Raw genomic sequence first — 72089 nt, forward strand, 5'->3', positions numbered from 1 at the left:
CGGCTTGCCTCGTTGAACAATCCTATATCTACTTGTGGGAATGAGTCGAAAAATGAAGCTTGGGCCATCAAGTTTGAGTTGTTTCTTACCTAAGAAAGAATGAAAGAAGTTCTAGTTAACAAAATGCAATAAAAGCCTACCCATTTATATGAATAATCAAATGCATAATCTTTTTTGATAAATTTTATAGATTTAAAGAAATGAATTTTGGAATCAATTTATAATGATTTTAAAAAGATTTTTATCTATTTGTTTTTCAAAATTTTACAACAGTTCTATATTCAATTTCCTACAAGAATTGTAAAATAAAAAGTTTCACTAGTAGAATAATTTAATTTACATAACATTTCAAAATAGTTTTCTTACACCACTACATTGCCCATATGGCCATCAGACGCATGTAACATAGTGATCTTAAACCACCATCTTTAGTCCAAGCTTTTGGAGTTTGATAAGAGTGACTATGAAAAGTAAAACAATATGTGAGTGAATCAAGAACAAATAGTTATGTAGCAAATAATTAGCAGTGTAAATTATGCAGAATGGATAGTTTTCTATTGGAATAGAAGAATATATCCTGAAAGCAGTAACCTGAGGAGCAAAAATACTATCTATTACACATTATTACTACTAGAGTTTTGTCCAACAATTCTCACCACCAAGAATCTACAAGAAAATGGTTAATCGACAAATCCCCACCAATTTATGTCTATAATTGTTGATGCGTGATTTTGACACCAATTAAACGCACGTGTGAAATGCTGAGTTGGCCTAGAAGACACACGTGAATGGGGGATTGAGAATGTGAAATGGTGACAAGACTATGTTTAAAGTGGTTCGGATGCTTGAGCAAGCGAATCCTACATCCACTGATATTATATTTATATTCGAAAGATCAGGTCGCGGCTTAGCGAGCTGACTTTGAAGTATTGAGAATACAAGTAAGAGAGAGAGCTATTACAAAGCGAAATTGGCTAATCAAGAGTAAAATGAGCGAATCCCACAAACGGGAGAAAAACTCTCTATTTATAGTGGGATACATTAAGATAATCATTATTGAATCCGTAAAAAGGGGTCAGGTACAGTGCAAATCCCCCTTTGCATCTTGTTATTCACCTACTTGCATGATTTCCTCGTTTTATGCAAGGATTGGACACGTGGACGACCTCCAGCCTTTCGTTAGCCTCGTGCGCACCCACTGCACTAGCAAGAGCATGTTGCTCACACCAGCACGCGACGTGGCCGCGTCTGAATAGCCACAGGGTCTACCTAGACTCTGACCACTTGTGCTGATTGGGCTCTATGTCAGCCCTACTTTCCCAGGCATAACAGAAGTCCTCTAGTTTTTAAGGTTTGAGAATCGTACCTTGGAAACTATAAATGCCTTGATCTGATGCCTTTGACGAGATGTTGTTTGAAGCAATTTGATTGCGAAGGAGGTCGAGAGGGCATCTCCTCGCTTGCGACCTAGGTGACCTTTGCTCTTGCAGTCAGCGACCTGGATTCGGGTACTCGTGCTGTAATGTTGATCCCGACCTGGACGGAATCTTCGACCTGTTTACACTTAGCAGCCTTTGAAAGGATAAATGGTCGCTGCTTCGCAGTTGATATCTGTCGAGGTCAAAGAATCACGTCACTATGCAACCGACGTGAGACAAGGTTGAGAGTCACGTCAACTCGCGACCTACAGAACGAAGAGTGTTTTTCATAATGACCTTTTCAGATGTTATCCGTTGCACTTTTGCAGTGGATACATTAAATGAAGCATCTTTTGCTCTGACAGACGTGTCTTAAGTGTAATAAGTGCTAGTCATACGTATTAAATACGAGCCATGCTGAAACGACATTCCTTGTCAGGGCATTAAATGCGGACGTGGGCGCATTAAATATGGAGAGGGAAAACGTGTTGTCACTTGAGTGTTTCAATGGAAGGGGATCACGATCTGATTTCTCGAGGCATGATGGTCACTCTTCCTCGTTGATCTGTGACACATGGTCGCGATCGACGGTTGGATGTGTTTTCCACCCAAACGTCATTTGACTTTGGGAAACCAAAGCGCCATTTTCTGAGCTATATAAAACCCAAGCTCTCTTTAGGCAAAGCCACAGTACTTTCATTCTCAGAGAGAGCAGGAAACTTTTGCGAATTTTGGTTCTTTGCCTTCTAGAGCGGTGTTTGCCTGATATCTGGGGCAGAAGAGACAATCTTTCTCATTTCAAGAGGTAAAAATGATTCCCTTCTCCTAGTTTTGGTTTGACTTTGCTTTCAATAGTCGCCATGCGACGACTGTCCGTTGGTAGCTCATCGGAGATGAAATATTCTCTGTTGAGCCAGGTCCATCGGTGGTGGCCCTTTAAGCATTCTGTTAGGGTTTTTCTAGGGTTTAAGGGAGGAAATATTAATTTTCTTCTCCACGTCATCGTACAAAATGGTGTACGAGGACTGAATGGTTCCCTGATTGTTGCTTTTACAGATTGCAGGAGAATGGATCCCCCCAATGACTAGAGCCGAGGAAGAGACCAATTCGCCTATGCAGGATGCCCCTATAGGTCCCATTCGAGAGATCTTCTCGGTACTTATCGAGGAAGAGCTTGAAAGGGTGGTAGACCAGTACGCTATCAGCGTGGAGGTCTTTTTCGATAGGGCACACACAGCTCGGTATCTGCCACCAGGGTTGGCCACGATCTCCGAGGACATTTTCAAGGGTGGGGGGTTGATCCCTTTCCACCCTTTTGTCAGGTCGGTCCTGGATCATTTCGGGATCGCGCCAATTCAACTCACGTCGAACGCAGACATGATTGCCGTTGCCATGTATATCATGTGTCGTGAGAATAGGCTAGGCGAGCTAACCGCAGTAGAGCTCGGCTGCTCGTATATCCTGAAAAAGAGCAAGGACAAGGACTCCAACTACTTGTCCAGGCGAAGTACCATAGAAGCTGGGATACATAGCTACCCGAGCAATGTAGGACCTTACGAGATGAAGTTATTTTTCTTTTGTCACAACGGCATTTACTGTTTCCAGAAGCGGAGTAGGTTCTTCTTTCTTTTGAACTTGCTCAACTTGATTTTTGCCTTTCACTAACAAGCTGTTTATTTTTTTGGTAGTTAATAAAATGACCAATTTAGAGCTGCTCACCGACCCGGATAGAATCGCAAACTTCGGCTTTCTGCCCGAAGCAAGTCGCGACGCGAGGCTGCTCGTGACAACTGCGAATTTGCAAAAATACGATTTCTTCAACCAAGACGCGGCCTTAGAGACCCCACCACTTAAGTTTCTTGACTTCTTTTGTAACTCTTCGCGTAGTGAACTGTTTTACTGACGGTGTTCGCATGTAGCAACCATGCCCCTAAAGTGCCCAAGTTACCATGACCGAGGTAATTTTCCTTTCCCCGAAGGGGTACCACCGGACCAGTTGGAGCAGCTCCCAGTGGTCCACCTGACGAAGGCACATCGGCCGTCGATTTGGCCCGACCTGAGGGTACTGCTCGCCCTAAGCAGAAAACCACGGCCTAGAGGCCTAAAAAGAGGAGGCTGATTTGGACCGATGAGTCGAAGTCCGAACCAAAGGGTTTGGGTGTCCAGCCCGAGGGTCACAACCTTACCAAGCCTTTCGCTCGGGAGGACCAGCTAAAGGCATGCCTGGCATCTCTATCACTCCTGAGGGTCAGTAGGTGAGGCAACAGGCAACCTTTGGCCTTGGGAGGAGGTCGAGAAAAGAGCTGGCTAGGGGGACCCTACCCGCTATAGACACTGGCACCTCTGTCCTGGAATCAATGGGAAATCTATTGGACCATCTGCAGTTGGTGGTTTTCGCATTGCTCGAATGTAGGCTTGCGGAGGCTTTCGAGCAGTTCGTGGCTTCCGGTACCATGGACCTAATGACCACGTCCTTTCACCACATAAGCCAGGTAAATGACCTGCCCTTGGTGCAGATATTTGCTTATGCGATATACATAACTTTATTCTCTTTGCTATGCAGGCCCTACTCTTCATGCATCTGTCCCTACAGAAGGTCCAACTCAAGGCTGCTAGGGGATTAGTGGAGATAAGGGAAGAGAACGCGTGGCTTAAGTGGGATTTGGCGACCGCTGAAACAGAGAAAGATTTGTCCACCACCTCGGTGAACCAGTACTTGAGCGAGAGGAATGCCAGTCTTCGCACAATAGACTTTCAGAAGGCCGAGCGGGAGAGGCACAGGGAGGAAATGAATGAGCTCTGGAGGACGGTGGCCAGACTCACAAGGAAGGCCAGTGAGAAAGACTAGGAGCTGAAAACGGCCTCTAATTGGGCCTCGCTAGCAAAGCGGGAAAGGGGCGAGCTATGGGAGAACACCGAGAAGCAACGGTCATCACTTGAGGCCGAGCTCCACTTTACTCGAGGCCGTGTCACTTCGCTAACTGCGAAGATGCAGTAATAGGAGGCAGAGATCGAGAATAGGGCTGCAGAATGGATGATTCAGTCCATCTTTGCCCTTCTTTCGAGGAATTCTGAGATGCATCTGTCCGACCTCCCTGACGAGTATCGAAACGAGCTCACCTCCATGGCACAGGCTGAAGCTAAGGAAGCAGCTCGAGGACCTGACCTGGAAAAGGAACAACCTGAGTTTGTTCCAGAGGAGCCCACGTCCGATCAGGCGGTCGGCGACCAGCCTGGGGTGGAAGATCAGTGATTCGTTTCTCTTGTTTTCTTCTTTTATGCTAATGTACTTTCCCTCTTCATTAATAAAGATATTGCTTTTCACATTCTTTCATGAGTATTTACAATTTCCATATTCTTTACATATGAGATCGTATTTTGATTGTTTACAATAATATTGGTACAAGTTTATACGAACAGAATTGTATACATGGAAAATGATTACAAATGATTAGAATTGTACATTTGCTATTACAAAGATTGCAAAAAATAAGATTGACCTTTACAAGGAAATAGTTGAGTTCGGAATTATTGATAATAAGGTCGGAGATGCTCAGCATTCCAAGCCTGGGGTACTTCAGAACCATTCAGCCTTTTGAGATGATAAGTCCTCGGTCTTATCACTTTGGTGATGCGGTATAGGCCTTCCCAATTCGGTCCCAAGACTCCCGCACTTGGTTCTCTAGCACCGAGAAGAACTTCTTTCAAAACAAGGTCGCTGACCTGGAAGTCTCTTCTTTTGACCTTAGAGTCGAAGAAATTTTTTGCGTGTTGTTGATAAGCTATTATCCTTAGCTAAGTCTTGCTGCGGTGTTATTCAACTAGGTCCAGGCTTGCATGCATAAGCGCTTCATTGTCGGCTTCGCTATACAGGTCCCTTCGAAGTGAACCAGCTCCTACCTCCACAGGGATCATCGCTTCGTAGCCGTATGCTAGCGAAAAAGGGGTTTCTGAGGTAGAGGTTCTTGGAGTTGTCCTGTATGCCCATAGGACTTCGGGGAGGTCATCGGCCCAATTCCCCTTAGCTGCGCCAAGTTTGGCCTTAAGAGTGTTCTTGATAGTTTTGTTGACAGCTTCAACTTAGCCATCTGCTTGCGGTCTTGTAACTGAGGCAAATTTTTTATGAATACCCAGCTCGTCGCAAAACTACTTGAACTCCTCGTTGTCGAATTGTTTACCATTGTCTGAGATGAGAGTATAAGGAATCCCATAGCGACACACAATGTTCTTGAAGATGAAGTCCTTGAGCTTTCTGGTTGTGATTGCAGCTAATGGTTATTCTTCGACCCATTTGGTGAAATAGTCTACCGCGACCACGGAATACTTGACTCCCCCCTTACCAAGCGGCACGGGACTGATGAGATCGATTCCCCACATGGAGAATGGCCATGGGCTGGTCATGGTTTTCAGCTGGTGGGAAGGAGATTGTGGTATGTTTGTGAACCGTTGGCACTTGTCACACCTCTGGACAAAGTTGTAGGTGTCTTCTTGGATCAAGGGCCAATAGTACCCTTGACGAACAACTTTATTGGCTAGAGATCATGCGGTGGTGTGATTACCACATATCCCTTCATGTATCTCCCTCATTATGTAATCTGCTTCTTCGCTGGTTACACATTGGAGGAGAGGGGTGCTAAACCCTCGCCTGTACAACTGATCTCCAATGAGGGTGTGACGAGCAGATCTTGTTCGCAGGGTCCTTGCCTCGACCTTGTCGTCGGGCAAGGTTCCATCTCTGAGATACTGAATGATAGGGGTTATCCAGGAAACTGATTCTGTTTCATTCACAGCCTATTCGATTGGGCTAATACTAGGGGTCTCGATGAGTCGAATAGGAATGCTTTCCGGTGCATCTGAATCCAATGACGAGGCTATCTTTGCCAAGGCATCTGCCATAAAGTTGTTATCTCTAGGAATCTATGTGATTGTGAAGTGCTTGAATGGCTCGAGTGCAGCCTTAGCCTTTTTCAGATAGCTGATCATGTTTTCGTCCTTGGCTTGGTACTCCCCCAAAATCTGGTTAATGACTAGCATGGAGTCGTTGTAGTTGCTGATTACGGTTGAACCCATTTCTCTGGCCAACCGCAGTCCAGCGAGTAGAGCTTCATATTCGGTCTCATTACTAGTTGCCTTAAAACCGAACCGGAGAATGCCATGAATGCGAGTCCCTTCGGGAATCAAAAGGAGAAGACCTACCCTGACCCTCTTTCTGTTCGATGACCCATCGACGTAGAGGCTCCAGGTCAATAGGTTTTGGGCAGTTTCCTGAATGATTTCACTAGGCTATTGCTCCGACTCATTTGTTGGATGATATGAGAATTCTGATATGAAATCAGCAACGACTTGCCTTTTGATGGTTGCCTTCACTTTGTACTTCAAAGCGAATTAACTTAATTCCATGGCCCATTTAGTCAATTTACCTGATGCCTCTGGTTTCTGGAGGACCTGCTGAGCGGGTAATTGGTCATTACATGGATTGTATAGGCGTGGAAGTAAGGTTGAAGCTTTCTAGAAGTGATCAGCATGGCATAAGCTAATCGTTCCATTTTTGGATACCACATCTCGGCGTCCAATAGATGCTTGCTCGCATAATACACTGGCCATTGGACCCTGTCCTCTTCCCGAACTAAGGCTGCACTGATCGTGAACTGAGAAACGGATAGATACAGGAGGAGAATCTCTTGCGGGAGAGGTTTGGACAGGAGAGGCGGCTTCCTGAGATGTTCTTTAATACTCTGGAATGCTTGTTCGCACTCAAGAGTCCATTCAAACTTGTTGTTGGCCCTTAGCACATTAAAGAATGGCAAGCAGCGATTTGTTGCTCTCGATATGAAGCGACTGAGTGCCGCTATTCACCTGTTCAGGCTCATAACCTGCTTCTTGTTGGTCGGGCTTTTCATATCGAGGAGAGCTTGGATTTTCTTGGGGTTAATCTCTATTCCCCTTTGGTTAACCATGTATCCCAGGAATTTTCCCGAGGACACTCCGAATGAGCACTTGAGAGGGTTTAGCTTCATTCTGTATTTCTGGAGGACGTCGAACATCTCAGCGAGATGCACTACGTGATCTGAAGCGACATGCGACTTAACCAGCATGTCATCTACATAAACCTCTATCGATTTCCCGAGCTGCTCGAAGAACATTCGGTTAACCAGCTGCTGGTAAGTTGTGCCAGCGTTCTTGAGGCTGAAGGGCATAACTTTGTAGAAATACAACCCTCGATCTGTAACAAAAGATGTATGCTATTCGTCTGGTACGTACATCGAGATTTGATTGTATCTCAAGTACACATCCATAAAACTCAACAGCTCGTGCCCAGAGGTGGCATCCATGAGCTGGTCGATCCTGGGCAGGGGAAAACTATCTTTTGGGCATGCTTTGTTGAGGTCAGTGAAGTCGACGTAGGTCTGCCATTTTCCATTAGGCGTTTTTACTAGAACGGGGTTGACAACCCAGCTCGGATAGAGCGTTTCTCGGATGGATGCATTCCAAAGGAGGTTATCACCTCGAGTTTCAAGGTAGCATATTGCTCTAGATCCATCGCTTTTCTCTTCTAGCAAACTGGCTTGGCCTCACTGTCGATGTTTAAGGCGTGACAAATAATACTCGGGCTGATCCCGACCATATCTGCATGCGACCATGCAAACACATCGATATTCTCTCAGAGGAAGCTGGCCAGTTTGGTGGCGAGCTGGGGGTTGAGATTGCTCCCAATCTTCAGCACTCTACTTGGCTCGCTCTGGTTGACCGGCACTTCAGACAGGTCCTCAACTGGCCCACTGGAAGGGTATTCTTGAATACAAGGATCCATATTATCCTCGTCTGGTCCAGGCTGCAGCTCAATTCGACTGATCACCATTGCCTGTCGGGGAATGCCGCACGAGATGCTCTTCCCTTTGCATGCCATCTACACTGCCCTTACATAACAGTCACAAGATACGCGCTGAGATCCGCTAACTTCCCCTATCCCCGTTGGGGTGGGGAACTTCATCTTGAGATGCTATATCGAAGTGACCGACTTGAAGTTTCTCAGCAGAGGTCGCCCCAGGATACCATTAAAAGCGGATGGGCAATCCACTACTAAGAATTTAGTTACCTTGGTCACCTCGTCAAAGTCACCCAATGTGACTGGAAGTGAGATCGCTTCTTTGGGGATCAAGTGGTCCCTTGTAAAACCATATAGGGGGATCGAGGCAGGCTTCAGGTCGGCCTCGTCCAAATTCATTCTCTTGAAAGCTGTCTGGAACAGGATATTCACAGCACTTTCGTTGTCCACCAGCATTCTGTGCACGTCATAGTGCCCTATTAGGGGTGTGAAGACGAGAGCATCATCGTGGGGATGATGAAATTGAACTGCATCCTTTTCGGAGAAGGTAATTTCTTTCTCCTTGCGAACCTTTGGTGGTCTCCGCATCATGCTCATCACACCGATAGGATCGTGATGGGCCGTGCAAGCATATCTTTCCTGGGCACTTCATGAGTTCCCTGTGAGGTGCAGTCCCCCAAAGATCATTCCGACGCTGCAGATACCCTTGCGATCACAGTGCTTCTTTCCTGGTTCCCTCTGACTTTTCTCCTGCATGGGAGTGGAGTCATCAATATACTCTTTGAAATGCCCTTGCTTGATGAGGTCTTCGATTGCCTGTTTGAGAGCTCGACACTCATTGGTATGATGCTCATTATCCCGATGAAAGCGACAATATTTCTTACTATTCCTAGCTGATGGGGGATTTTTCATGGGCTCAGGCTCTCCGAGCAGGCCGACTTCTTCTGACTTTTCAAGAATAGCTGATACAGACGCATTCAAAGGCGTATGTTGATTCCTATCACGACCGCGATGAGGAACTGGAGCATAAGACTTTTTGGGCTCAAACCGTGGTTTCTTTCCTTTTCGTTGATCGTCATTAGCCCATTTGCGATCAACTCTCCTACCTTTCCCCTAACCAGGCGCACTACCTGAAGCGTCAGGGTGGCGACGATGGAGCACCACCACTAAATTTTTAATACGAAGATACTTCTCCGCGAGGTTGTAGAAACGGGTGAAGGAAACATCATCCTTAGCCTGTAGCTCTTTCCACAGGTCGGTTTGTGGGCGAACCCCCGCTATGATGAGAGTTCAAATAGACTCTTCGGGAGTGTAAGCTACCTTATTGAGTTCTCTGTGCAAGTCATCGATGTAAGACTGGAGGGATTCATTCCTCTCTTGCCTTATGTTGCTGACGTAGCTTAGAGGCATTGAGAACTTTCAGTTTGCTTGGAAGTGTCTCAAGAACGTTGTGCTCATCTGAGGCCACGAGCTGATCGATCCTGGTAGGAGCGACCTGAACCACCGTTTGGCATGAGAGGTTAGAGTTACTGCCAAACAACGACACTTCGCCAAGTCTGAACCTGGTGAAGCTTCATCAGGTCGTTGAATTCATACAAGTGATCCTGCGGATCAGAATTTTCGTCGAACACCTGCATATCGGGCATTCTAAATCTTGATGGGAAAGGGGCGGCTAATACTGCCAAAGAAAAGGGGGATGCCGCTGCGACCTGCCCTTGCTCATTTTGCTGAGCTTTTAGCTGATCTAAAGCTCGCTGCAACTCCTCAATTTGAGGTAGCGGAGCTATCTAGGGATTGCTTTCCCCCATGCAAGTTTGACCCTCGCGATTGCTATTGAGGAAAGTCCGGAGGTCTGATTCCTCCTCGCCTCAGCTGGTAGTTCCGACCACCCTTGACACACACTGGCTAGAGTTGTGTGATGACGATGAATGGTGCGAGAAATTTTCACAACCTCCGCGATGGTACGAACCCCCCTGCGAAGTGTGGGAACCTCCCGCACGATGACGATTAGGATCGTTTTTCTGGCGGTGATGAGAATCGCTCCACCTAGCACTTTTATAGGGGTATTCATGTAACATGGCATGGGACGGCTTGGGCTGCGACCTTTCACAGAGTCTTAACACCATGGGTATTCTACCTGGAACGTGGTTAGTGTTTGCCAGCCCTTTGGAGCCTTTAGGCTCGCTGTTCGCCACTTACTTACCCTTTCTTCGACACGCTGTAGTGCGCGTGGCTTGGGCTATCGCCCTTTTCCTCGCTTTCGCGCGACCTGCAAGTGTTTTTGGCGGTTACACCCCTCCATTTCATTCGGGTGGTACGCCCCGGTCCAAGTTTTCCAACCTTTGGTTGATCGTTTGGAGAGTATTGTTGAACCTCTCCAGGTAGCTCATGATGGCAGGGTCAAGTTGTGAACTTGAAGGGATATCCCCCGCGACATTTTGTGGAACTGCGGGCACCTTAGGAAAAGTGTCCTGTACTTGGGGGATCTCCTCAACACCATGATTGGTTCGCTGAGGTTCGAATCAATACTAAATCAAGCCCTCCTTCTAGCGCCAAACTATTGATGCGTGATTTTGACACCAACTAAACGCACGTGTGAAATGCTAAGCTGGCCAGAAGACACACGTGAATGGGGGATTGAGAATGTGGAATGGTGGCAAGGCAATGTTTAAAGTGGTTCGGTTGCTTGAGCAAGCGAATCATACGCCTACTGATATTATATTATATTCGAAAGATCAGGTCGCGGCTTAGCGAGCTGACTTTTAAGTATTGAGAATACAAGTAAGAGAGAGAGCGATTACAAATCGAAATTGGCTAATCAAGAGTAAAATGAGCGAATCCTACAAACGGGAGAGAAGCTCTCTATTTGTAGTGGAATACATTGAGATAATCATTACTGAATCCGTAAAAAGGGGTTAGGTACCATGCAAATCCCCCTTTGCATCCCGTTATTCACATACTCACGTGATTTCCTCGTTTTATGCAGGGATTGGACATGTGGACGACCTCCAACCTTTCGTCAGTCTGGCGCGCACCCACTGCATTGGTAGGAGCATGCTACTCACGCCAGTACTCGACGTGGCCGTGTCTAAATGGCTACAGGGTCTGCCTAGACTCTGACCACTTGTGCTGATTGGGCTCTATGTCAGCCCTACTTTCCCAGGCATAACAATAATAAATTTTAATCAACTTACGAAACCAATAATGCAATGAAACCTATAAGCATTTCAAACTAATTTAGATATGAAAAATAGATTTACAACATAGTTAACAACCTATTGATGACAAATGGCTAGCACTAGATCTTGTCCTTCAATGTTTAAATAGGTAACACCGTTAGATAAGATAAAAGGGATCTTACCCAAGTCCATTTTCAGTCCATGCTGCTTCATAGATTCCACTAACAGTTTTAAATCCCATATCAACCAATTTTTCATGTATCATCATTGCAACAATTGCATGTGTAACGGCAGAACATATTTCCCTTGACAGCAATGTTGTCATGTCAACTATACTCTTCGTAAGGTAACAAAGATAGAGCCTTTCCTCAGCTGACTGAAGCTTTTGTAGTTTCATATTTCAATGCTGTCAAATAATGCCCTCCTTATAAGGATACTGCTCTAAAAAAGTGAACCACTCAATAAATTTTAATCACAAAAACTTCAATTTCGCTTTTGGACCGGAAATTGAGGAAGCTGGTTCAAACATTCATCATAATTTTTTGCCTTCATTAGTAACTGCATGACTAAGGACATTGTATATCCAGTCAGCTTCACATTTCTCTCTGTCATCTTATGAAGGAGTTCAACAACTTTTGGTATCTTATTATTCTTGAGGAAACCAAACATTAGGGTAGTAAATGTGATTATATCTAGAGCACAACCTTTTTCCTCCATATGTGACAACAACTCATTTGCCTTCACCACTATCTCCGCCATTTAGTATAAGAGTTTGATTGAAAACTCTCAACAAAATCTTATGCACTAAAAAAACACTATTCTCTCTATTTTTCACATAGCAGTGAACATACTTTCTAATTACATTTTGTCAATCTGTGTGTTTTTGAAGAATTAGTTTGGTATCTACAAGCGGTATTTATGTTGTGATCTTATTTATTGCAACTCGTCAATTATGTTAATGTGATTGCAATGATGATTATGCTAATAAGATCTTGGGATAGAAATAGAATAATTGTTATTCTTAGTTTTCTAACATTGGTATCAGAGTCAGGTTTGCATTTTTTTTTTTAATTTTCATGCTATTATGTTAAAGCATTCTGCATATTTTTTAAGTTAAGTTCTGAATTTTCGTTTTTCAAGTCTAAAGATTTGTTCTCTGGTAATAATAATTAGATTATTAGATTCCTTATGAAATTATGAAAAGAATGGCTTTTGAATCACAAAAATGGAGTTAAAAGGGTTAAGTTATGGTCCTTTAACTATTCAGGTTCATAATGGGTTATTTTTCGGGTCGAGTACCAAGTTTCCGGATAGAGGTAGAAGATGACCATATTGATCGACATATCGTTTTATTTTCAGTCTTCCATACGACATGTCATTTGTATAAACTGTTGAAGAAAAAACGAGGTTGGTGAGACTTAAACCCAAGTCTCAAATATAAAGTCCAACTCCCTAACCACTAGGCTACAATTTGCTTTGTGTTAATCATTCTTGCAAATCTATTATATTTTAGCCCAGGCCCAACCCAAAAAAGTATAAAGTGGGTCAAGTTCACTCGAGTATTCGGCCCAGAACCTCAAACGGGTTAGTCAAACCCAGTAAATGGTTTAATGGGTCAATTGACCCAGTAAATACCCAACCCAGTAAATAACCAACCCACATGACCAAACGGATTGGTCAAACTGGTCAAAGGTCAATCAGGTCACCTGACCCAGTCAACACCCGACCTGCATGGTTAAACAAGTCAATAGGTCAAGTTGACCCGATCAAAGGTGAAACGGGTCAAACCGATCCGAATTTGAGGTGAGGTGCGTGTCGGCATGTGCCGACTCTTGGCTGGCACATGGAGGCTCTTGTCGACACGTGAAGGCTTCTATCGACGCGTGGCAGCGCGTGGAGGGTTCTAGAGGTATCATTTCCTTTTATTTAAAGAATAAAATGCATACTTGGTATGATATTGCGAGTCTATTTTTTGTTATTCAGCCATAAACACGTATATATTTATTATTTATCAAATATAGTCAACCTTTATTTGCTAAATGAATAGAAATGTTTTTGTATTTGTTACAAAAAAATGTTAAGTTATAGACGTGTAATGGCTGCTTGAACACCCACTCAGAAGGAAAGGGTTATGAATATGAATAGAACTCTACAAACTCACACCTTAATATTAAGAGACACGGAGGATGAGTTGGTGTAACTAGTAAATCATTTCATTAATGTGAATGAAAAGATACAGGAAATTGTTCGGAAAGGGGGACTAATTAGAGATGAGTTGAAATACAGAGTCCTTAGAGAGACACTTAATTACCCTAGTCTCATTGATCTCCTTAATCTAGTTTGGAACAAGCTGAAAGCACTGTTTTAAAAACCGGACCGAACCAGCCGGTCCAACCAGTTGGACTGTGAACCGGTCACGTGTCCGGTTCGGTTCACTCTCAAAACCATTATAAGCATTAAATCGTTTTAAACCGGTTAAAAACCGGATAATATTACTAAACCTCCGGTCCATATTAACAACCTAAATCCTAAACGCGATGCAGTCTTCTCACGCCCCTTTCTCGTCTTCTTCAATCTTCAATCTTCAATCTTCAGTTGTTCTCTTTCTCCGTTTTCCTCATGAAAATTTCTAAGCAAACTCTCTGTTCTTTGCGAAAATTGTAACGGTTTTGGCTCTGTCTTCTGTTCTCTCTGAAATCCCACCCAAATCGCGTTTGAACTCTGTGAAATCGACAACATCTTCCTCCTTTGCCGAAAATCGACGACGGCAGCTCCGTTCCTCGCTGGAAATCGACGGCGATAGCTTCATTTGTTGACGATAGCTCCATTCCTCGATCCAGGTACGCCATTCCTCGCTCCCTTACATTTTTAGTCTGAAATTGTTAGGGTTCTTTTGTGTTGAATGAGCAATTGATTTGGGGCTTTTTGCTGGGGTCTTTCTCATTGTAATCTGGGCAGATTTGTGAGAGGGTTGCGTTTCATTCTTGAGGCTAGGATAGGTCTCTGATTTCTTGCAGGTTATAGAGAGTTATTGAGTGATTAGGCTTGGGTTAAAGCATTGCTCTGTTTCGGCAGATTGAGTGTGTAATTCTTGGTTTTTGATTTCTTTGAATCTTGTTTGTGTTGGATTGATTTATGTGTTGGATTGACAGGTTAATTGTGTCATATCATTTTTGTTATTTTCTCATCTCCATTGCTATCAAACATTTGAAAAACATTTTTGTTAAATTACATATCGATGTGGGGGTTCATTCATGCATGCATGGGAAAGTTTGATGTGTTTTATATTGAAGAGAAATGGAGGAGATGATGATGGAAGGATTCTTAGGGATTAAGACGGTTGAAGTTTGATGTGTTATAGTTAGTGATATATTAATTTGATCTCTTATTGTTAGGGTCTGAAGCTGCTGAAGGCCTCAATGGAATGCTGCAATGTTTTAACCAGTGTTTTCTTGGCCAATAAGAGTGGTTAATATACTTCATGCAGTGAGGCTTCTTGATTTATCTGGGACTTAATTTGAAGCCATTCTGATACTAAAAGCTACCTCTTTTTTTTTTTTCTTTTTAATGTTTTTGGGTTATGAACTCTTCAGTTTGCTCATCTTTTGTGTTTCTAGTATATCATCCGAGTAACTTATGCTATGTAATTTTGATGGATTTTCGAACTGCTCTGGATGGTAATATAGGGATTTAGATCAGTTGAACTGCCTAGATGATGTTAATGTATATACTAATAATACTACTGATGTTAGTAGAAGCTAAAATCAATGATGATGTTAATGTAAAGTGCTTTTACATTTCTTTTTAATGATGTGCTATTTATTTTATAGTAAAACCTTTGTACATTATAGAAATCTAAAAAAAAATTGTTTTTTTAAAAATGTGCTGACGTCATCATGATGTGGGATGATGTCATCGGTTCAATCAGCGGTCTAACCGGTTGAACCGTGACCTGACCATCAAAATGATTTGCCCTCCGGTCCGGTTTTTAAAACAATGGCTGAAAGTTCAAAACCTTAAAGATGACGATAAAGACTATAGACGTTTAATCAATAACTACATCAAGGAGTACATAGATTGGGGTGCCAGAAATATGGTTGATGCATCTATTGGAGTCCCCGCTCCTAAAAGACATCCACTACAAGAAAAATGACCTACGGTATCATGCAAAAAGTGTTACCGTAGGTGATTGGTAGCATTTATAAGGATGCTATGACAGCCCATGTTACTAAAAAGTAGACATTGGTAACACTTTTTGCATGTTACTAATCATTTCAGTAACTGCAATAAAATGTTGTTATTAAGTATATTGTAGCACTTATTTGAAGTTACGAATGATTTTTGATAACACTGCATAAATGCTATAGATAAGTTTTCTGTAACATTCTCAAAATGTTATAAATAAGTTTTCTGTAACATTCTTAACCTGTTACAGTTTAGTTTTTTGTAACATTCTCAAAATGTTATAGATAATAAATCTATAACATTTTTACAATGTTGTAAATTGTTTTTTCTAAACATTGGTAAAATGTTATAAAAGAGTTTTTAATAACATGTTAAAAGTGCTACCAAAGTATCATTTATTGCATTTTATAAATGTTATAAAATTATTTTTCATAACATTTTGAAAATGTTATCAATGTATCTATTATAGCATATATTAAAACTGTTACAGTTGTTATATTAATAATACAAATTATAAACAATGATACATTAATTTTTCAAACATTTCATTGATGGTGAACTTTCATATACAAAAAGTTTGCATATATGCCTAATAAATAAGCACCCAACATCCTTTACATCCATAAAATCTAATACCTAGATGATTGGAAAATTAACTATGAACAATAGTTAATACTTCTCAATCATTCAAAAAATTCTAACAAAAACCACCATGAAAATTCTGGTTAGTTTCCTTGCCGGTTGCTTCTCCGTGGCATCACTTGTCTTGCGTGCTACACCGCGCTTTGAACTGTTTTCAGAGCCAGTGTTAGTGCTGTTGATTTCACATGTAATTGGTACTTCAATCGAAGCTTAACTCAAAAATGCACAGGTCTCCCCCTGGGAACACTAGGAGTAACTTTGTCATGGCCTGAACCAATTGGATTCTGATTCGCATCAGACGGCTGGTCATTTTGTTCTCTATCCTGTCCAGTGGACAAACTGAAGAAGAGGATAACAGTTTATTAAAATTTAATTTACACAATTTGACATTGAAAATGGGCAAGTAATGGGTATCAACAAGCATTTACCAAGATCCTGAAGGAGGGAAACCATTAGGAGTAAATGAGCCACTTTTTCCAGCAATCTATTTTGATGCTAAACAGTTTTGGTCATGTAATCCTACATCTGAAATTGCATTCAGGGACAAGATGAGCTTTAAACCCTCAACCGACAAACCAGAATAAGAATCACACCCCAACATTACCCTTTAACCCCACAAAAACATTACAATGGAAAACTCTTAGTACATAGTAAAATCAATAAATGGTCCATACAATTTAAAACACGTGGGTTTTTAAATCTTACCTTGAGCAGTTTCACTTATTTTAGAGTCACATAGTTGTGTAGTCCCATTTGTATCCTTAACGCCATCAACATTGGCAATACCAGCATCACTAAGACATATAAAATTACAGAAGAGAAATGACAATTAACATTGCCAAACACTAGAGTATAGATATGCAGGATTAATTTCAAAACCACTAAAACTAACTAAATTACTTTAAAGCTATGCCCTCAGGCCTTTTGGATCACCAATGGACACTAGAAATTAAATTTCAAAGTGAAGAGTTCTATTACTTACTATACTTGATTAGTATCTTTTAACTTTTTGGTCATTCAATCATATTCCATTGATAAAGTTGTAATGAATTCATCATATGTAAAGAGAATTATTAAGAAGCATAGCATCTAACATAGATACTTGCAAAAGTATCCATGTTAGTACCATGCAATTTTGCAAGCTTCTCAAAATAATTTGTAAGTTGGATGCAAAATATAGCCTTTTTAGGAGGTGGGGATAGCTGGGGAGTTGGTTGTTCAACAGTCTAAATTAAACCACAAACAGAATCCAAGTACTGGTCTTAAAGAAAATAAAAATGCATCAAGAAACTTACAAGCTCATGAAACACAAAACAGGAGAAAAGGAAAATTGAAATGACAGTTATGAAAATTTGCATGATGATACTGCTGACTGGGGGGAAAATAAAAACCAACCTTAGTAATACAGTGTTGAACTCTTCTGGTGGTTAAAATTCCTGTTCAGAGCTTGGTCTCCCTTCTGTGCAACCAAATAAACAAAATTAGGCGAATTTCGTTAGTGGGGAAAAATAGTGGAGGAAAAAAATTAGCCAAAAAAAAAAGTGCATGTAAATATATTCTATGTTCTATTCATATAAAGAATATCTATTTCGATTGTTCCCACACATAACTCCTTTTCCCCACAAAACTGAGCCATTAGGTAACAGATGGTTATATCAACCATTTCACATAATCTTATCCTATAATAAAGCGGCACATCCTTATGCCAGAAATAGAGCCCATATTTGATAAGGTTTACAAGATGCACCTCTAGTTTCCTCCATGGTTTGGACATCTTCCAAGTCCTTTGTGAGAAGCTGAAGAAAAATGTTAAAGACATCAGATTACTGAAATTTTATCGTATGTAAACAAGTAAAGATAATGTTAAGACAAAAGCGTAAGAAACAACATCCTCCGCTGTTACCTTGTTTTGTTCAGAAAGGAAACTCGCTCGATTTGGTGACAAAGGTTCACTTTCTAACCTGTCTTGAGTCAGCTGTGAAACTGAAGGGGCAAAAATTGAGGTTTCATGTCTTAGAATATCTACATTATAATTTCTCTAGATTCTGAAAAGTAAAATAAGTTCAAAAGCAGACAATTTACCCTACTATTGTTGACAAAAAATCTACAAATACAAAAAATCTATAAGTTTAAAATCATCTTTTAAAGAATTTTCCCTCCCAATTTCGTTCAAAATATCTTCAATAACTTAAACTTCCAGATTAAAATTTACTTTAATTCCTTGTTCTACATTTTCTAGCAATTGAACAAAACCCAATTCACATTGCAATACAAAAGTGAATCAATTTATTGATTTTAATATGCAATATCCATTTACTTTTCTCAATGCATATTATGTAATTTGTAAACAACCAAGAAAAAAGTTTGAATCAGTCACCTTCTATAGAATCCTTTCATTTTTTAATTTAACATTCCCTCAAATCCAATAGCCAAAACACCCATCCCAACTGGAAGGTTCTCGGAAAACTCCAACAACAAAATCTCGTCATCTTCCAGCAACTCAACTTTCATGGGCTTGAACTCCTGTTTAAAAATCCATTCACTCATTAAAATATCAACATCTAAATATTCGTTTATCAAAACATCACATTTAAAAAAAAAAAAACAGAAATTTCAATATCTCATGTTAAAGTTGAGTTTGATAGCTGAAAAACCCCAGACAAAACAACCTGCAAATCAAAGAAATTTTGAGAAAGAAAAAAGTACAACACTGCTGCACGTGAACATGTCATCGAAGTGTCTGATTTCATCTCAAATATGCCCGAAGAGTGCTTGGCTTGCATTTTCCAGTCTCTTAGCTCCGGGGATCGCAAAAGATGCTCTCTAGTATGTCGTCGCTGGCTCAGAATCAAGGGACAGAGTCGTCACCATCTCCCTCTCAATGCCAAATCAAATCTCAAATGTGACCGTAGATCCGTCGGCATCGGGGATGATGCACTTGTTTTAATAGCTCTGAAGTGCCGAAACCTCACGCGCTTGAAGCTCAAAGCTTGCCAAGAGTTGACCAATGCTGGAATATCAGTGTTTGCTAATCACAAGAAGAAGAAGACAGATTGACTAAACCTTAAAACCTTCTGCCCTAATTGCAACGAGAAGAAGATTGAGAAGAACAAAGCAATTCGATGAATTCCAACGAGAAGAAGATTGAGAAGAAAAGAGCAATTAGAAGATTGATTGAGAAGATTTGAGAAGAAGATTGATTGACGCAAAATGGGTTTTTAGCAGAAAGGTTTTGTCGCAAAATGGGTGGGAAAGTCTTTTTCTAGGGAAACAAACAAGGGTTAAGAAAAGAAAAGGCAAACTCTGGAACTCGAACTAAAGAATTGCCCTCGATGTGAATATTAGCTAGGAAATTTTGGGAAATTTTGAGTTAGGACTTAGGCGGTATTAAGTGTTATTGTGCCGGTTAATATTTGGGTATATGTAAAACATTTGTTTGATCCCAACATGAATGAAAAGTGACAAAATAAACCCCAATTTTGTCCCCTAAACAATAAAAATGAGACAAAATCAACCTTATTTCATGTTGGCGGGAATGATATTTTTTTTCCCGGTAAATATTTGGGTTTATGGTAACACTTATAAAATGTTACTGTATTTTGATTATACGGTAACATTATAAAAAACCTACTATATTATTAGGTCATTGTAAAACTTTAAAAATACTACTGTAGTTCCTATATTAGTAACATTTTACAAAAAAGAGTTACTATTGATATAAAATGTGCTACAAAAGTTAAAGTGTTATATATGAAAATTGTTATTGTAACATTTTAACATTAAGTGTTACCATAGATGGTCTATAGTAACACTTTAAGAAAAAGTGCTACTATCCAGTGTTACCGTAGGTCAGTTTTGTTGTAATGATCATAAGAAATTATGAGTTCCCTTGCCTAGGATTACTTACAAGTTGGATAAAGACCTTAGGATAAAGCTTATCAGATCCTTCCCAGTTTATGGGATGTGGCATTACATTAGTTTCTTTTAAGACATTTGTTTGTTTTAATGTTACTATGTGTTGAATTCTATTTATGTATGGAATTAGTTTTATTTATTTATTTATAATGAAAATTTAAATTTTTTTTATTCTATGTGAATTTATGTTGAATCATACTTATATGGTTATGTCTTAATATTATTTTAGAATTGCAATTAATTATATCTATGATAATTGGATATTAGAATTTTGGATGATGATTGTTGACATAGTTAACTTTTGATTCCAAATCTAATATACAATTATCATTAATACAATTAATTAAATATATGTATGTTTCGAGCATTGAATAACATGTATTATCCAATGTGGAATTTTTTTTTTTAGAAATGGCATTTTGCAACATTGTCGCCGAACTTAATAAAGGAGAAAAATTTAACGGTGAAAACTACGAGATATAAAGCATGAAAATCCAATATGTCTTGGAAGAACAAGAGGTTCTTGAAGCTCTTACCACAACTATGGAAGAGCCTGAAGAAGGAGCCATGACTCAACATAGAAGAGACTGTGCAGCTTATGACATGTGGAAGAAGAAGAATTCTACTGCTTCCATCACTTTGTTGAACAGCATGGACAATGATCTCCTGAAAAAGTACCAGGAATATGAATTAGCAAAGGACATGTGGTCCGCCCTTGCTACAAAGTTTGTTGGTACATTGATTACCAAATTCTGGTCACTTACAATCAAGTTTGACACATATAAGAAAAAGCTTGAACATACTATGAGAGTACACTTAAGGCACTTGTCAAACATGATTAATGAGTTGAGAGATGCAGATCATGTTTCACTAATGAACAGCAGGTTCAAGCTGTCATAAGATCATTGCCTCAAAATTGGGAACACATGAAGATACACCTTAGCCATAGTGAGGGCATAAAAAATTTAGAACACGCCACACAACATTTGGAACTGGAAGAAGATCACCTTAATGCGAGTAAGGCAAATACTGATGTGTTTATGACTAGTTCCAGTTCACATAGTGGGAAGAGATTTAAGCATAAATTCCAAGGTGGATCCCAAAGAAAAGGCAATACTAATAACGTTCAAGGGGAGAAAAGAAATTTTTATAAACACTAAAAAGGAAAGCATCCTGCCAGGAAGAGAAACATGGCAAAGGTGAAATGCTATAACTATGGCAACAAGGGACATTTTGCTCGCAATTATAGCAAGCCAAAGAAGGTAAATTACTTGTTTGCACAAGTAAGTTCTGTAAATGTTTCTAGTTTTGTTTTTCTAATTGAATCTCATCTTTTGTGGATTGTAGATTCAACAGCAATAGACCACATAGCAAAAGACAGGAGTGCTTTTGCGGAGTTTGACGAATACCACGGGAAACAAAGTGGATCTATGTAGGTAACAATTCAAAAGTGGAAGTTAAAGGGATCGGCACATGCAAATTGATCATTCGTGGAGGTCGAATCCTATACCTACATGATGTGTTATATACACCCGATATTCATCGAAATTGGATTTTCGTGTTAGAACTTATTAAATTAGGTTTTAATTTAAACTTTTCTAGTGCTAGTGTCCATTTGTTTTTAGACACAACATATTATTGTTGTGGTTATATTTCTGATGGTTTTATCGTACTTGACATTGACTATAATTATAGTAATGCTTGTTTTTCCTTCATTATATCTTCCAATAATGATGCTGTGAATGTATGGCATGCATAGCTTGGCGATATTGGCTAACAACGAATGAATATACTAGCAAGAGAAGGCTTGTTAGGAACCTTAACAAAAGTAGACTTGTCTACTTGTGAACATTGCCTAGCTGGAAAAATAGCAAGAAAACCATTTGGAAAAGTGATAAGAGCTGAAGTTCCATTGTAGTTAATTCATTCTGACATATGTGGCCCAATGAATGTGAGGGCTAGACATGGGGTTTTTTATTTCATCACATTTATAGATGATTTCACCCGATATGGTTATGTTTTTTTGATCTCTCATAAATCTGAAGGTTTAGAATGCTTTAAGAAGTTTAAAAACTTAGTTGAGAATCAATTAGATAAAAAGATAAAAGTTCTACTAACCGATCATGGTTGTTAATATCTATCGGATCAGTTCAGAAATTTTTGTGATGAAATGGGAATAGAAAATCAATTATCTATTCCAAGAACTCCACAACAGAATGGTGTTGTAGAAAGAAAAAACAAAACCCTACTAGAAATGGTGAGGTCTATGATGGCACAGGCAAATTTACCCATCCTCTTTTGGGGTGATGCCTTATTGATGTCCACATATATACTAAGTACCCTCCAAATCTGCTACTACTATACCATATGAGTTATGGACAAATCGAAAACCTTATTTGAGTCTCCTAAAGCCATAGGGATGTGCAGCCTATGTTCATGACCCTTCCCATAAATATGGAACATTAGGTCCAAGAGGGAAGAAATGTATTTTCATAAGATACTCAAAACATTCAAAGGGATACGTCTTCATAGGAGAACAAGAAAGTGGTAATAGCATCACTGAGTTTGAATCATGAGATGTCACATTCTTAGAAACTGATTTTCCTAAGAAGGGTGAGATAGGTCAAAACTTGTTTTTATATAAAACACAAGACCAAGCAATTCCACTACCAAAAACCAGTTGGTTATACTACATCCTAGTGAGAGCAATATGGAAGTTGATGAATCAGTTTCAGATCCTCCATCATTCCCTACTGACGATCCGACTATGGTAGCTGGTCCAAGTGGGAGTAACACAAATCAATCTCCAATACGTCGATCAAACAGGAAACAAGTTCCACATCGATGATTTGAGATTGAAGGGAGGATTTTTCTAGTTACTCCACAAGATGAAGAAGAGCCAATGAATGTAAATGAGGCTCTCAAATGCCCTTCTAAGGAAAAATAGATGAAAACAATAGAATAAGAAATGGAGTTTATGAAATCAAACCAAGTATGGGAATTGGTTGATTTACTGAAAGGACACAAAGCCATTGGGAACAAATGGATTCTCAAAATCAAACATAAAGCTGATGGCAATATTAAAAGATACAAAGTTCACTTAGTTGCGAAGGGGTAGACACAACAAGAATGAATAGATTATGAAAAAACTTTTTCACCTGTTGTGCGGTTTACCTCAATCCGACTCATTCTAGCTATAGTAACATGGATCTTGAATTGCTTCAAATTGATGTAAAAACTGCTTTTCTCAATGGAGAATTACAAGAAGAAATCTATATGAAACAACCAATAGGTTTTATTAGAGAAAGTCAAGAACATATAGTATATAGACTTTTAAAGTCAATTTATGGTCTCAAACAATCCTCAAGGTAGTGGTATATTCGATTTCATAATGCAATAATGTCATACAATTTCAAAATGATTGATGAAGATCACTGTGTATATACAAAGAGATCCTTTAACAAATTTGTTATATTGTCATTATATGTTGATGATATACTTATAGTTAGAAATGATAAGGGATTTCTCAATGAAATCAAACGATGGTCATCATCTCATTTTGAGATGAAAGATATGGGTGAAGCTGCATATATTCTTGGAGTCAAGATTTCAAGAGATCGCCCAAGGAAATTAGTATCTCTTTCACAAGAACCATGCATTAAGAAAATTCTTGAACGATTTCATATGCAAGATTGTAAACCCATAGACAACCCTATCGCGAAAGGCGAGACTTCGAGTCATAAATTGGGTCCAAAGACTCGATAAGAAAAGGAACAAATGAAGAATGTTCCTTATATAAGTGCTATTGGAAGTCTCATATACGCCATGATGTGCACAAGACCCGACATTTGTTATGCTGTTGGGTTGGTAAGCAGATATCAGCCCAACCTAGGACAAGCACGTTAGAAAGCAGTGAAGAGAATCTTAAGATATCTAAAGGGAACAGCTGATTACTCATTATGTTATCAAGGAAATGATTTACTCTTCAGAGGCTACACTGATGTTGATTAGGGAGGAGATTTAGATGAAAGGAAATCTACTTTCGGATATGTTTTCTTACTAAATGGTGGGGTCATATCTTAGAGCAGTAAGAAACAATCATGTACAGTCTTATCTACAATGGAGGCTGAGCTTGTAGCATTTTCAGCTGCAGTGCAAGAAGTCGTTTGGTTGAGACGGTTCATGAATCATCTAGAAATAATTAATGTTGCTATTGAACCAGTGAGAGTAAACTATGACAGTTAAGAAGCAATAGCATATGCTAAAGATCCCAAATATCGTGGTAAAACGAAACACATAAATATCAAATACAATTTTGTACGAGACTTGGTAGCACAAAAGGAGGTCAACATGAAGCACATATCTACGCATGATATGGTTGCGGATCCATTTACAAAGCTTATACCAAAAGATACTTTTAATAGACATATTAGCTCTCTAGGCTTACGTAGATGTTGAGTGTACTTATACTTTGAGATTTTCCAAAAATGTTCACGTTTATCCTATCAGTATGCTCAATTTCATTTATTATTATTATTATTATTATTATTATTATTATTATATAGACACACACACACATATTTGTTATATAAATATTATATATATTTATTTTGAAAAACATGTCAGACTGTTAAAAGATTGGCTTTCTCACACAGGCAATTGCCTTCATTACTTTCTGGGAATGGAGATGAGATGATTCTAAGCTTATTATCTATGTGATAATAGAGAGTCAAGCTTAAAATGTTTAACATCGCACAAAATAGAATAAAAATAATGTCATAATGAAATATGACCATAAGTGATAAATTATCACTTTATCTATCTAATTGCCAGATTAGAGTTCTGATAAATTAAAAATATGTAAAGTGAACTCAAGTTAGACATTAGGTATGTATGAACTAAAATCTGTACGACATTTACAAGAGAGACATGTACTTCATGGTAAAGGAGGAAATGTTGTAGCATGTGATTCAGACCACATGTGCAAAAATATTGACCAAAGGGATAATGAAAGTCAAAATCTCAACTTTATCATTGTGTGAGACCCTGAGATTTTAAGAATAAAATCTCATAGAGTACCCTTATTACTCTATTCTATTTCTTGAAAACTTTGTTTAATGATTGCTATCTTAGAAGGTTACCAAAAGATTAAAATAAATTTAATCTGCTGGAATATTTCTAGAAAAGCAAATTAAATGAAAGTTGCAAGAATCGAGAAAAGAGGAAGATTTCAATTTTTGAATTATCACACTACAATCATGTGTATTCATTGGTCGATCAATTATATTTTTTTTTTTTTTTAATGTAAGGACAAAACATAATTATGAATATAACTGATGTTTATTATAAATGAGATAGTTAGAGAAAGATGTGATAAGTAATCTAGGATATTTCATATTACATACAACCCAAGTTTCGCAATTCGAGAAGTTATGTATTCCTAACGGATATATGACTAATGTGCTCTCAATATATGTATGGTTACACGACATATTTACTAAGTATGAAGCTTGTAGAAGCGTAAAGAGAAATAGTCTCATCATATGTGAGTGGGAGATATTGGATACGGATGAGACACCCATGATAGGACCCACCCAATTTGAATATCGAATGGATTGTGTTGTGGTAATTGCCTTTGGCAATTACCACTATCTCCGCCATTTAGTATAAGAGTTTGATTGAAAACTCTCAACAAAATCTTCTGCACTCAAAAACACTATTCTCTCTATTTTTCAGAGAGTAGTGAACATACTCTCCAATTACATTCTGTCAATCTGTGTGTTTTTATTACTTTAGTATCCACAAGAGGTATTTATGATGTGATGTTATTTATTACAATTCATTAATTATGTTAATGTGATTGCAATGATTATTATGCTAATAAGATCTTGGGATAGAAATAGAATTTTTGTTATTCTTAGTTTTCTAACATACTAGATACATGATAAATACCATCTTAAATTTGTATTTTTTATCTTCAATTTTTAAGGCTTATATTTTCATGAATGTTACATGCATATATACATAATATTTATAGATAATACGTACATGTCCTCTTTAACCTTTTCATGCCAAATTAGCATATATAAGAAGGAAAAGTAGATATGGAAGAGGTTCTGTTGAAGAAAACAAATAATTGTTATTTATTTATTTCATTTTTTTGGTTTTAATTAAGATCATTTGTGAAAATAAATTCTTGATGTATTATGGCCTTATGGGTCTTTTACTTGCATCATAATTTTTCTTTGAGCAAACGACATGCTCCCACCCAAGGTAAAGCGAAATGGCAAGTTCCCACCCCTAGTTTTATAAATTTTAGATTCTCACCCTTAAATTAATAGAAGATTGTTTGATATAATAGAAAAAGGGTAAAATGGTCATTTCTAATTCCAAGTTCAATCCGAAAATGAGCTACCACCAGAAGCACCCCATACAACCATCACTATCACCACCACCACAAGCCACCAGTAATTACAAAAACTTCCCACCCAAATCAATAATCTATTAAACTATTTAATCACACAACACAAAATACATACTATCAATCAATCATCAAAGAAAAAAGAGAGAAAAGAAAAATGAGGAGGAAAGGAAAATGGAAAGGAAAAAAAGAGAGAAACCCACAGATCAAAGGAGAGTTGGCTTTGGAACTTTTACAAATAAGTGAAGTGCAAAATTTTACAAAGCTTTGATCATCCTCCCCAGAATTCCATCAATCCCAAAAAACAAACTCAAAACACTTCTTAATCAATCCCAAACAACACACAAACAATCTCTTTTCAAAATCTCAACAAACAAAACTCCAATCAACCCCAATTTCACCGAAAAAGCAAAACACGAAAGGAAGGCAAATTCATGCTGACAGGCGCTAGATCGTGAAGCAACAAAGCACGGTTGCACCAAGAATTCATGGGGACAGCTTGACTAAACCCCAAAAATGGGGCAACCATTGGGGCAAAAACGGGTGGGGGCGGGGGCGGGGGAGGGTAAGAATAAGGGAGGCATAGGGGGCACTAAAAATGGCCTGGATGACGATATTGTGGCCAATGAATAGTGGATGAAATCGAGTGGGGTGGATGGGGGCTCATATAGGCCTGCAATCGAACCGAACATGAACGAACAGGCCCGTTCGAAAATCGTTCGATAAGCATGTTCGATTGTTCATGTTCGTATTCGTGTTCGAACGAACACAGGATGTGTGTTTGTGTTTGTTTGATTAACAAAAAGCTCGTTCGTGTTCGTTCGATTAACAAAAAGCTCGTTCGTGTTCGTTCGTAACTCATTCGTGTTCGTTCGACTAACTTGTTCGACTAACTTGTTCGACTAACTCGTTCGACTAACTTGTTCGACTAACTCGTTCGACTAATTCGTTCGATAATTTTTAAATACATGTTCGAATAACTCGTTTGAATACCTGTTCAAATAAAAAATATACACCAACTTTCCAATTGATGCTCTAAAAAACAAATATGCAACAATTTATAATTCATACCCATTTAATTCAACATTTGAAAATAAACCAACTCTCTATCTATATTTATATTTTAAACAAATCAATAAAAACTCAGTAAATTAAAATAACTAACCATCATAAATAATAAAATTTCAAAATAAATTAAACAGAACAATAAATCATTCAAAACAAATTTAGTTCCATATCAAGCATGACACAAACAAAAAGAATTTGTTTACATATATATTTATTATCATTACATAAATTATCATAAATATTTTAAATGTTTACATATATATTTTGTATCAACGCGCATAAATTTATAGTGAAATGAAAATCTATTGTAATATATGATCAATACATATGTGTGATTAATTTGTTATATATAAATATATATTATTATTACTGTCTACATATACATTTTATATCAACAATTCAACACCCATAAATTCATAGTGAAATGAGGGTCTATTATAATATATGATCAACATATATGTGTGATTAATTTGTTATATATAATGTATAATTGTGTATATACAAAATTATTATTATACATATATTAATCATAGGTTAAATATGTTATGAAATTACCAAAATTATAGGTCATCATATATTTATTATCATTACATAAATTATCATAAATATTTTAAATGTTTACATATATATTTTGTATCAACACTCATAAATTTATAGTGGAATGAAAGTCTATTGTAATATATAATCAATACATATGTTATCATTTCTGTCTACATATATATTTTGTATCAACACCTATAAATTCATAGTGGTATGAGGGTTTATTGTAATAAATGATCTATACAAATGTGTGATTAATTTAGGTTTAATTAAGCTATTATATTATTAAATTTGTTATACTATACATCGCTTGATTATACAATATGTTATGTTTATCAATTTACCATACTATATTTATTATTTATTAATTGAAATGCTATCTTATAATATTTAATTATTGATTACATTTAGAAAAATATGAAGCTATTATGTTATTGGATTTACTATATTATATATCACTTGATTATACAAACTATTATGTTATTAAATTTGCCATGCTAGTTATCATAATAATTTATTACTTTTTAATTAAAATGTTATATACTTATATATTTAATTATTGATGACATTTGGAAAAAAAAAAATCCAAATATAATATATATATAAGAAAAACAAAAGTATCATAATATTTTATTATTGATTACCATTAAAAAAAATTCATCCAAACTAAATCAAACATAATATAAAAATGAAAAAAAAAATTAAATTATAATAATGCATAACATGTTTTTCGAACATAAACGAACGAACAATCGAATGATTGTTCGCGAACGGATGGATTAGTCGAACGTATAGTGTTCGCGAACATAATCGAACGAACAACCCCTGTTCGAACTCGATCGAACATATTATCGAACGAATATCGAACTGTTCGCGAACAAATGTTTGCGAATATTATCGAACAGTAATCGAACGAACAACGAACGTTCACGAACTGTTCGGTTCGTTTGCAGCCCTAGGCTCATAAAGGTGGAGATGGAGGAGGCGGTGGAGAGAAATTTGAGATGTGGGAAATTCTATTAATTTGGAGAGTAAAGTAATTTATTAATTATTTTACCAAGGGTAATATGTTAATAACATTTTTTATATCTTTGTCATAATGTGTTATTTTATGGGTGAAAATTAAAATTTATGAAATAAGGGGTGGGAACTTATAATTTCGCTTTACCTTTGGTGGGAACATGTCATTTGCTCTTTTTCTCTAAAAAAACCTTCCAACTTTTGTTAGGATGAATAATTGAATATGCGTGACTATATAAATTATTGAATATGTTTACTTTTTTTCAGTTTACATATTCCAAAGTTATTAAGAATTGTCTTTCAAGACAATTATAAAAAATTCCTATGTTCATATCAATTTTATGTATAATTCCAACAAGAAATTGCTTTGACTTAACAGTAAAGTAAGTTTATATATGAGTTTTGGATTAATTTAATATACCACAAATTATTTGATTGAAATAAGATAATGAATTTTACATGAAGTTATGCATGTAATTGTGTTACTTTTAATTTTCTGTGAAGTTTTATGATTTTTCTATTACGTTTTTCATTAAGGTACATAATTAAAATTATGATGACTAGAGAAGAGAAATTCCTGATTTTCTTTCGCTAATCACTACATATAAATTACTAAATACAATTATATAAATTCTTAAGTTAATTAACAAATTTATGTACCATGCAAACAAGAAAATGTTTTGATTTAACATTAAAGTAAGTTGATTTATATATGGGTTCTGGCATGATTGTATTTGTATAAAACAATGCTATATTCACAACATTTTCTCACAAATTTTCTCTAACAACCTCAGCATGGCAGCTTGCAAGTGGTCAATCACAATTTATCAGGTGGGATCTATTACAAGCTGACCAATTGTAAATTGTCACATCCAAGTTGTGAAAAAAAGTTTGTGAGAAGAGGTTATAGGTGTAACATTTTCCATTTGTATCTAATACTCACAAATTATACGATTAAATTAGAATGAATTTAACGTAAAGTTATGTATAAAATTGTATGACTTTACAATCACATTTTACGTTATATTAAGCTTGAGAGTTAAGGTTAATAATAATATTCTAAAAATTATATATGATTGTGTTTATCATCGTGATTGTTTCATTTTTGATAAATTTCCTTCAGGATATTGGAGGAAAATAATGAATTAACAGTATATATGTCTTTGCCAAGTAAAAGACACTTTCATCCAATTTTTTATTATGTCAAACAGTGTAGAAGGACAGAAAAAATACCCTGAAAAGATGAATATTGTGAAATGGATAACAAAAATATTAGAAAGAAGGGAAAAGATTTCAAATAGTTATTGTCATTAGAGTTTTAATATGATTATGTCATTTCTTACCTTTATTGTAATTTAAATTTAAAATTAATATTNAGTGGGTTTTTAATGGTTTTTGTTTTGTTGCAGAGGTTTTGTCACAATCGCATGATAAGTATGGATCGATTGTCAAGCTTTGGTTGGGGCCAACTAAATTGTTGGTGTCTATTAAAGAGCCGGTGCTCATTAAAGAGATGCTTTTGAAGGCTGAGGATAAGTTGCCTTTGACTGGGAGGGCTTTTAGTTTGGCCTTTGGACAGTCCAGTCTCTTTGCTTCCTCTTTTGATAAGGTAGATATGTGTATTTTGAGGTAGTTAAGGGGTTGGTTTTGTTTGATTGCAGGCTAAGCCGTTGATTCGATGAATAAACTTGTTGAAATTATACTTGCTGATAATTCAAGGCAGGAGTTATCATATGAATTTTTCTTCATCAAATTCATTTCAGGAAAGCCTATGGAAAGGCTCGTTTGATGAATAAGCTAATGGGAATTATGCTGTCTTGATTGTTTATAGTGAATCTAGAGTGCCTGATTGAAAACATTTGGGGTTGATGATATAGTTGTTGCTAGATGTTTGGGATGTTCAAATTTTAGATCTTTAAATTATCAATTTATAGCTTTATATCGTTATTTTAGCTTGTAGTGATGGGTACTTGAAGATTATTTAGCCTGATAACACTTAAATTCGTGTGTGTTTGACCATTTTAATACTAAAAGTATGTTGTTTTCTCTCTATTAATGGGTAATTTATTGTTTGCTTTAACTATTTGTAGGTGCAAAAGAGACGAGAATCGTTGGCATTGGAATTGAATGGAAGGTTGCTTGAGAGAGAAAACGTAATTCCTACAAAGGTTGTGGACTCTGTCATGGATAGAATAAATGGGATCATGGGCAAAGGAAGCAGTGATTGCAAAGTGGTTTCTCAACATATGGCTTTTACTATGTTGGGAGCCACAATTTTTGGAGATGCCTTTTTGGCTTGGTCCAAGGCAACTGTTTATGAGGAGCTTCTCATGAAAATTGCTAAGGATGCTTGCTTTTGGGCCTCTTATAGTGTTACCCCCTTCTGGAAACGTGGATTTTGGAGGTACCAGCATCTCTGCACAAGATTGAGATGCTTAACTCAAGATATTGTTCAACAATGCTGCAAAAACTGCAAGCTATTTTGCCATTTGGATCAAAGCACCCATAATGAAACCTCAAATACTGGAATGGAAACTGCATTAGGTGGACCATCTCATTCTGATGTTCCTGTACCCGATAACTTATTCTCAGAAAAGCTTAACGGGAATCTTAATGCGAGAGAAGAACCATGTGGGAATCTTATGGGTGTGATGTTTCATGGATACTTAACCACAGCAGGTTTGATTGGTAATATCCTGGCAAGGCTTGCTACACATCAGGAGATACAAGATAAGGTAGTTATCAAACTTCCCCATTTAAATACAATGTTGCTTCATATTTATAGTGTCAGAACTGAAATTAGTTTTATTTAAATTTATAATGGTCTCAATTGAGTGTAACTTCAAGCATTTAAGTTCTTGAACCTTACATTTTGCGAAACTTAATGTGTTTATTAGTGCTACTGATCCTTCTGGAATTTTTCTTATAGGCTAATAGCCTCCGTCTAGATACTGTATTCTTTTCTTATAGAGCTTGGTCCACTTTATTTTTTCATTTACATCTGTTGCATGGTTCCTTCTGTTTGCCTCTAATTTGCCATATTCAATCTCTTGTATGAAGTGGTTGTCCAGTAATTTGTCATTTAGGTAATCAATAATTGAACTGCCTTACTTTTCCCTTTATTATCATTTTATTTTTTAGCCCTCTATTCTGTTTCATTTTAGACTCCCTGTGTTTATGTTTTATTAAATATTAAAATTTATACACTTGGAAGGTAAAAGTACCTAGTAAAGGGCAAATTCTAGCTTAAACAATAGCTCATGCTAAACTTATACCTGTGATTTAATTCAGCGGTGAAGACCATATTTGTTTCCTTATTGGTGTGTGAATTGTAGAATTGAGACGAGAATATGGACCACTTGTTCTATATTGTTCTACAGATTTAAAAGTATTGTATAAATTGTTCCCAGTCACTAATTTATATTGGGTGATTTGAAATTTTGTGCTTTGTTCTGTATTGGGTTTTTCTGCATTTGGGGAGGTAGAAAAGCAGCTGTTTATGAGATTGTGCACCAATAAAATCTCAGCTTGTGTCCAGAAAACATATAAGATTTCTTCGTATTTATTTTTTGAGTCTTTGGGTTCTTTTGAGTTGTCTGTACATATTCTTCTATAGGTTTTCTTGGACTAACTTGTTCACCCTTTTCTAAAATCTTTATTCTATGAGTTTAGCCTTTTCTGTTTCTTATAAAAAACAAGAAAAAAGATCACATATGAAACATAAGAAAGTGGTAGTAAAGTGTAGACTATGCATTCTGTTGTGATCCAAACCCAACTGATTAGTGACCTGCTAAGCTTGGTGCTTGAAGTATTCCTGGACTAAATTGCTTATTAAGAATCTCACATTTATATTAAATGCTTCTGGAGCATGAAAATAAGCATGACCTACTCTTTGCATGAAGTGTATATAAATCTGTGGCTGGTTGTCTCATTCTTGTGTATGCTTGCAGAGGTTTTGGTTATATAACATATTGAATTTACATGTTGGTCTAAATCAGTATTTGATTGGGATTACTATGAATAAAGACTAAATTGAATTGCCATTACTTTCAGAAGGCATTCTTACATATTGGGGCTCTTTGATTGTATTTTATGTTTATTGTTTATATGAAACTTTTGCAGATATACGAGGAGATAATTATGGTACGAAAGGGGTCTGTGAAGCAAGAACAACAAAGTGTTGATAAGATGCTCCTATTATTGGCAACTGTTTATGAATCTGCTCGTCTTCTGCCTGCAGGACCTTTGTTACAGAGATGCTCTCTGAAACATGGTGAGGCATTGCTTACTTCTTTGGTGATTGCTTAATTTGGAACTTTATGCTCAAGACCTTTTTCTATTTGGAGTCGCATTTTCTGCAGTGGGATGCATAGATGTCTACATTATATTTAATTTGCAAATGATTATCATCTATTTGTATCACACAGGACGTACATTCATCAATTTTTCTTTCTCTTATAGGATACAAAAACTTGATTCCTATCAAAAAAAGGATAGAATTCAGGCTGAAAGTAAGACTGAGCTGTAATTGTTGCTTTTCATTTTATTTGGCTAGTGAAGTGGTTGAACGGAAACCTACATTATTCATTGGGTGTGGTCAAAATGTCTCTGCAGTAATTTTCTATTTGTTAACAGGCCTCCCAGTTTTCCAGCATGAAAAATAAAGAATTTTGGAATTCTTTTGTTATAGACATCCATAAAAATGCCAGCTTTAGAACTGTCCCAAATTTCTCCTTTCATCAAATCACCCAAAAGACTGCCAGCACTGAATATCTCCATAATACTTTACCCTTTTTTTCCACCAAACGCACGCAAAACCTCTAGGAATAGTGAAATACAAAATTCTATTCCAATCTGTAATATCTTTGCTGTCTTAAAAAGAAGATGTCAAAACTTTGAGGCTCAAGGACGGTGAAGAGAAAAATGATTAATTGTTTATCTGCTGTTGCAGTTTATCTGCCTGATGTTCTGTGAGCTCTTTTTTTGAAACTTAATTGTGACAAGACCTTTGCTTTTTCCTTATCCATTTTTTGCAAGGGGTGTTGAATGTTGTGTTGATCGAAATATGTGTGAAGGTTGCACATCTTGAGCATTAGAAAAAGGGGTGAATGATAGTCTTTAGTTCTAATGTAGGATAGAAAATTTAGAAATGTTATTTCACTAACTTGTTTTACTTGGGAGTTTTTTAGGATTTTGTTTTGCTTCAAGATATTCATTATTATTGTATGATTTGATTTTTCTAGTTACTTCGCCGTAAATGGGTTTGTTATCTCACATTTTTATGTATATGTTTTAAATTATTTTTTCACTTAATTTGTAAAAATTATATTCTCGTTGATTCAAGAACTCATTTTCGTGGATTCAAGTTATTGTCTTGTGGATTTGAGTAATCTGCTAGAACTTGGGTCTTCTTATTTTGTAGCATCAAGTGGTAACAGAGTTTATTTTTCTATCTGACCATGAGTAAACATAATAGATTAGTATGATAAATTTAGATTTCATCTGTTTGGAGGTTACCTGATATATTCTTTAATCATTCATAGCTATCATCGTAAGTTGAACGATTTTATGGATTCTTATAGCTAATATTCGATTAATTGTCTCTCTTTTTGTCTTTATTTGCTTTATTATCTCTGGATCTGTCTGAATCACCTGCTTCAAACTTTTGTCCTACCCTACAGATGTGGCTGTATTACTGTTTTGCTTCATCGTTGCTATTGCTAATATCTTTGTGGCTTTAAATGTGTAACTGACTGTTTTCTTTTTCTCCCCCTTCCCCCCTTCTCTTTACTCCAAGATTTGACTCTTAAAAATGGTGTAACCATTCCAACTGGAGCCATGCTGGTTGTACCTGTACAGTTGGTACAGATGGACAAGTGTAGTTGGGGAAGTGATTCTTGCCAATTTAATCCATACCGTTTTTTGTCAGCGAATGGAAAACAATCTGATAAAGCGTGCAATGCATCATTGACAGGTTTTACTCTTGCCCATTTCTACCCAAAAAGTTTGTTTGTACTTTAATATGTCAATCATTTGGTCTTAACTATGTTACATGGCTATAGTTCTGTGCCTGCCAGGACATGCCCTGTTATGTGGTAGTGTGATATAATCACACTTTTATCATGTAAATATGCTTTGCTTTGAAAAGCATGAGTGTTATATTGTGGTAATTTAGCTTGTCACAATTTAATTTTGTCTGTATCATATACGAACATTCTAGGTTTGCATTTCAGTTAGTCCTACCATCCATCGAGTCTGTATGATGACGAGTTACAGGTTTGTAGTATTTATGATTTTATACTCAAAATATCAGTTTGTGATTGTTCACAGGTGCTGTGAAGGAGGATGTGGATCCAAGAGAAACCTCATCTGTTTTGAAGGATCCAAATGACAATGTAGCATTTCTTCACTTTGGCTCCGGCAGTCGTGCCTGTGTTGGCCAGAAATTTGTTATTCATGGAGTTGCTACTTTATTTGCATCATTGCTTGAACGCTATGAGGTTTGTGCTAGTATTTTGTTAGTCCTTTTGTCACAAATATTTATATTTTGCAACCTTTTGCTGCTTCATTACACTATAAACTCTGTGCTTAGCCTCACAGGTTATCATACAAATGTTAGGGTTTGATAACAATATGCTCCAATGAAATATATTGCTCCCCACTTCTACGAGAGATGAAATTGAGAGTATTCCTTGTTTTTTGTCTTCATTTTTGGATAATTTCTTCCTTAGTAGTTGTTCGGTGTATGTTGTTTGTGTTTTCTTCAAGGTTCAGTTTCTCTTTACTCAGTATCTTTTAGGACACCAATCTTGGTACAGAATGCTGCCATTGTTCACTTTGTAAATACGTAAGACTAGTGATTTATTATTCATTTTACTTACTGAGATAATGTTCAGTGGGTTTATGCCACTTAGGAGAGCACCACTGCAAAGGTTGTTAGCAACGGTGAAATCAACTGGCCATGCCTTTATTAGAGGATTGTGGTGATTTTTTGGCCTAGCAGGAAAAAAAAAAAAAAAAAAAAAAAAATTATGAGTCTGAAGTGATATGTTAAGAAGTTTATTCAATCAAGACAATGGCTGGCATGTACTACATAGAATGGGAAGTTCTAAACTTCTGCGTTGAGTTCCGATTTAAGTTTTGGAAGGGATTATACATTCATTTGTCGTAATCTTTATTTAGAAATCTAATCGTTCTTTGTTTACAGATAAGGCTGCGGGCAGGGTCGGAAGAGAACCCAAAAGCAACCATGAACAACTGTGTTTACCAGCTTCTTCCTAGTCCTGAGATAGTTTTTGTGCGAAGAAACACCTGAAACGGAGAAGGCACACACGTTTTAGGGTTCGTGGTTATGTCTCTTACTAAATCATTTGATGGGGAAGGTCTTGTGTTTTAGGCTCATTAGCTGTTATGGGGGAATCATGCTGCATGAGTACACTTTTGTGACTCATTTTTTTGTTCTCCCTTCCTGCTTTTTAAATTTGTTTTTTAAGCACTATGAGCCTCTTTATATAAATATATTTCTGGTTTTCTACCCCATCTTTGAACTTAAAATAGACTTTTTTTCTTCCAACTTTTTTCTCTCCGGATCTAGGCATCACCTTTGTCACGGAATCATATGTATGACACTACTTCTGCTAGTTGCTTTCTGAAATAAAACGTGCATACACTTTTATTTTATTATTATTTTCCCCTAAGGTATGAGACTAATGCTATTCGAGTAAGTACCCTTAGCCACAAGGTGCTTCTCGACATTGCAAGTAAAGTTACAATTTTATTTTATTTTGGATTAAGGTTTATGTTAGTTGTTCTGAGTGAGAAATAGTGGAGTTTAGGGTTCGTTTGTTTAGTTATTAGAAGTAATATTTTTGAAATATTATTGTTAGGTTGAATTGGGTGGTTATTATGAAATAGGATTTAAAAATTAAAAATAGTTGAATAATTTACCTTGTTAAATTCAATGAATTACTAAAATCTCCTTATCATTCAAAAAATAAACCAAAATTCAAGTAATTAAATTAACTTAATCCCCGGTAAGAAAATATTGAAGAAATGAAATGTTTTGATAAATATTAAAAATTAATTTTATTTTTTATTTAAAAATTTTGAATGTTTATCAAAAATATTAAATCCCATGTGATAAAGTATCCCAACCTTCAATTTTAATTGATATAGTTGTTAATACCATATTAATTATATTATTTATTTTAGAATTAATATAATACTGCCCTATTAAAAGAATTTATTAACATTTATTACATTATTTATCAGTTCTACGTACGTTAATTTACAATTAATGTAATGTTGTTAACATTAACTGACAAATATGCTTTACACATTCACATTTACTACAATTTTAACAACATTTTTAGTAAATAAATTGTGTTTAAATTATGATAAAATGTGAAATTAAAATTAAAATTTTTAACAATAAATATACTTTAAAAAAAAAAAAATTGGTATAAATTAGTTTTTCCTTTTAGAATATTTTAAGTAATTAAATTAACTTAATCCTCCTCATTAAGAAAACCGACGGCCCACTTAGCTTAAGCAGTAAGCAAAGGTACGCCACTGGCGACCGTAGGTTGACACGTTCATGAAACGTGTCAAAATAAGGAAAGGGAAATAAACAGAACTCAAAACGACAACAAAATCTATATAAATTCTCTCAGAACGGCACAATAATGAAACCCACTCTCTCACTCATTCTCTTCATTGCTTTTTCCTTCAAAGAATTTGAAATCATGGCCATGCCCGGCGCTCTGCAGGAATCCCGTGGTGCCGAGAACAGCGTCGAAATCGACGAACTCGGTCGTTTTGCCGTCCAAGAACACAACAAGAAACAGGTTTATTTATTTATTTAATTTTTAATTTTTATGTAAATGCTAAAAGTGTTGGCTGATTTGGGTTTTGATTATGTGTGAAGAATGCGGTTCTTGAGTTTGGAAGAGTGGTGAAGGCGCAAGAACAGGTGGTTGCTGGTACTTTGCATCATCTTACTATCGAGGCTATCGAAGCGGGGAAGAAGAAGCTTTATGAAGCAAAGGTTTGGGTGAAGCCATGGATGAATTTCAAAGATTTACAGGAATTTAAGCACGTTGGCGATTCCCCTCCCACGTTTACCTCTTCTGATCTCGGTTGTAAGAAAGGTGATTCACTATTACTTTCTTAACTTCTAATTTATGCAGTCATTTTTTCTGGGAAATTTTAGTACTAATAAACACAATTCAGGTTCGAGAACAAAGATTGATTGCTTTTTTTTTTTAGTTAATTGATCGTGGTAAAATGTTTTCAAGACATTTTCTTTTATGCTCTTGCTGACATTTTGCTTTGTAATTCAGAGGGTCATGGCCCTGGATGGCAAGAAGTGCCAGCTCATGATCCTGTGGTGCAGGATGCAGCTAATCATGCTGTTCAAACCATTCAGCAAAGGTCCAATTCTCTCTTCCCCTTTGTACTTCAAGAGATCGTTCATGCAAAAGCTGAGGTGAGTACTTTATTCTTTATGGTTCTCTGTTGAATCTTTCTTATTTCATATGTAGATTCAGGAATTTTAAGAAGCTTACCATTGTTGTTTTTTCTTATTCTTAAAACGGTATGGAGTTTTCGATTAAGGGTTAGTTTCAAGTTCTAATGGTGATCTATTTGCATGCATGAACAGGTAGTAGAAGATTTTGCGAAATTTAACATGCTTCTGAAAGTGAAAAGGGGAGACAAGGAGGAGAAGTTCAAGGTGGAGGTACACAAGAAGACTGCAGGAACCTTCCATCTCAATCAGATGGAACAAGATCACTCTTGAAGCTTTATTTTGCGTTGACCCAGTATATGATACATCCCTTTTCTGTGGGTAGGGATTTCTGTTTATATGCTGCTGGTGCTGACGCTACTACTTATGCTACATAAAATCTGTTTTACGTATTAACTATCTAAATGTAATTGCTACAAACAATTTATAGTGGTGAATTATGATGAAAGTTCTTTTGCTTCAAGGTGGTTGAATTATTTTTCATACAATATACATGTTGGCAAGTCGGTAGTATTTATTCAATTAGATTTTGGCTCTTTCTCAAGATTCTTTTTTGCATATTTGATTGTATAGTTATAAGTTTCTCGCCCCCAAAAAAAGAACTGTTTTTATCATTATTAATGGGCAGGCAGCTTTGAGATCGATTTGGGGATCCCAAAAGAAAAGGGCTAATGGATTTCTTTTGTTCAGCAAAGATGGCACATTTATTTCAAGCCACCCGCAGATTCTAGCCTGGACTAACAGTAACAGAAGCCATAAAAATTATCTACATAAGACTGAAATTTGGAACTTGAGCCAAGCCTTACTTGGAGCATTTATTTCAAGCAATCACCAGCATATGACTTTAACTACTTGAACATTTGATATGGAGAAGACACTCAATAAGAAGAAATTTCAAGGCGCCTTTACTAAATTATGCCTTGTGCAGTAAAAGCAAAGCAAAGGCAACTCTACTACACCTTATAATAGTTCCACCAAGCCTAATGCCAAAAAGTTGAACAAACCACTAAATGATTTACTACCACTACTACTAATACTATCTACTACGGCTGCCATATTCTGCCTACATTACATAGTTGAAATGCACAAACTAAGTGTGCTCCAATTGTCATGCAAATCTAGTTCCTGAAAAAGAGCTAGTTAGGAACTGATACCACAGAAAATGCACATCATGGTGACGAACAAAATAGAAACAAAGAATAATGCTTTGAAGCCCTTCCCAGGGAGAACCACAATAGACATATTTTCATTCTCCACCAAGTAGGCCATACTTATGCTTGCATCTATCTTCTGTTTTTCTTCTGTTTGTTAACTACCCATTAGATCTGATCTCGATGACTATCCTTCTCGAGACCCCATGGTTCATAATTTGTTACCCTTCTTCGTCATAATCTTCATCGTCGTCGTCCAACCTTCTGCTGAGGTTTGCAAGCTGAAGAGGGTCAATGGCCATTCTGTCCATCTCTGAGAGAGACCAACCTGGAATATCTTCATGTTTAGTCTCCTCGGAAGGTCCTGCTAAGGAGATATTAGCAGGTGCTGGAGCAGGAGCAGGAGCAGGAGCAGGAGCAGGAGCAGGGGCTGTGGCCGGAGCTGGAGCTGGAGCTGGAGCTGCAGATGGAGCTGGGGCGGGGGCTGGGGCTGGGGCTGGGGCTGTTAGTGGTGCTACCGCAGCCTTTGTGTCCACATTGTCATCTAAGTCTGCGTTCAGATCAAAATTTCGAGCTGTTGCATTAGCACCATCACTGCCTATAATATTTTCCTTAGACTCCTTTGATTCAGAAGCAGTATCCACCACCATTCCAGAGCTCGAGTTATCTTTGATGCCATGCTGCACAGCTGTAGAAGGTTCTGAATCCATCTCACGATGAGAGGACTCTCTTTCCAGATGGCGAGCACTTCGTCCACGGCCTCTTCCTCGACCCCGGCCCCTCCCTCTACCACTGCCACTGACATGGCCCATCTCATGCTGCAAAGAGTATAAAGTACCTTAGTCCCATTCCTTAATGCCTAGAGAACCTAAAAACATAAGTAGATCATACTTTTTCAAGTTTTTCTTTACAGTCTTGAAATCAGATATTTTCACCAAAAAGTTCAAGCATCATTTATTTTGGGTATGAAATAGATTTAGGTTATTCTTAAAAGATGAAATTGAGGTAAAGTTGAATTTCTCTGTTCATATAACGATGCTACATCATCTAGGAAAAATGGTAAAAAGGGAAAAAAATAAAAGCAGAAAATCTAAGTAGATAAATATCCCCTCTATCTTGTTCTTGTATGAATTAAAATGAAGTTATATAAACATAATATAACAGGATGACAAATAATTTTATTTTGGTTGTTCAATAAAATATTTGAAGTATCTCACCATCTTGCTCCTCTTTGACTCTTCGTCACTGTCATTGCATTCATCACCAGCAGCTTTCCTGGAAAAACATATCCATAAGTAATTCTGCAGATATTAACAAAGGGAAAAAGAAAAAGAAACCATGTTTTTCTAACCTTCTCTTCGCAATAGATCGATCCTCACCAGCAGCTTCAGAATGACCATGACCATAGTCAGGAACTCTACTAACAATATCCCTCAGAAAATCAAACACATTATAGCTTTGTACACAATGTTTTCTGCAAATTAGGACAGTTATGTCAGATCAAATGGCAAGAGAGAAGTATCATGAAGAGTATGTAGAGCCTGACAAATGTTCTCAAAGAACGGTATAAAAGGAACTATTTAGAGCAATTTTGCAATTCTTTGAAATTAAAAGAACAAAACAAGTTTACAATTAGAAAGAATGATTTACTAGCTACTACCAGAACAAATACAAAACATTGATCAGCTGAATCGTTACTAATGTATATTACTCCAAACAGTGAGATGTTCTCCCTCGCTAAGTTACCCCCTAAGTTTGTTGTACTTATTGTTATTACCAGTTCACATCTCCAAAGTTTATCTCAGCTGCTGTTAACACCTACCCTCTATATGCAAACTGCCTCTAACCCAACTCCNTCAAGATTCTTTTTTGCATATTTGATTGTATAGTTATAAGTTTCTCGCCCCCCAAAAAAAAATTGTTTTTATCATTATTAATGGGCAGGCAGCTTTGAGATCGATTTGGGGATCCCAAAAGCAAAGGGCTAATGGATTTCTTTTGTTTGGCAAAGATGGCACATTTATTTCAAGCCACCCGCAGATTCTAGCCTGGAGTAACAGTAACAGAAGCCATAAAAACTATCTACATAAGACTGAAATTTGGAACTTGAGCCAAGCCTTACTTGGAGCATTTATTTCAAGCAATCACCAGCATATGACTTTAACTACTTGAACATTTGATATGGAGAAGACACTCAATAAGAAGAAATTTCAAGGCGCCTTTACTAAATTATGCCTTGTGCAGTAAAAGCAAAGCAAAGGCAACTCTACTACACCTTATAATAGTTCCACCAAGCCTAATGCCAAAAAGTTGAACAAACCACTAAATGATTTACTACCACTACTACTAATACTATCTACTACGGCTGCCATATTCTGCCTACATTACATAGTTGAAATGCACAAACTAAGTGTGCTCCAATTGTCATGCAAATCTAGTTCCTGAAAAAGAGCTAGTTAGGAACTGATACCACAGAAAATGCACATCATGGTGACGAACAAAATAGAAACAAAGAATAATGCTTTGAAGCCCTTCCCAGGGAGAACCACAATAGACATATTTTCATTCTCCACCAAGTAGGCCATACTTATGCTTGCATCTATCTTCTGTTTTTCTTCTGTTTGTTAACTACCCATTAGATCTGATCTCGATGACTATCCTTCTCGAGACCCCATGGTTCATAATTTGTTACCCTTCTTCGTCATAATCTTCATCGTCGTCGTCCAACCTTCTGCTGAGGTTTGCAAGCTGAAGAGGGTCAATGGCCATTCTGTCCATCTCTGAGAGAGACCAACCTGGAATATCTTCATGTTTAGTCTCCTCGGAAGGTCCTGCTAAGGAGATATTAGCAGGTGCTGGAGCAGGAGCAGGAGCAGGAGCAGGAGCAGGAGCAGGGGCTGTGGCCGGAGCTGGAGCTGGAGCTGGAGCTGCAGATGGAGCTGGGGCGGGGGCTGGGGCTGGGGCTGGGGCTGTTAGTGGTGCTACCGCAGCCTTTGTGTCCACATTGTCATCTAAGTCTGCGTTCAGATCAAAATTTCGAGCTGTTGCATTAGCACCATCACTGCCTATAATATTTTCCTTAGACTCCTTTGATTCAGAAGCAGTATCCACCACCATTCCAGAGCTCGAGTTATCTTTGATGCCATGCTGCACAGCTGTAGAAGGTTCTGAATCCATCTCACGATGAGAGGACTCTCTTTCCAGATGGCGAGCACTTCGTCCACGGCCTCTTCCTCGACCCCGGCCCCTCCCTCTACCACTGCCACTGACATGGCCCATCTCATGCTGCAAAGAGTATAAAGTACCTTAGTCCCATTCCTTAATGCCTAGAGAACCTAAAAACATAAGTAGATCATACTTTTTCAAGTTTTTCTTTACAGTCTTGAAATCAGATATTTTCACCAAAAAGTTCAAGCATCATTTATTTTGGGTATGAAATAGATTTAGGTTATTCTTAAAAGATGAAATTGAGGTAAAGTTGAATTTCTCTGTTCATATAACGATGCTACATCATCTAGGAAAAATGGTAAAAAGGGAAAAAAATAAAAGCAGAAAATCTAAGTAGATAAATATCCCCTCTATCTTGTTCTTGTATGAATTAAAATGAAGTTATATAAACATAATATAACAGGATGACAAATAATTTTATTTTGGTTGTTCAATAAAATATTTGAAGTATCTCACCATCTTGCTCCTCTTTGACTCTTCGTCACTGTCATTGCATTCATCACCAGCAGCTTTCCTGGAAAAACATATCCATAAGTAATTCTGCAGATATTAACAAAGGGAAAAAGAAAAAGAAACCATGTTTTTCTAACCTTCTCTTCGCAATAGATCGATCCTCACCAGCAGCTTCAGAATGACCATGACCATAGTCAGGAACTCTACTAACAATATCCCTCAGAAAATCAAACACATTATAGCTTTGTACACAATGTTTTCTGCAAATTAGGACAGTTATGTCAGATCAAATGGCAAGAGAGAAGTATCATGAAGAGTATGTAGAGCCTGACAAATGTTCTCAAAGAACGGTATAAAAGGAACTATTTAGAGCAATTTTGCAATTCTTTGAAATTAAAAGAACAAAACAAGTTTACAATTAGAAAGAATGATTTACTAGCTACTACCAGAACAAATACAAAACATTGATCAGCTGAATCGTTACTAATGTATATTACTCCAAACAGTGAGATGTTCTCCCTCGCTAAGTTACCCCCTAAGTTTGTTGTACTTATTGTTATTACCAGTTCACATCTCCAAAGTTTATCTCAGCTGCTGTTAACACCTATCCTCTATATGCAAACTGCCCCTAACCCAACTCCTCATAATCACTTTCTTTCGATGTACACACCTTTCCTCAAAATAATCTTTGATGTATTCAAAACTTTTAAGCTGCCTGCCTTCAACAATTTCCTCTATTTTCTTTTGCTCTCATAGATACCCTTGAAACAATCCTTATCCAAGAATGACATGTTATTAACTTTCAAAGCCAAGATATATTCTACAAAACAAACGATAAAATATGTCAAAGATGGGAACCATAGGTGAATTAGGTAAGCTTGTTGAAAGACGGAGGCATGAATTGGTAGAGTGGCAGAGTGGCAGAGTGTGTTCAACGCTGGTGTAAGAACTTCAATAGAAATATGGGCTTTGGTTTTTAATGGTCTTTAGTAAGAGATTTGAGAACTTGGATTTAACTTTTTCAAGAACTTGAATGATTTGAGAATTCAGCATTTCTTTACTCTCTTTAGTTCTATTAACTACTTGGTGCTCCATTTTAATAATGGGTTCATTGAACTATTCAGATTTTCGTTCCTATTTTGTTGTCACCATCTGCTATCCTGAATTCAAATTTTGTGTTGTCATCACCATCACAAGGCCCAAATGTGCCCAAACCCCTATTGGAGACATCAAGAGTTACAACTAGCCTACCAAAGCCTTTAGTGATCACGTCTTTTCATTAAAAAAACCTGGTTCAACCAAATGATATCATTGACAATTCTTGGTTCATCAAGGATGCTTTCAAGGGAAAAGGAACATAACATGTTCATGAAGATCATTAATGAAGAAAGCTAGAATAATGAACTGTTAAAGGTTTGTTAGGAGTTAAGAGTCTTGAGGAAGGAATTGTATTAGTATAAGTTATTTTTTATTTAAATTGTATTTCTCTGTTAGGTGATTATCCTAAACTTTTGTACTTTAAAGTTCAATAATTAAATAGAAAATATAGTTTTAGAATTACAAAAGATTAGTCTTTCATAGGAGAACAGTTACCGCAAAGCAAGCAACTCATTCTTGACTTTTGAAGAATGTCACCATCCAATATTCAACAGTGGCCCCATTTCCATTCGGAGCCTACTAGGCAATCTTGAGACAAATTTTTCAAGAATTTAAAAAGAAAACTGGAAAAACTTTTTTTTTTTTTTGATTATAACTATAAAGAAACTTCCTAAGCTAAAAATATCAAATTGGAAACATAGTGAGAAGACTTTTATATTGTATGATTGAATTCATTTTTACTAGACTATATCACAAGAAAGTAAGGCTTTTGAGTAAGATTAAATAATTAGCAGAACTATATGGATGCACTCAGTTTTTTAAATAGTCTTGATCTGGCTCATTCATTACTACATACAGTTCACCTTTTAACTGAGACCAACACCTAATTAAATCATTAGGCTACCAAGTCCTACACAAGTTAACTTTTGTGTATGGCTATCCACTAATGGGAAGCCTTACTATCATAAGCAAGCAAAAGCCTGAATAATAATAACTAGCAAGTAAGAAAACAAAAGCAGATGAGGAGTCTAATCCAACTTTATAAATCGATTACATTTCTAGCCTGAATATGAAAACAATTAAGCAAAAGAGGGTATTCATCACTTACAAATGCAGTGCACTCATTGTCTTTGCCCCTCTTTGTAATGTTATCTCATATGTGCGATCACAAAGGTCTTGCAAAAATAATTCCAATGCTTTTGCTACAAAAACACCCCAAATGATCATATGTAAGAAGAAAACCACATAAAAGATCCATGAAGGTAAAATCTAAAAAGTTATAGGTACTCACAAACTAGTACGGGCACTGCCAATGCTATCTTCCCCACATCTTCATCAGCTTGCATTATCTTTTTAATCCGAGCCTAGAAGAAAAATGTGTTCTTTATTAGATAATAACTAATCATTGAAAGACATGTATTTTCAGAAGGAATTATACACAAAGATAAACAAACATTTTCAAATTTTTAGGGTCTGTCTATGTAAATGTACCACCAAATGAGTTGTGTGCTTGTTGATGTCCTCTCTCTTACACAGACATGCACATAAAGTACATCTGTGCATTCACACATGTATATACACACATATAGTTGTTGCTGACCTTATGACTATGGTAATAATTGTTGTCTTATATATACAGTGCAACCATGAAACATGTTTGGATATTATGTGTCACACCATTAGTACAACAATTATATCAATTAATCATAAAGTCAGCACCAACTATATATGTGTGTATACATGTGTGCATGCACAGATGTGCTTTATGTGGATATGTGTGTGAAACAGAGAGATGACATCAACAAGTACACAACCCATTTAGTGGTAAATTTACATAGACAGACCCTAAAAATTTAAAAAATATTCAGCGACAATAAATGACTATAGAATCAATGAACTAAGCACTAAAGGAAAAGCAAAGCCTCCAAAGAACCACATAAATTTCAAAGAAAATTTGGCTTTAACTCATGACAAGGTCTCTTGATCCTCTCAAAAAATCAATCATTCCTTTCCATATAAAACAAATTAGAATGACTAAAGAATGAAATAGCCAGCTACAGAAAAGCAAAGTCATCCAAAGAACCATATAAACTTCTCAGAAAATTGATTTTTACTCATGAGGTCTCTCATTCTCTCAAGGCTCTGACATTCATTTCCATACAAAGCAAATCAACCTAATAGAAGGAATTCCCCATGCTACCTTTCTGATCTAGTCACCACAAAGCAGAGTGTGAACTTGCCAACACCTTCACAGTTCCAAAAGAACTTGTTGCACTCCAAATAAAGAGAAATTACGACCATAAAGCTTTCAAACAATCATGTAATAGCAAATGTTCATCTGATTCCCCACTAAACTGATACATATAACACCAGCTCACAACAATCCTTCCCTCTCAATTGAATTCTTAGCTGTAGAAACTACTGGCAAGCAGCTGTCCAAAGAGAGCAAGCTGCCTTTGTTTGACCGAAGATTTTCAGGCTCCTTCTAAGGGAACATTTACCATCTGAACGATCAAGTAATCTCTAATAAGAACTTACCTCAATTTTCTTCAACTAATTAACTCACCTCATATTTTCTTCACCCAATATTTAACCAGCTTATCTAATATTCACCATTCTCCACAAACTTTTCATGACAAAGCAAAACCAGAAAGGCAACCAAAATTTTGAATTTCCAAACATATTGATACTACCTAACAATGGGAAACTCTGGAATAAAAGCAAAGAAAAAGAAAGCAAACCCTAGGAAACTCAGCAGCCCAAAGCCATGGATAAATTTGAACTTTATGAATGCACACAACTTCAAGCTAAGATTGAGTTGCAATAACAAAAACTCAGATGATTCACATTCTTTTTAAGAAATCATTCTAATTGAAGATGCTGGATAATTTAGGTAACCAGAGCCACTAGGCATGATACGGCAGTCTGGTTTCAAAAATTTTCTACCTACTGACCATACTCACTAAGCAAAACAACAGAAAATAGAGTTAGGGAAGATTCACATGTTTTATGATGAAGTTCACTCTGTAATCCCATCCAATATTCAATACATATTTCTTCAGCAGGTAGCAGGGCATTCTGTAATTGCTAGATTATTCCCTGATATGATTGACGTTGGTGCTGAACATAGAATTATAGCAGTTTTCAGGCTAAAACATAAAAGCATAAACCTAAAATTTAGTTTGAGGGAAACTATGACAAGATAAAGTCTTCTATGTAAGAATATAAGTTTATTTTGAAGTAATTCTTGCAAAGATAATCATCTACAGAAATGCCAAAAATATGACTTTATACATCTGAGGAAATTTAAGGTTCTTCATATATACAAAAAATTATTTTCTTCAAACCAACGATGGGAAATCTAAGACTTATACTGAGTCCAGCCTTTGCATAAATCTCAGAAGAGCATTGTGGCTCAGGTGACTCTTTAGAGATTATAATTTGAAATCCACCTCTTAATTGGAACATAATTGGTAATCCAAAATTTTAATGCACATTAGAAATGGTGTTATAATGTTACATAAGAGTTATACATTAAAAAAATTTGACCTCCCAATCAACCAAGAAAAAAGGGACCTCATCGAATAAAGTACCAAAACAAATGAAAAAAGTTATACATAAGAGGACTCCATGCTATTTAAAGAGTAACCTTTTTCAACTATAAATGTCTGTACACTAGTAGAGTGTCACTGATTCATAGACATAGTTAAATTATTAGAAAAGAGATTACTATAGAGCCTATCAAATTATTATGTGCTGGATAGGTTGAATCAACTTCTTACAAAAGCTACGTCAAGATACTATGGTACTCGGGGTTAAAATTAACATAAGCAGATATAGTACAGAAGTGCTGCAATTATTTCAACAGTTTAACTACAAGAATCACATGAGGAGATACTTTCAAACAAGCTCCAAACCTAGTCAAAGGTCAATATTTCAAGCATAAAATATGGATGCGATCATTTCCATAACTTTCATTTATTCATAATTTCATCATGTAAATTCCATCGTTTTCTAATAAATTCATGACTATACTCTTGGGTAAGGCCACTCCAGCAAGGGTTTTGACAACAACTTTAACATCAAACTTGACCTCTGTACAAAGCATGGCCACGACATACCACAGAAAACATAATGCAAAGAGGAGGAAAACTACAACTTCACTGGGACCATACGGCTTAGATTGTTCATTCGACATTTATTATTACCAAACATGTGAATCCGAAAAATGATTTAATATATAAATAACTAATCGACATGGATCCAAACAGCCAAGTAAACATGGATGTAACAATCAAAGAATTTCCAACTCCAATAACCTAACTTCTTCCCTTGTGTCCCCAAAAAAGAGAGAACTTCTTCCCTTGTGTCGCCGAAAAACAGAGTAACAAAAGGAACATAAAATAAAGCTACCAAGAGATACATGCCTCACTCTACAAAAAAGAAAGATGCTCAACACTTTAAGAACAAGCCATCATATGTTTCCCAGTTGTGAAATGAAACCTATTATCAACCATCCCAAGATATCCCCAAAAACTTAAAATATCCAACCACCACCTGATTTCAGTACTAAATCACTTCACCGGAAGAGCGAACATAAAAAACTAGAAAAATCATAATCATATATACCCAACCCAGACACCCTCGAACGACTATTGAGGCAAGCATAACACAGATCATAGATCTCCATAAAAAAGCCGAAACACGAAACGAACAACAATTGCCTTGCAGTATAAACCACAATTCTATAAACCAAACGTCTCAAACAACACAACCCACATCATATATCAACATAAACCCCTCAGGAATCAAACACCCATCAACAATCGAAGCAAACCAGCCGGCCCAAAATTAGGTCAAAACATGACCTAAATCACGAATCTGAAAATTCGAAACTGAAGCATCCAAAAACTGATTTAATTTCAAGAACAAAAACAAGAACCAGCTCATATATTCACACAAATATTCAAGAAACGAAACACCCATCAACTGAATTTCAGTAAAATTCAAGATCCCAAATTATCAATCAATCAATTAAGCTCAAAATACCCACTAAGTCAAAGAAAATTTCATAATTAGAGGAGAAAGAGAGTAAACTCACAGCTGGGAAACGGGTATCGAGCTTCTTCCTCATATTGTGTGTTAAATTTGGCACATTAAAAAGTGAAGTTAAAATAAAATAATAAATCAGTGAAAATACAAGAAACAGAATCGATTTCAATAAAAAACAAACTAGATTTTATAAAATAATTATCACAGAAAATCTAGCACACAAAACCCATCTCAGATCTGATATTATTTTTGTTTCAATTTTGAGAAGAAAAAAACAGAGTCTTGTTTCAACGGAATATCCGTCCGTACAGCTTTGACGAAAAAAAAAAAACGAAAAATGAAAAAAAAACTTAAAAAAAAAAATTAATTAATTATTAAGAGTTAGTAGGAGGATAAAGTTACAGTGAAGTGACTAAAGATTTATTGAAGAATTGACACGTGTGAAGAATACCCTTTAAATGTACACGTGTGGTGTATACCCGCTCTTGTCTTTTTAAATTTTTTTCTTTTATTTATTTTTTAAAAAAATTTGATGCAGGCCATGCCTATAATTAAGTTATTAGATTTATGTTATGTTTTTTCTTTTTTCTTTTTGTTTTTTGTTAATATATAATCATCTTAATTAAGTAATAAGCAAAAACTAATTATTTTCATAAATTCTATTAGTTTGGGATTTTTATTCATTTTCATATAATCACCCCCAACTAGTCTTATTCATATTATTAAATTACAATTATTACTGTTATTTAAAGGGAAAATATTTGCTTTAAATCCCAAAGAGACAATTGATTTCAAAATTATAACAAAAAGGGCAAGCAATATTCCCATAAAATATTCCAATACTTTCTATTAATATAAAAACTGTATTTATTTGATAATATTTGTGTTAAAAATGTGAAAGATGAACAAAGAATTTACATTAAAATCTAACTGTCTACAATTTGTTTTTTTTTTTCTTGTTTCTTACTAATTCCAAAATATAAACAATATGTCTGTTTGAATAAGCTATAAACTTCAACAAACAAACCCCCTTTTTATACACTCTATTTGAATAATTTGAACCAAACTGACCACCATTTTGTGGTTTAATATTATCGTTAAAGGGAGAACAACATTTTTCCACCCAAGGTTTGGCGAAATGAACTTTCCCACCCGTTAAGTTTCAAAATGACACTTTGCCACCTTTCGTCAGGTTCTGATTAGGTTTTCTGTTAATATTTGATTGAAAAGAGGAAAATACCCTTAAATATTTGACTTTTAATTTTTATTAATTTGTCATATCAATTGAGTTAATTACCAATATACCCACTCTTTAAATATAAATAACTGATATATCCTCAATTATATATAGGAACATAAATTACCAATTTGTCTTTCCAATTTTTTATTAAAAATAATTTTAAAATGAATGAAGTTACCATAGGATTTTTTAAAATTTAAAACTTTTAGAATCGTTGCAACCCTAAACTGACATTTATATTTAAGTTTTGTCAATTTAAACCCAAATAAAACTAAGTATTAGCATTACTAATATCTGAACAATAAGAATCTAGATCATAAAATTGCAGTGCATATATATATAAAATAGGGAATTCAATACAAAGAAAGCAGATTTCCACAAACTTTCTGCAAAGATAAAAAGTGGTACTATAGAATTAATAGAGAAGCAAAAGTGTATAACTAAGTAGCCACGAATTACAAAAATTACATAGAGGAAGCTTTGCCTTATCTGATCAGAAGCTTTATTTTTATAATGATTACACTCAACCTTGTCAACATATTAAATATATTTTTCCCTTCTAAGTAACTGCTTCCAAAACCTGTCCGAAGTGGAAATAATTTCCTCCGTCAAAACAGTAAATTCTTGGAATACTTCAATCTCTTTGCCTTCATGATCTCTTCATCTTTCTAACATCAACTTTACACTTGAAATCATAGCTGGAATAATACCCTACGCAGAAAAATATACCATTATTTAATATTTTGTCAATTGAACAAAGAACATCAAAGTAACCACCAAACATAGCAAAATTTGTGACTAATCCCATCAAAATAACCATCAATTGAATAGAGAACAACAAAATAAACACCAAACATAAAAGTAACCATCAAAATAACCATCATTCTTTAATACTAGGCCAACCAATGGTGAAAGACAAATTATTATTGTCCCATCACCACCACAAATTTGTAAATCAATTAGAATTATATTGGCCAATATATAGGGCTCAATTATATTACGTGGACCATCAAAGACAACTATAAAATTAATACTCATAAAAACGATCACAATTTTCTTAAACTATCATGATGTAACATCCATTGAATAATAAGCCAAACATGTGTAGCGCTATAGAAGAATCGAAGATAATGCATAATAATAAGCCAAACTTGAGCATGTAAATCTAGGTCTGGTTGCTTAATGGATTCTAATTTCTTGATGGCTGCAGACTACCCACTTCTCAGAACACCGAAATACACTCTTCCATATGAGTCCTGACCAACTAATGAGTCTTTATTAAAGTTATATATTTTTTACTTGACTTAATCAATTGAAATGTTGATTTGGAATATTTTTTTATGCTTAGCAATAAAAAAAAAAAAAAAAAAAGCTAAAACAAACAATACCACTTATAATAAATCATAATTGCCACCTGCTGTAGTGAACATTTATTTGAGTTGTCAGCCAAATGTTCAACCCAGTGTAAGATTCAGCATGCATGAAGAGTGGTGGAGATGGAGAATGAAAGCATGAAAGCATGGATTCAAAAACCGGTTTTTAAACAAAGCATGGAAATGAGATTATACCTTCCCCTTTGCTTGGATTGATGAAGATTAGCTCCAAAAGATGGACCTCCACACTTTAACACCACCTTGAGAGGTTTAGAGAGTGGTCGTGGCTTTTAGAGAGAGTTTTAGTTTTGCTTTGAGTGAACAATATGTGTAATGAACAAAATGCAACCTTTTGCATTTATACATACTTGGCAATTTGTAATTATTTTTTTTCACTTCTAACCCAATAAAATTATTTTATAAAGGACCCACGAAATTTATTATGCTACCCTTTGAATATCAATATTATTCAAGGGCCCATGTAAAGTAACTAGTTTACATTAACAACCCATAAATTTACCCTTTTACCTTTAACTATTAAAAGGTTATTTTGTTCATCTCATTAATCTTAACACTTTAAGATATAATAATTAAATATAATTAATTATTGCTTGAAATTTAACCCTTAAAATGTCAAAACAATTTCTATGTACATTAACCATAGAAATCCCGTATTACCCTCGGAAGGTGCTAGTCCTCTTCGGTAATCATTTCTCTCTCTCATCCTTCTCTAACTTCTCAAGGCTATTGGTGTGACTATGTAGGTCCACGTGGATTAGCCGAGCAGGTTCTAGATGAATCCAGAAACCTGTGGAGGCCCAACGACTATGGTAAACATCTAGCAATGTGCCATGTCCCTAAACCAAGTGAAGAAATACTTCATCGAACCCATTTCAGATCAATGTACCATGCAGGTAAAGTCCCTCCATTGCGATATCCTGATCGAGCACGGATTCATAGAACGTCAAAATCCTAAACGATCTTCTACCGAATCGTCGATCAATGTTCGGAACTCGTCATCACAAACTTGCTTTTGTATGACTAATAATAGACTTTTGCCAGAGATTCTGTTTTCGACATTTACGATGTTCGTCTAGGAACTCAAATCGAGGATGTAGCGGTACTCTCGATCCTATATTCCGAGTCAATGGATCCCTCTTGACCATCGTTCGTTTCGCATATGAACAACGCATGACCAAATAGGCTTTATACGAAACATGATTAGTCTCGTACTTATACACCGTATGAACCATACGCATCCATATCGGATCCGACTACAATCTCTCAGGTCAAAGGACTACATCGTGCACTGATATAACCAAACGATAATCATTGACTACATGCTTTTTCAAGTGATTTGTCGTTATTCGTCACGTTCAAAAAATAGTTCACCAACCGTTATCCATACCAATGCCCCAGTGACATGACTATCATCGTCATCTATACTTATATCAACTCATGATCTTTCGGAAGCATCCAATGCCTACTGTGCAATATAGTTGCCCAAATTATATTGCTCTTTAGGGAACCCTTTTCGATAATTCATTTACCGATTAAATGAATCATCTGGACAATTCATATACATACTTTATTTTAAATGCATGACTGAATAAAGGAAGCAATTTATATATATGAATTGAAGAACTCTTTCTTCCATTATTTATGATATATATAGATATAAGACAAAATGCTCTGAAACCGACAACACGAATGGTTTTTAGGGTATAAACTAATATACACTAACACCCAACACCAGATCCAGTATCCAAACTATTTTCAAATGACCAGTGTCTAACTCGCTAAAACAATGTAAAAACTACTTATCACTATAGCAGGCCAGATTAATGCCTAACCACTAAAAGAAACCAAGTACTGATGTACAAGTAAGAGTCAAATCATAATTATACTTGTAGCAATACTAAGAGCTCTATTAACTCTTTGCTGATAATTACATCACTAACAACAATTAAGATTCTAAAGCAATCTCAATTCCTTAATACATGCCATCAAGAAGCTTACATATTATTATAACACTAATAACAAATGAAGATCCTCAATTTAACAACATAAGGGAAAAAAATGTCAAATGGACTTTTCATGTCAACAACTTTAGAGTCAGAAATGGCATTACAGAGTAAAAAAACATCCTTAATGAAATGGATCCTTAGAACACATTCCCAGAATGAGTATTATGTGCACTCAAAATGGAAATAGCCTATATTGTTCATATCCGGCAAATACAAATTTAGATATACTGAGAAACAAAGAATACTATCTAACTTGCTCAAGGCTATTGTAATCATCATTTATCTTTGAATATTTCCTCTCCAATTTCCTTTTTGACTCAGGGCCCAACCATAGTCGTTTTGAGGAGGTGTATAATGCTGCTGTGACACATAATCTTGGCTTGGTTGAGCATATGGTGGCGGTGGATAATTGTGATGACACCATGAACGTGAACTAGATCCAAAAGACGACTATCGAGAACTTGTTCGTTTTGGATGTATCCCACCCATCAACTATTTGATTGACATATATTTTGAAATATCAAGCAAATGTAAACATAATTAAGAGAGCTTATCTAAAAGGACCTTTTCAAGCATATTCAATACCATGAAAACACAAGCTGAGCAGAAATGAAAATCTCAATGATGCAATCTACCACATATTTAATGACAACAAAATTGATTGAAAACTACTCAATCATCTTATATCAATATAATAAAGATAGGAAACGAGGCCATTAGAAGCGAAATCAATAATGTATAATAACGATACATCATCTTAATGCTACAATTTAAGCAATATAAACTCCAAAGAGTTTCTAAATTCAATCAAAGCTTTGCAAAGCTTGGTCATCGAGCAGTTACTACAAATAACAGTACATAAATTTTTTACTACTTAGTCTTTACATAACTTAACAATGCATTTCCTCTAAATTCGAAACTACCCATTATCTTTAAGTCCAAATTCGACAAGAATATTGAATACCCAACTAAGCTTCTAATGAGTTCAGATCTTTACCACCATTTCCAACCCAAAAAACAAAAAGTAACGACAGTTGAAGTAAACACACTTGTTAAAAGAGAGGAAAGGGCAAATCTATATGTGTAGTGTAGATAAATATAAGTTGAGATAGACATACCTTAGTGAAATTTTGTAAGGTTCTGCAACAAGGTTAGAGAGTTGAGAGTGGGTGTCAATGGGCGGAAATACCCTTGTCAAAGTGGTGTTGTAGTTTATTAAAAAGTAGGTCGAACCAAAGATGAAAAAGAAGCCGATATGGTATATCTATGACGAGCAGGGGTGGAGATGTGTTGATTGCAAAACCAATAACCCTAGATCACAATGGCTTCAGTTATAGAGAGCAAGGAGAAAAGGCAGCCAACCATTCAGGCGACACTCATCAAGATTTCAATTTTTTATTTTTTACTTTTGTGGCTGGATTGAAATTGACTGTATTACCCCTTTTTAGAACGGAAAACCCTAGCAGAACTTGACGGAAGGTGGGAAAGTGTCATTTTGAAACTTGATAGGTGGGAAAGTGTCGTTTCACCAAACCTTGGGTGGGCAAAAATCGTTTCCCCTAACATTAAAATATAAAGTTGAGTGGTTGAGAATCAACCAACTCAAACTACTAAACTAACAACCCTGCAATCTTTTATTTCTTTCATTATTTTGTGGGTCAAAATTAAATCCAACTTTAATAATACAAAACAACTCAAGCACTACCCAAAATTGCAAGTAAGGATATGCATTCAAAATCCTAAAGGGTTACTTGATGGTCAAGAAGGTTTGTTCTTTTTAATGATTTCTTGGGTTTAAACCAATGTTTTAATAACCAACCTGGGGTGAAACTTGGCAAAATTGTCGAGTCTCAGGTTGACCAGTTTGACCTACCAGTCAAATCGGGTATCAAAAAGTTTAAAATTAAGCAAATATGCCCCTAAAATTATAGTCAAGTCCCTATAGGTTTGAAATTTAGAAAACACACCTCAAATAAAAATTAGCAGTTGACTGGTTGGTGACGGCCACACACCAAATGCAATCACAATCATCCCTTGAGCCCATTCCTGTAGAAAATCTACCTAATATCTAGCTGGAATCGACCGATTTCAACCAAATCTCACCAACGCCAACGTCGATTGATTTTGGCCATATCTCACTAATGTCGACGTCGATCGGTTGTGGCCAGATCTTACCACTATCAACATCGACAACCCTCCCCATTACCACGAAAGTACTCCCCCCAGCCTCCTGACCAAAACCCATCTCACCCCACCCTCGTTCACCTTGCCAATAGTCAGCAAAAGCCGATTGTTGTCGCCGCTGGTTTTTTCGATTTTCAATCGATTAACTCACTGGAAATCACTTCTGTTGCCACCATTGCACTCACCAACACTTCCTCTTCTTAACACCCCAGTCTTCAGTTGTTCGTCGACTATCATCCCAAATTCTAGAGTTTTGGGTGAATAGGAAAATTGTTAACCCAGCTCGATGAAGATCCTAGGTCTTGGTTGAACCAGTTGGGCTGGGTTTTAAAACATTGGTTCAAACCATTTTGAGGCCACCTACCACATTTGTGGCTTATCTGGAATATTAGACTTGTAAGATGTTCAGTGGGTCCCAAAGATTAGTTAAGGTGTGTGCAAACTAGACCGGATACCCCAGTTTAGAGTTGGTCAAAGACCCAAGCGGGCTCGAGCCTAGGCCCGTTTGGGACTGGTCCCTTTGGGACCAGTCACTCATGGGCCTGGGACCGGCAATTTCAGGACTAGGACTGGTCTTGGGCCCCTAGGATCGGTCCTATGGGCCTGTAAAATTTCATTTTCCCCTATTTTTTTTTTTTATATTTTAGGGGCGAAATGAAATTCTATAGGGAGTTTATGTAGTTTTTAGGGGTAGATTAGTAAGTTTTTAAAAGTTTAATTAATTTTAAAAAATAATAAAATAATAAAATAATAAATAAATTAATGGTTAATTTTAACATAAATGTAATATTCACACAATCACACATTCACGCTTCACAAATAAACAATTAAATAATTTTTTTATTAAATTATTCATCTTCATCGTCAAAAATATTTAAATCATTAAAATCTATGTTCCTAAAGAGTTTAAGTAGTTCGGTGTTAGTGTATATTAATGTATGCCCTAGAAACCATTCATGTTGTCGGTTTCAGAGCATTTTGTCTTGTATCTATATATCATAAATAATAGAAGAAAGAGTTCTTCAATTCATATATATAAATTGCTTCCTTTATTTAGTCATGCATTTAAAATAAAGTACGTATATGAATTGTCCAGATGATTCATTTAATCGGTAAATGAATTATCAAAAGGATTCCCTACGGAAGCAATATAATTTGGGCAACTATATTGCATAGTAGGCATATTGGATGCTTCCGAAAGATATCATGTGTTGATATAAATACGGATGACGATGATAGTCATGTCACTGGGGCATTGGTATGGATTAGCGATTGGTGAACTATTTTTTGAACGTGACAAAATAATGACAAATCACTTGGAAAAGCATGTAGTTAATGATTTATCGTTTGGTTATATCAGTGCACGATGTAGTTCTTTGACCTGAGACATTGTGGTCGGATCTGATATGGATGCGTATGGTTCATACAGTGTATAAGTACGAGACTAGTCATGTTTCGTATGAAAAAGCCTATTTCGTCATGCGTTGTTTATATGTGGAAACGAACGATGGTCAAGAAGGGATCCATTGACTCGGAAATATAGGATCAGGAGTACCACTAACTCCATTCGGATTCGAGTTCCAGGTCGAACGTCGATAAATGTCGGAAATCAGAATCTCTGGCCAGAGCCTATTATTAGTCATACAGAAGCAAGTTTGTGATGATGAGTTCTAGACATATTGATGACGATTCGGTAGAAAATCGAGTTTAGGATTTTGACGTTCCATGAATCCGTGCTCGATCAGGATATATCAATGGAGGGACTTTACATGCATGGTACATATGATCTGAAATGGGTTCGATGAAGTATTTCTTCATCGTGGTTTAGGGATTATAACACATTGCTAGATGTTTACCATAGTCATTGGGCCTCTAGACAGGTTTCCGGATTCATCCAGAACCGACTCACGACTAATCCACGGTGGACCTACATGGTCACACCAATAGCCTTGAGAAGTTAGAGAAGGATGAGAGAGAGAAATGATTATCCCAAGAGGGCTAGCACCTTCCAAGGGTAATGACAGGATTTCAATGGTAATAGTTACATAGAAAATTGTTTATACATTTTAAGGGTTAAAATGGTCAAGCAATATTTAATTATTATATCTTAAAGTGTTAAGATTAATGAGATGAACGAAAATAACTTTTTGATAGTTAAAGAGTAAAAGGGTAAATTTATGGGTTGTTAATGTAAACTAGTTTAGTTTACATGGGCCCTTGAATAATATTGATTATTCAAAGGGTAAAATAACAAATTCGTGGGCTCCTTTTGAAATAAGATTTTATTGAGGCATGGAAATGAAAAACAACTAATTGCAAAAATTTTCCAAGTATATATAAATGCAAATGGTTGCATTTTAGTTCATTATTCATTTTGTTGACTCAAAAGAAAACTAAAATCTATCTCTCTAAGTCTCTAACTCTGTCAAGGTGGTGTTAAAGTGTGGAGGTCTCATCATTTTGAGTCTTGGCTTCATCAACCTTAAGCAAAGGAGAAGGTATAAGTTTCTTACATTTGGTTTGAAATTTTTGTATCCTATGCATCCAACCTTTCATGCTTTCAATCTTCATTTTCGCCACTCTTCATGCATGCTGTTCTTACATTCAGGATCTTCAGGGTGTTGTTATAGTCTTCTCTCTGCATGAGTCCAATCCCGTAAACATGTTATCACTTCAATCATCTCATCGGTTAAAAAACATCTTCTGTCTTCAACAATTCGGTCACTCGTTGAAAATGTTGACTCGGATGCAATTGTAGAAACCGGCATAGATAAAATGTCACTTGCCATTTGGGCTACAATGGGGAATCGACTTTGATGTTGGTTCCACCATTGAAGCACATCCATCTCACGTTTCTCCTTCTTCGTCATGTAGGACATGTCTATTTGTAGGTAGTGATTCAGCTCATTTGGTCCATATATGTATGAGCTGGAGCTACTACTTCTGCCATGTTCTATATACATCCACATGCTCGATCCTTGATGGAGATCTTCATCAGGGTCCTGATCGTCTCTCCTGGATGTTCCACTTCCACTTCCATTGTACCTGTTCTGATATAAAGAAAAAAAACTTTCCAATTTTTGCTTAAAGTCAGTCAAATAAGACGTATAAGCATGTTCTAAATGCTAGCCTATCTCAGTAATTATACATTTAACTACGTGTAATTTAAACCTAAGATCTACAACAAGGCCTAATCCATATAAGAATGGAATATCTAACCAATATTTCTCATATTTTTCTTCCATCTTTAAAATAATTTCCATTAAATGTCATTATATCTATATTTGGCAAAAGTTTTAGAAATTCGGTAAAATATCTAACGCTAAATTAGTAGCCAGATAATAAATACCACTTAATGTATTAGTGGAATCATAAAAAATTTTAAGAAATGAATAAAAAAGTTCACAAACGCCCAATCATCATAGTTGACAACTTCCTTTGGATGGTTTTCTAGTTGATGAAATCTGTAATTTGTCTTGCGGTTGGCAAAGCTTTTTCCAACATCAAGTAGGTGGAGTTCCAATAGATAAACATGTCCATACATAACTTTAAAGGTCGAACCAGTGAGTCCTCTTGCCTACAATATTTGACATACTCCTGTCATCTTTTATTGCTACCGCCGACGATAAATTTGATAGTCGCACGCACCCTCTTCATCTTCGAATGTGTAGCATCTAAACCTGCTTTAATAATCAAATTGATGATATGACAAGCACATCTCTGGTGAAAAAAATTGCCTTCACCACGCGGATCCAATCTCTTTTCAAATAAAGAGATTGTTGCGGTGTTAGCAGTTGCATTATCAAACGTTAGTGCTACAACTCTATCAGTTAATACATATTCTTGCAAAACTTCAAGAATTGTAAAATAAATAGTGCTAGCACTATGTTTTTCATATAATGGTTTAAACCCATCAATTTTTGTTGTAAACCCCAACTATGATCTAAAAAATGTATTGTGACAGTAAAAAAATATGTTTTTGATCTACAAACCCATAGGTCTAATGTAAGTGCAATATATATATTCCTAAAATTTTGAAATTCGTTTTTAAGTTTATTATTTATTTTGTTATAAAGTTTTAGTATATCTCTTCTACTTGTACTTCTACTAACAAGGGTATATGTTGGACAAAATGCAGTTTTAATCATGTGAATAAAATAAAGATTTTCAAATAAACAAATGGGAGAGTCCGTAACAACTATGAATCTTGCTATTTCCTCTCGTGCAACATGTGCATTATATTGCCATGTTGAGAGAGTTGAGGATTGTGGATTAAAATTAAGAGTTTGAATTTGTCTACTTGATCCAGTTGAAGATGTACTGGACAATTGCATTATTTGGGGGTGCTTCTTTTCCAAGTGTCGTCACATCGTCGAAGTCTCATTCTCAGCGCAAATAATGGTTTCACAAAAATTACATACCCCACATGATCCTTCCCCCTCCTCATTTGTCTTTGGCCATTTTGATTTGGTGAAGTGTATACATCGGACACGACCCTTTTTGATGGTCGGGGGGGTGGGCCATGCCTGTGCTCGTTGAGTCGTAGCTTGCTTGTGTTTGGTTGCATCTTGTCTCGGCCGAATGTGGTTGTTGAATTGCAGTTGATGCCTCTGGAGGAAAAGTGAAAATGGATCGAACCCTTTCATTTCTCGGTGAATGGAACGTAAAACTCATTTGGGGATGATCCTTCGAATGCAGCATTTTCGGGAATCCATTATGAATTTATGATAAAATAATAAATAATTAAAATAAAAAAATTAAATAATAATATAAATAAGAGATGATATTGAGAAATAGAAAAAATTGAATAATATAAATAAACAAATAATAATATGAATAAATTATAAATATAAATATAAATTGAATGAGAATTTGATTAGAGATTTGGAGTAGAGAGTAGAGCGATTGAAAGAATTAGAGATTGAGTGGTGTGGAAAAAATGAGAAATTTAGGGGATATTTATACTGTAGCATTGCTGTCAGCCAACAGTTATTAAATGCAATTTTTTTTTTTTTAAATTTTTTAAATTTCATTTTAACTCTTACAATTTCTATCTATTTCAAAATTTATAAAGGGTTTTATGTAATTATTCAGGGGCTAAAAAAAATAAACCAAAAGGGTTTGGGCCCGGGCCTTGGAGGAGGGCCTAGTGGAAGGACCGAGCCCTCCTCCTTAGGCCTGGTCCAGTTTTGGGATCAGGCCTGCTAGGACCGAGTTTTTGGGCTGGGTTTTTAGATCTAGTCTCAAATGCCAAAGTCTACCCCAGTTACCAAAAAAAAAAAAAAAAAAAAAAAAAAAAAACATAGACATGCATTCAATGTAACAAAGGGCATGCTTCTTTGAGATTATTTCACCAAAAAACTTTAAATGAACAAGCACCATCACTAAAACAATGAAATCGATTATTATTATTATTATTATTATAAGACACAAAATTGGATCTAATTTTGTGATTTATGAAATTTAACCCATTACATATTTTTAAATAGACGAAAAGATTTGTTCAATTAACAACTAAATTGTCAAAATAGAGGCCCAAAATAAACCATTTTATATAAAACTTGGTTAAGTGGAACATTAGTAAACATAGAACCACAAACAACCCCTATCAAATAATTTGGGAGTTTCATTAAAGTTTATTTTGGTTTTATGACATTTTTTAATATAAAAAAATTTGTACATCCCATATAAAAAGGAATAATGCTACGGACATAGATAATTTGCACCGAATTTTCACATTGACGTAAGTGACATTTAGTCAAATGCAGCCACGTCAGAGACAGCACACATCTTCTATGAATGAACGACCGTCCATCAAATATGGATGAGCGTCCATGATTGTTGGACAGCCGTTCATTTCAAATGGACTCCCGTCCATCAACCTTGTATGAAAATAACAATGAACTCCTGTCCATATTATATGGACGGGAGTCCATTTCCTATGGACGGGCGTCCACCTCGAATGGACACCTGTCCATAAATTTTTAAAAGTATAATAGTGGATGCCCGTTCATATGATATGGACTAGCATCCAATTAAAATGGATGACTATCCATTGGCAAATAAAAATTTTTATTTGCCTCGTATAGATACCAAGAGGCGTCCATTTTCAATAATTATAATAAGAGTAATGCTATAGTTATCGAAAAGAGCGCACCGAATTCATGCACCGAATGACGTGACATAATCCTGACCGTCGATTAATATTAACTAATAATTAATCGACGGTCAGGATTGAGTCACGTCATTCGGTGCATGAATTCGGTGTGCTCCTTTCGGTAATTGTATTATTTTCCTTATAATAATAACAGGTTTTTATTGGTCTCTGATATGGTCTTTAGTCAATAAAGAGTATTTCAAGATGAGCATTAAGCCATGGTAATAGTGTAATATAAAAATAGAAATTGCATTGCATTGAGCAAGAGGACTGAAGTGGAGGATCACGAAATGCAACACAACAAGGGGCAAACCAAGCGCTTTTTTGAAGGAAGAAGCGAATCAATCAAAATGGAGACAGGGAGGAAAGGCGAAAGAAAGATTTTCAAGCCCGCAAGCAGCAAGCAACAACAACTTTTCAGCCGCATTGCATTGCCTCATGAACAATGGATCCGCTAGGCTAGATGAGCAACCTTCGTGATGAACGGTAGTCTATCAAATATGGACATGCGTTCATAACTGTTGGACGGTCGTTCATTCACGGAAGACATGTTTTGTCTCCAACGTGATCGCGTCTCACTGGATGCCACATTCTTCGGTACAAAAATTCGGTGTAAAAAATCAGTGTCCACAGCATTATTCTATAAAAAGAGGATGAGACAATCCTCTAATGTGTTATTTTATAAGAAAACCATGTTTCTAAAACTACTAGAGAGATTTTGTTCTATAACGTTCTAGGTATCTATACTTAGAGTGCACCCTTATAGAACTATCAAGTCATTGTATCTTTTTTAGCCTGTTTTGCACAAGGACATTGTCCTAGAGGGGGCAAAATCTATCCTTAAAGGACAATGCGTTCTAGCATGCCTTGAGTGACTTAGCTTTATGAGGAATTGACGGCCTAGTTAGTAAGGGTACGACAAAAAAAAGGTACGGGAATTTTACGGATATGATAGGGTAAATGGTGAAAAATATGTTTGTAAAAATTCGATCATAAAATTCGGATATGGAAAAAATACGGTACAGGTATATACGGGTTTAATATGGCACATTGTCAATAATACGTTTTGAAAAATACGGCAATATCAATCCTAGTTTTAGCACTTTTCATGGGCCATTTGGTTAAAATCTATATAGCATTTCAAATATACGGGTATAACAAAAAAGGGTATGGGAATTTTACGGGTATGATACGGCAAATAGTGAAAAATACGTTTGTAAAAATTCGACAAAAATTCGGATACAAGAAAAATATGGGAATAATTCGCAAATAATACGGTTAAGGCATATAATTCGCGAATAATACGGTTAGGCTGATAAAATACGACAGTTCGCGAATAATACGCAAATTTACTAACTAGGAAATTTGAAGGAATCAAATTCAAGAATAAATTATTTATTAATATTTCCAACATGTTAGAATTTTCAAATATAAAAAACAATCAAATTATTTCATATTTTTTGTTATTAATTAAATGCGAGTTGATTGATTAATAATATTGCAATCTCTTTCCATCCATTAACAAATTTTTGTTTCGATTTGAGACAATGTTTTCTTTATAATAACAACCAGTAATATTTAGAATACCATTAAAGATGAGAAGGATAAGGATAGATGGAAGATAAGAGTGTGTTTAGAATAAAGCTTTATTTAATGAATTTTAAAAAAATGGGGGCTTCGAAAGAACTTTAGTGAGACTCAAAGAACAACACTATTTGGCACCATAGAAAGTCTATAGAACTATTTTTGCACTTTGACACCATCAGTAACACCACAGATTTAGTTAGTTGCAGTACACTTAAATTGAAAAAATTAAAAGAGCAAATAACATGTTCCCCCCAAGGTTTAGCCAAATGGTAGTTCTCACCCATAGTTTCTTATATTCCAGATTCTCACTCTTAAATTAATACTGTTAGTGACTATTGGGTTCTGACATAGATGCAAATGATGCTATTACCAAAATGCCCTCACATCTTCTTCTTCTTCATCTTCCCCTCCTCCTCCCATCTTTATTTATTTATTTATTTTAAGCCAATTTCCCTGATTCCGGCATCGTTAGCCTCCATCGACACAAGCACTAGCATCCTTGTCCTTCCTACACCAAAACCCCCATGATTTCCACCTGATTGCTCCCATCAATTGCTAGCTGTCGCTAGGTTTCTACCTTTTCAAGCCCGATTTCGGTAGCCAAAATCCCACTCCTCACCAACCTTAGCATCACCAACACCCCCCATCACGCTGGCGTATGATAGCTTGCCAAATGCAGTCTACCGCCCCTTTAGTTGTTTCACAACTCGTCTTCCTAGTTTTTTCGATTTTCGTTTCTAGTTTTTGTGCAGAAAGTTTGGATCTTAGCTTAATTTGAGTTGTGTGTTGTTGGATTCTCGATTTGTTTTAGTTTTTGAATCTAGGGTGTTTTCATTTGGATCTGGTGGTGGTTTAGGTGTTGGAATTGCACCAAACTGGATGCTATTCCGGTCGAATGAGATTTGAGATTTAGAATGACTATTTTATTTTTTAACTGTTACATTAAACAATTTTCGACTAATTTAAATATGAGAATCAGAAACTTATGAAACTAAGGGTGAAAACTTGTCATTTTGCTAAGCCTTGGGTAGGGACATGTGGTTTGCTCAAATTCATAATACCCTTAATCTTATAATAAACAAAAATAATAAAATACTAAAAATTGGTAACTTTGCCAGAAATTGACGCAATCGACATTGCCGTGAGCACGGTTAACATCACCATAAGATGATCTAGTCACCGAGGTCAACAATGCATAAAAAAATGTAGACAGTTTGGATGAGTAAATGTGAGCCCCCATAGGGGAGATAAAATATATTTGATGGTGTAAATTAGCCTTTGTGAAACAATCTTACTTAAGTAAACTCTTGTTTGGTTTTGATAAACATATTGTAACTTAGCTGTTCTTCTAAGTTTGGTTGAGTTTACTTTTGAAAAAAGTGATCTTAGGTGATAACAATTATAAATTACACAAATTTTAACTTTATTAAGTCAACTTATAGTAAAGGGAAACTATTATTGGGTATTTTCAAACGATTTTATAGAATATTTTGAAGAGATTCCGTTAAATGTTTTTTACTTAAAAATATGAAAAAAAGATAATTATAGCCAATATTGAACTATGTTTGCCAATATAAGCAAACGATTATTAATAATTATACAATTCAATAATATAAAGGTTATCTAATTAGCATTAAGAGTAACTCCCATCACTTTTCTCAATTCAATTCAGTAAAAAAAGTATTTGAATTAGAAATTTAAATTAACATAACTTGGACTTGTTTCTTTAAAAGGTTGATTTTAAAATTTAAAGTCAGAATGAATTGGGCTCATCCTTAAAAAAATTGGGCTTCATGGGCCTGATTGTGAGCCCAATTAATCTAATTAAATTGGGAATTTATGAAAGTTCTATTGGCTATTTCACTTGTAGTTAATTACACATAAAAGCACCTGATAAAAGCTTGCACCATCCCTCTCAACTAATTCATTTTCATAAATATAAGAATAAAGATAAGCTTACAAACACTTTTCACAAACTTTTCTCATAAACGTTGATTTGACAGCTCGTATTTGGATAGACATGACCCATTATGAGCTGACCAATCATGAGCTGACATGTCGCGTTTATGAGAAAAAGTTAGTGAGAAGTGTTTGTGAGTGTAGTATTACTGTAAATAGCTTATTGAGATTATGCTCTAAAAAGCAAAAAGAATGTATTTATTTAATGAATTTTACAATAATACTAACCTCCCTAATCCCTCTCAGTAACCCCTCTCATTAATCTCATGTGAGAGTTTGTGATTGGTTTGGTTAGGTAGGATCCATTATTAGACAGACGGACCCCATGTAAATTGATGAATTGTGAACTGACATGTGGTGTTAGTAAGAGAAGGTTAGTGAGTGTAGTGTTACTTTGAATTTTAATATGTTAATTTGACCAATAATCCTACACCTACAACCTTTTTATACAAACTTTTTCTTACAAACTTATGTGGCAAAAGATGATTAGGTAATTTTAAATTTAAAATAAACTTTTACTTTTTGCCACGTAAGTTTGTGAGAGAAAATTTGTATAAAAAGATTGTGAGTGTAGTATTACTCTAATTGGACATAACCAAAGAAGCACAACATGGATGGGAAAAACTTTAAAATAGTGTTTGGTTTGGTATGTGATGAAAAATCAGAACGTACCACAACTTGATCTTTCTCATAATAGTCTATCTATTAACACTGCATTCAAAACCAACTCTTCTTTTCCACAACTTTGGTCGTTGAAGTTATCAGGTTGCAACTCGATAGAATTCCCAAGTATCTTAAGAACTGTAAATTGATTACAACAACTAGATCTTTTTTACAATAAAATCAGTGGTTAAATACTTAATTAGATGTGGAGCATTGGAAATGATACGTTGTCATTTCTAAATATTTCCCACAACAACCTGACCAGCATAGAGCAGCTTCCCCTGAAGAATCTTGATATTCTAGACCTTAATTCAAACAAGCTCTAAGGATCACTTCCAATTCCACCACCTTTCTTGATAACGTTATTGTTGTCAAACAACAAATTGACTGGGGAGATACCTTATATGATCTACAACATGAGTGCCATGCTAATTCTAGATCTTTCTAATAATAGTTTGAGTGGTAAAATTCCAACTTGCATGGGAAGCTTTAGCAATCTTCATGTGTTGGATTTGCAAAAAAACATAGACTTTATGGCACCATTCCTGCAACATTTATTAAGGGCAGTCTATTGAGGACCCTAAACTTCGACAACAATAGATTATGCTTCCAGTTCTAGATGTTGGTAACCACTAACAACAAGGTAAAAGATACCTTCTCATGTTGGCTAGAAAGTCTTCCTGAGTTGCAAGTTTTTGTCCTTCATTCAAATCAATTTTATGGCTTTGTATGGGGTTGCTCAAAGACGAAGCATTGTTTTCCTAAGTTAAAAGTATTTGACCTCTCAAACAACAAATTTTGTGGTTCATTGCCAGCCTGGTATTTCGAAAATCTTAATGCCGTGAAGGATGTTAGTGAAGTTGAAAGGAATTTGCAATATATCAAGATTCCATTACAGTGACAATGAAAAGTATCACCGCTTTCATTGCCATTGATTTCTCAAATAATAATTTTGATCGAGAGATTCCAAAAGTAATTGGAGGGCTTCATTCATTCGTACACCTCAATCTTTCTTTAAATGTTGTTCAGTTGCATCTAAAATGAGATTTTAGGTTTCTTTTTATTTATCTATCAAGAACAGCTCAAATTTTGCTCTTTTTTAAGCTTATTTAAAATTTTGCAAAGCAAAAACATTTTACATCATTTTATTTTAAATTTAATAATTCAAAACTAAAAAATTTAGTTTCATTTATCAAATCAAACAATCAAAACCTTCTTGGTAAGAACTCTATTTTCAATAAACTCTATTTTTTTTTTTTTTGGAAAGGTAAGAATTTTATAAAAGAGACAAAAAAATGTACAAATACGAGGACATATCCTAAGAGAAAGACTGATAACTCTCAATCAAAAAACACATGGATGAAACCCACAAAGCCACAAACCGACGTAAAAGAGCATGCAGACTCTTCACAAACTAATCAAGAAAATGCCATAAACCACAAAGCCATAAACTGGCAATAAACTCTACTTTATTAGCTCTATTTGAATAAACCAAACAAACCTTGCTCCCTTCAGCTTTATTTAAACATGTCCAACTACACGGACCATAAGTCTTGAGTTGTGTTTTAATTATACAACTTTAATAACACAAAACAACTCAACCCTGCTGCTTTTATTTCTTTCTTTATTTTGTGGGTAAAAATGTAATCCAACTTTAATAATACAAAACAACTCAGCCAGTATATCCAGTTTGCAAGTAAAGACATGCATTCAATGTAACAAATGACATGCTTCTTTGGAAAAATATGAGATTATTTCACCAAAAATCTTTACATGAACAAGAACCATCGCTAAAACAATGAAATCGATTATTATCTCTAACTACTACATCTCTACCTGTAATCTTTGAAATGAGTTTTATCGCCTCATGGCAATCGCCACATATTCGAAGGTTTTTCACTATTCGAATCGCTTCTTTTGGTGCAGTACTAACAAGACCGAATGCAAGGGCTAGTTTCTCACTGTGACATCCAAGGAAATGCTCCTTTTCTTCCTCGTCTATATCGAATAGTACATAATCAGTTGTAGGAACAAACCCAGCGGCCTTCATTTTTTTAGCTAACTCATCAAGTTTTGCATATATCTTCTCTGACAATGGATGTAACTTGTCACCTACATGGAATTCGTGAACAACCCCGTCTACTTCAATCCAACTGCAACCTGGTATCTTTTGTATTCCTCTTTTGTTCATAGTTGACCTGATTTTCGCTGCATCATCCCATTTTCGATTAGCGGAATATATGTTTGATAAGAGAACGTAATTTCCAGAGTTCCATGGTTCTAATGCAATCAATTGTTTTAGTACATGTTCAGCCAAGACAGTATTTTTATGCAACCTGCATCCACCCAGCAAGGCTCCCCAAACAATAACGTTGGGCTCCATTGGCATGCTTTTGATCAACTGATGAGCTTCATCTAAAAGATCTGAACGACCAAGAAGATCCACCATACATCCATAATGCTCAATTGTAGGAGACACGCAATAGACAGTACTCATGCTATTGAAGAACTTGCGACCCTCATCAACAAGACCAGCATGAGTACATGCACAAAGTAAACCGACAAAAGTATTCTCATCAGGTTGAATCCCACATTTCTCAACTTGGCCAAATATCCCTAATGCAGCTTTTACATGTCCATTCATCGCAAACCCAGATATGACAGCATTCCAAACCACTCGATCCTTATCCTTCATCCCCCTAAATACTTCCCATGCTTGAGCCATGCTCCCACATTTTGTGTACATATCAATCAATGCAGTACCCAGCACAGGATTAGAAAGAAGCTCATTTCTGTCCATCAAATTGCTAGCCCACTCACCCAATTCTAGCGCCCCTAATCTAGCACAAGCAGAGAGAACTCCAACCATAACATATCGATCAGGTTTCAGATTTTCTCTCTGCATTTTAAAGAACAGATCTAAAGCTTCTTTTGGCAGCCCATTTGATGCATAACCTTGAATCATAGTAGTCCAAGAAACAATATCCTTCTCAGGCATCTCGTCAAAGACACAGCATGCTTTCTCCATGTTTCCACACTTAACATACAAGTCCACCAAAGCCGTAGCCACAAAGATATTCCTTCCCATGCCATCTTTCTTTATGTATCTATCAATCCACTCTCCACTATTCAAATCCCCTAATTTACTGCAAGCATACAAAACCTTAACAAGGCTAAAACCATCAGGTCTCACACCCATCTCCAACAACCTGCTAAACATGTCAATAGCCTCCCTAAACTTCCCATCACTGATATACCCACTAATAACTGCAGTCCAAGAAACAGCATTTTTGTCTGGAATATCATCAAATACTTTAAGTGCATTTTCCATATAGCCGCATTTTGCATAAAAACTGAGCAAACTGGTTTTAACAAACACATCATAATCAAAACCAGCTTTTACAATGAGTGTATGTATCTTAACACCTAATTGGAAATCCAGTTGTCTCGCACATGCCTTCAAAACAAAAGGGAACGTGAAGTTATTGGGAAAGAATCTGTCCATGCGCATGTAATTGTAAAACTCAATGGCTTGTTGGAAGCATTCATTAGAAACAAAACCTCGGATCATAGTATTCCATAAAAATATGTTGGGTTCTTTGGTTTGTTTAAAAATGAGGGAACTGTAGTCTATGTCACCAAAATGTAAGCTAGAGCGTAATATCATATTAAGTAGATAGTTGTTTTCATTGAGATTGAAGTGGAGAAGGAGAGCATGAGCCTGCTTGAGTTGTTTCAGCGAGTTTACGCCTTGTAGGAGACATTTCTTGATCTTCAGAACTGTTGAAAATGATGGACAAGATGCGTTCGTGAAGATGGTCACGACCTGTTTCCCACCAATATTTCATTCATATAAACATAACATTTGTCCTATGTTAGGAACTAAGCAAATTCAAAATCAAACTATAATCCTCAGTACAACATACCTTCTCTGTTGGAGGTGGGGGCATATCTATTGTCTCTGCTTCCTCAACTTTAAGGGGTTCATCATACTTGTTACAATCTACCAAAAGATATCTTTCATTCCCTGATGCAGCCATTGCACTGTTTCAACAGAAATTTGAGAAAGGAAAAATGATAAGACAATTTATATTAAACAAAGAGATTTATTGATAAATGCAATCCTTTTATCATAACTAACAAAAGCCACATCCAACATTCAAGCTAAAACATGAAAAATAAAAGTAATGAATTACAGAAAGTAAGGCTACAGACACCTAGGAGTGCATTGACTACAACTGACGAAAAAACCATCCCATGAGCTACTAAATCTAAATCATTTCTTACTTTGACTAAAGGAATTTCACAGAAACTGCGAATCAGTAGTACATATAAGATAGTAACAAAAAAATCAAACATCTAACATAAGTTTTGCCTACTAATAGTTATTGAGAATCCAAATTTCATGTCCCCTCCATCTTTCTTCTTTGAGAATCAAACACAGACACAAATTTCAAAACAAAAAATTAAAATAAAATAGTCATATATAACTAAATAAAATACCAGTGAAATTTTGAACTATAATTTAGAGAAATAATAAATGATAAAGATTACTTACTAGAGTCCAGATACTGATGGTCTTGAATGGATCAACCGTGACATGGTGGTACTCATTTGATATTTGTGTATCTATACAGTCGTTCTTTTTCTCTTTCTCAATTTCTTTGAAGGTAATTTTCCCTGGTGTACTAGAGAAGTGTAGCTTGTTTCTGTGGGAAACACATGGAGTGTAATGGTGATGACTAGTAGAGAAGCACGTGTGGCAAAATGTAAACCTACAGAAACTGGGACTGCAAGGTCTGAGCACCATGTTCCTCAATTGTTCTGGTTACCATGGGCTTGGGATCCACTGGATACCTGTATATGAAATTTGGTCAAATTTTTTGGGCGTTGCTGAAGTTAAAATTATCAGGTTTAATATAGGCTAATAATAAATCAAAAACTTTGAGACCCGAAAAAGAAAATCCAGTCCAGAATATCATATCCCATTCCATGTAAATTTAGTTCCAGATACAGCTATAACAATATTAGCGGTCACATTCACAACTAAATTCCTACCAACTATATGTTTTCCTCCCACAAAATAGCAACTCTCTCCAGCAATACTAACACCAATTACATAATTTGAGTTCACAATGAACAATATGAAGAGAAAATAATAATGGAGTGGTTTATCA

At 35.9% G+C, this 72089-nt stretch overlaps 5 protein-coding genes and 2 long non-coding RNA genes across 9 annotated transcripts in view; 2 read left to right on the top strand and 5 right to left on the bottom strand.

Annotated features, from left to right (window-relative positions):
• Positions 1–16199: 16199 nt before the first annotated feature.
• Positions 16200–17730, bottom strand: LOC116137845. 2 transcript variants are annotated; one of them, XR_004129234.1, is made up of 3 exons: positions 17646–17730; positions 16956–17044; positions 16200–16775 (listed from the first exon to the last, which is right to left on the bottom strand). It is a non-coding gene; the product is annotated as an uncharacterized LOC116137845 (long non-coding RNA). The 2 variants fall into 2 exon arrangements; XR_004129235.1 differs by having other exon boundaries at positions 17546–17715.
• A 37-nt stretch (positions 17731–17767) lies between these two features.
• Positions 17768–19612, bottom strand: LOC116137844. Its single transcript, XR_004129233.1, has 3 exons — positions 18628–19612; positions 18154–18233; positions 17768–18046 (listed from the first exon to the last, which is right to left on the bottom strand). It is a non-coding gene; the product is annotated as an uncharacterized LOC116137844 (long non-coding RNA).
• A 1096-nt stretch (positions 19613–20708) lies between these two features.
• LOC116137848 (11-oxo-beta-amyrin 30-oxidase-like) lies at positions 20709–36900 on the top strand. The gene is made up of 9 exons (XM_031423547.1): positions 20709–20898; positions 21513–21597; positions 30338–30365; positions 30593–30823; positions 31305–31949; positions 33337–33487; positions 35012–35188; positions 35545–35714; positions 36422–36900. The coding sequence occupies exons 1-9, from the start codon at positions 20709–20711 to the stop codon at positions 36527–36529; spliced, it is 1785 nt and encodes a 594-aa protein (XP_031279407.1). The 3' UTR covers positions 36530–36900.
• A 972-nt stretch (positions 36901–37872) lies between these two features.
• On the top strand, positions 37873–39230 carry LOC116137864 (cysteine proteinase inhibitor 12). Its single transcript, XM_031423559.1, has 4 exons — positions 37873–38060; positions 38141–38363; positions 38556–38701; positions 38876–39230. The coding sequence occupies exons 1-4, from the start codon at positions 37899–37901 to the stop codon at positions 39011–39013; spliced, it is 669 nt and encodes a 222-aa protein (XP_031279419.1). The 5' UTR covers positions 37873–37898; the 3' UTR covers positions 39014–39230.
• Positions 39231–39606: 376 nt separating this feature from the next.
• On the bottom strand, positions 39607–41391 carry LOC116137849 (GATA type zinc finger protein asd-4-like; the record flags this gene model as incomplete). Its single annotated transcript, XM_031423548.1, has 3 exons — positions 39607–40709; positions 41109–41166; positions 41243–41391. Coding segments are annotated over 3 exons (804 nt in total), but the record flags the coding sequence as incomplete, so codon positions are not given.
• Positions 41392–42073: 682 nt separating this feature from the next.
• On the bottom strand, positions 42074–50063 carry LOC116137847 (dr1-associated corepressor-like). The gene is made up of 6 exons (XM_031423546.1): positions 49772–50063; positions 45962–46034; positions 45779–45872; positions 43710–43832; positions 43576–43633; positions 42074–43176 (listed from the first exon to the last, which is right to left on the bottom strand). Exons 1-6 carry the CDS (start codon positions 49802–49804, stop codon positions 42580–42582), a joined length of 978 nt encoding a protein of 325 aa, XP_031279406.1. The 5' UTR covers positions 49805–50063; the 3' UTR covers positions 42074–42579.
• Positions 50064–68513: 18450 nt separating this feature from the next.
• The window catches only part of LOC116137842 (putative pentatricopeptide repeat-containing protein At3g08820), a 5065-nt gene continuing 1489 nt past the window's right edge, over positions 68514–72089 (bottom strand). Inside the window, exons 2-4 of one of the 2 annotated variants that reach the window (XM_031423544.1) lie at positions 71471–71769; positions 70839–70939; positions 68514–70738 (exon numbers count right to left, since the gene is read on the bottom strand). In XM_031423544.1, the coding sequence (XP_031279404.1) occupies positions 68669–70738; positions 70839–70862 (2094 nt within the window). In that variant the 5' untranslated portion in view covers positions 70863–70939; positions 71471–71769 and the 3' untranslated portion in view covers positions 68514–68668. Of the gene's footprint in view, positions 70739–70838; positions 70957–71470; positions 71770–72089 lie in introns of both variants that reach the window. The other variant, XM_031423543.1, reaches the window with a different exon arrangement.

The sequence above is a fragment of the Pistacia vera genome, unplaced genomic scaffold (genome assembly GCF_008641045.1).
Source record: "Pistacia vera cultivar Batoury unplaced genomic scaffold, PisVer_v2 Contig336, whole genome shotgun sequence".
Taxonomy (NCBI): Eukaryota; Viridiplantae; Streptophyta; class Magnoliopsida; order Sapindales; family Anacardiaceae; genus Pistacia; species Pistacia vera.

Excerpts from the sequence above, each read along its gene's own strand:
- LOC116137848 (XM_031423547.1), top strand. The coding sequence starts at position 20,709 with ATGGAAGAGCCTGAAGAAGGAGCCATGACTCAACATAGAAGAGACTGT. Across the intron at positions 33,488-35,011 it reads GAGATGCTCTCTGAAACATG|ATTTGACTCTTAAAAATGGT; the intron begins GTGAGGCATTGC and ends CTTTACTCCAAG. Across the intron at positions 35,189-35,544 it reads GTGCAATGCATCATTGACAG|GTGCTGTGAAGGAGGATGTG; the intron begins GTTTTACTCTTG and ends GATTGTTCACAG.
- LOC116137864 (XM_031423559.1), top strand. The coding sequence starts at position 37,899 with ATGAAACCCACTCTCTCACTCATTCTCTTCATTGCTTTTTCCTTCAAA. Across the intron at positions 38,061-38,140 it reads AAGAACACAACAAGAAACAG|AATGCGGTTCTTGAGTTTGG; the intron begins GTTTATTTATTT and ends TTATGTGTGAAG. Across the intron at positions 38,702-38,875 it reads TCGTTCATGCAAAAGCTGAG|GTAGTAGAAGATTTTGCGAA; the intron begins GTGAGTACTTTA and ends ATGCATGAACAG.
- LOC116137847 (XM_031423546.1), bottom strand. The coding sequence starts at position 49,804 with ATGAGGAAGAAGCTCGATACCCGTTTCCCAGCT. Across the intron at positions 43,833-45,778 it reads ACAATGAGTGCACTGCATTT|AAAACATTGTGTACAAAGCT; the intron begins GTAAGTGATGAA and ends CCTAATTTGCAG. Across the intron at positions 43,634-43,709 it reads CGATCTATTGCGAAGAGAAG|GAAAGCTGCTGGTGATGAAT; the intron begins GTTAGAAAAACA and ends ATGTTTTTCCAG.